Source organism: Calonectris borealis, chromosome W (assembly GCF_964195595.1).
Source record: "Calonectris borealis chromosome W, bCalBor7.hap1.2, whole genome shotgun sequence".
Classification (NCBI taxonomy): Eukaryota; Metazoa; Chordata; class Aves; order Procellariiformes; family Procellariidae; genus Calonectris; species Calonectris borealis.
Window position 1 is genome coordinate 129,013 of NC_134351.1, and position 69,381 is coordinate 198,393.

Consider the following 69,381-nt stretch of genomic DNA (forward strand, 5'->3'; position numbering starts at 1 on the left):
GCACAAACCCAAAACGCAGGAGGAGGGAGAGCGGGGTGGGAGTGGGGGGCGGGGGAGCGGGAGGGGGGTGCCAGAGTTTGGGCGGGGGGCAACGGGCAGGTTGGCGGGGCAGGCAGCACCCCAGGGGTCCGGGCCCCTCAAATGGCTGGTGTTTCACCCCAAAGCTTCCCCAAATCGGGGGTTTTTTTGCTTTTGTATAATATCAAAGCTGGGGTTTTTTCCTTTTCCAAAATATTCCACTTGGAGGTTTTTCAACGCTTTTTCACAACAAAACTTGGTGATTTTTGCTTTTTCGTTTTGTGCATGAAAATGGGGGTTTTTTTGCTTTCCGGCTGCCCAAATCCTGGTGGATTTGGCTTTCCCGGGAGCTCCAAGTTGGGTATTTTTCCCCCAAAAATGCGGGTTTTCTTTTTCCCCACCCCTTGCAGGCCCCGAATTAGGGGTTTTGTGGTGTTTTTAGGCCACGGCGGCAGGTCCCGCTCTGTGTGCACGGCCCTGCAGGGGAAAGTCCCTGTTGGGGGGACCGGCCCCCAATCAGGATGGGAAAAGACGGAAAAAGAGAACAGGGAAGAGGCAGCTTTTGAAAGCGCTTTTGGATCTTCAACAGAGAGGTGTTTCGGGGGGGTGGGGGGGTGAAGAGTTTTTAAATCCTTTCTATAAACAGGGTTTCTTTGCATTTTAAAAACCTTATCTATCATAGACGTTTACGCTTAACGTATTTACACATACCTCTCTCTATATATATTTAGTGAATATATTTATGTTTCACTTATACCCCCCAATTTCCCACTCATTATATAGAATACCTGCTCAGACTAGATATGTCGACTTACATATTTTGACACTTAAATGTCTTTATAGACTTCTCTATTTACACTTACGTATATTTACACTTATCTCTTTATAGACTTAGATTTTAGACTTAGATATCTATTTGCACTTATAGATCATCTCTTAGATTACATATAATGCCTATTTAGGCTCTCTATGTAACACGTAGTAAGTGTAGACAGCGGTATCTATTCAGACTTTTTTCTATTTTCAATTCCTTCATACATGAAATATATCATCCCTTTTGCGTTTGGAAGTGCTTTCTTTTTTAATTTATATAGACGGGAGTTCTTTTTGTATTTTAAAACCCTATATACGTCTTCCGGATTTTTTTATGCTCTAAAATCCTTTAGATAATAGGGCGGATATAGGTTCCTATTTTGAAATCCTTGTATACATATAAAGGAATATTATTTTTCAATATATAGAACAAGGAGAGATTTTTCTCTATTTCGAGGCCTCACAGATAGATTTAGAGTTTTTAAAAATTTTTGAACCCCCCCAGGAATTATCAGGCACTTTTGGGCTGTGACCCCCTTTGTGGGGGGGGGGGGGACCCCCCATGACCCCCCATTCCCCACTCACCTGCTCCTCCACGGCATCATCAGCCCGCCGGTGATGTTGGGGTGCCCCAAATGACATCATCACCCCTCCAGGCCCCCAACCCCCCCTTTTTATTCAGCCCCCAAAAAGGCACAACATGAGGGAAACGGCCCCAACCGGCAGCTCGTTACTTTAATAATGCCGTTGGCGTATGTACGCACGCACCCCCGCCAAAAAGGGGGGCTCTGCTAGAAAGATAAAGGAGGGGCGGCCCCCCCAAACGCTTGCAGCCCCCCCTCAGCCCCCGTCCCGCAGGCTGGCAGCCGGCCCCTTACCCTCAGCACGCCCAACGACCGGCAGGCAAACCCGGGCCGGGGGTCTCTCCTGAGCACCACGGGACGCTTACAGCGCGGCATCTGAAAAACAAAAATCCCAACGGATATATTTCAGCACGTTAAAAAAAACAGCACCGAAGGCAGCAGAGGAATTCGGTCAGGACAAGGGAGAGGGCAGCAGTCGAGCTAAAGGAGGGTGCCAGGCAAACGGGTCAGCTCGAAATACAACGCGGCCTTTAAAAGCTCGAGCGATTCGAACGCTTAAAATCCGCGTGAGGACTAATTGACGCGATTCTGAACGCGTCCTTCGCAGAGAAGTAAACGCTCTCGCTGGTGTCGGAAAACGCCTCGTCCCTTCCTTACAGCACCGCTGCCGGGAGATAACCCCGTGAGGCTGCAGGACGAGGGCGCGCCGTAATCGGCATCTACGCTCACGGATCCGCCGCCACAGCTCCAGCCCTGGCGCTGCTGCTGCTGCTGCGCATCTCGCTCGCTTGGCCGATAAAGCTGAAAGCGAAGCGTAAAACTTTGAAGAGTAAAATGAAAAAGAAAGAACAAATCTCAGCAATTCATTTTATGCTAAAAAGGCGTGCGTACGCTTACAGACGTACGACGAGAAGGCTTATACTATAAAAATATTTGATTTTCCTTTTGCGTTAATTGAAATTGCGTAGCTGTGAATTCATACCGTTAAATTATCTACCTCCAAACTACACAGCTATCGTTTGACCAGGGGTTTTGCGTGCGTCACATGACTAGGAGGGACGCCTGGCCAGCTGCGCCGAGACCGATGCTACCCAACTGCCGGGGAAACGCGCCACTGAAAGCGAGGCAGAAATAAAGGACTTCAGAGCGCTCTGCCAAAAGATCGGGAAAAAAACCCGATCAGTTGCCTCTCTTTTTAAACGTTTAGAGCAACTACCTAACTGCTTAAGCACACTTAATAAATTATACGCTACAGCTCTTTGGCAGTTGCAGTTTAAACAACGCAAGTCAGTTTGGAAGTTATACAATTTTCACTTTCTTTTTAAAATTTCGTTTACGATAGAAAAATCAGTGAGATAAGAGATCTCCCATACGGTTTTACTATTTTTTTGGGGGGGGGTGGGGTGGGGGCAGGCGGTGGGGAATATCAAATCCCCGGTGCTGCAATACATCAGGCTACCAAAAAGGACCGGCAGGTTTGCTAACGCTGTCGGCCGTACCCGAGCGTGCGGAGGAACGCGTCTTTACGATCTCTCGACCGTTACACCCGAGAACCAAAGATCAGCCGTACGTCGACTATCGGAAGACGTGCTGCGCTTGGGTCTGTGCAAGGAAATCGACCTACCCCTTTTTTTTTTTTTTTCCAGAGAGAGCGCGAAAAGTCTCCTTGCGGATGACTTCTACTGCCGAGCACGTCATCTCTGAAGATCCATTCTGATGGGAAGTTCGTAAAAGGCGACTCCTTTGAACGAGAAAGATTTCCATTCTGGAAAATCTCTTTCCAACCAAAGTCAAAATTACGCGCTGCAGGTTAGGAAAAAGGACGCGATAGAAGCAGTAACTCACCAAAACCACATCAGGACTCTCTGTCGCTAGTTACGAGGCTGCTACCGCTTCTCGGGAAAGCCTGGAAAGCGCACCGAAGCGACGCCGATTTGTCCCGTGTTGTCCACGCCGCTTCTTTGACCTTGATTGCTTTTAGCACAGATGCTAGCATCTCAGTAAGGTGTTCGAGTGCTCCTGTAAGGCATTTTAAACACCGACTGACTGAAAAAGCATACAGCTTTTATCGTGAAAACAAAGCCTGTTTCTCCCGAACATCCCAGCTCTTACAAACGGTTCCTTTCCTCTTCTAGTCCAACATTATTTTCACAGCACCCTTTCCTAGCAAGCGCACAGAAACAGAAGAGCGTGCTTGCAGGAAGAGAAAACAGACGGAGGGAAGCAAGCTTTGCAGAGGCGTACCACGCTCCAGAACAGACCTCCTTTATTTTTAGTATTTGCGTTAAAATATTTCACGTTAAAAAATCATATAGAAGGAGAGCTGCCACGTTCCTCGTGTTAACTGTAAAGTCCGTGCTACGAGCACCTTAGGAAAAACGCAGACACATGTCACAGGCCTACCTCGTACTTGCAGACCACTAGGGATCCTTTCCACCTGTCTCGTACTTTCACGGCAGTTGACGTTCTGCTGAGAGGAAAGGGAAAAAAAAACAAACAACGTTTAGCACAAAGCTTCCTTTGCCGCGAAGAGAACAACTGAGTGGAGGAGAAAGTATTTGGCATCGTCTTTGGTGCGGTTGTTGAGACAGGCCACTAGAGCTTCTGCACGTTTCAGACAACCGTGCCTTTTTTTTGGCTCATTGGCAGCTTTAGTTTCGCGAGAACTCACTTGCCTAGAAAGAGGAGTGACAGAGAAGGAAAAGAGAGGTCAGGCAGCAAGAGAGCTCTGCAGGCTGCCACCAGTCAACGTCGCACTCTTAAGGAAAAACAAACAAACAAACAACCAACCAACCAAACAAACAAAAAACAAACAAAAAAAACCCCAAAACACACAAACACAAAAAAACCCCGCAAAACCCAACAACAAAACAAAACTTTGACGTTGTACCTTTCTTTTCTTTTGGAGCTCGTCCCTGTCTCAGCTGATCGTCTCGTCAGAGCACGAAGTGCAGATGATCCGTATCCCGATGACATCTGCACGCGATGAACACGTGTTCAGAAATAGTCCAGATCTGTAAGACTGGTGTCATTTGTGTGGTTCCAAGCATCCTAACTCCATTTTACTGACCAATGCATTTGTGAGGAAACTAAGTAGCTTTTAAACGTAGCCTCTCCTTGGGGAGAAAAATGCGTTAGGGAGTGAAAAAAAGGATGATTCAGAGCTCCCAACCATGACGGAGCAGCGGGAAAACTAATGAAAGCGAAGACCAACAGCAGCAACGCGAAGCGGCATTTGGCTTTAATTCCGATCACGTACTTAAGCGGCTCGCCAAGTCTATGCCTCGATCCCATGAATGACTAGCCCTTTTTTGGAAGGACCAACTTTTTTCCTTCAAAGTCCTAGATTGAAGACTCCACTGAACAGAATGGGGATGGAGCCACAGGACAACATGCCATCAACACTCTAATGAAAAAAAAAATCAAGTAAAAATCCAGTTGAAGTATCAGTTTCCATCGTGTCTCGTTCATTACGTTTCTAGTAGTACCTGGGTGCTCCAAAATTCACTCTCCTGACACCACGTAGTACTACAAATTACAATTACGCGTGTAAAAATAAAAGGCTATTTCCAACCTGCCCGTAAAATCAGTACGAACAAACAGAAGAGAAACACTTGACCCTAAAGAAGGTCACAGGCAGCTCTTAATTTATCGTAGGCGAAAGCTCATTCTTTTCCCTGAAAGGAAAACGCTCGTAACTACCCAGGGACCGATTCGGGAACGAGGCACGCGCGCTCTGTTAACGGCAACCGTTCATCAGCTTTTCTGCACCGGCACAAATTTGCCTTTTCCCTGGGTTTGACGCGGAGCACCTGCAGCGTCCTTGAACGCGCCAATGTTTCTCCCCGCTCCCCCGGCCCCGCACGTGCCGTTACCTGAGCAGCAAGCGGCGTCAACCGCGCAGGATTTTCTTCACGTGACGCAGAAGGTGACGCTGGGAAAAGAGGAGGCACAAAATGAACCTGTTTGTCACACCCAGCCAACGGTGAAAACCCAGGGAAGGATTCTGCCGTGCGGGGCCGGGCTGTGCACCCCCGGAGCTCCAGCCGGCCGGTTTCGCTCCCCTTTGCCGGGTACCGGGGAGACACCGCCGCCTCGTGCTGCCGCCTGCCCCCCGGGGAGAGCCGGGGGACCCCCACCTCACTTCAGCCCTCGGGAACGGGGCTGAAAGGTCCGATCCCGGTGCCGGGGGAGCAGAGGCGAGCTGGCTGGGACCAGCTTTTGCTCCTGGAACAGCCCTGGGGTGGACCTGTCCCTCCCTTTCAAACGCTCCAGCAGTTTCGGGGGCAGAAGGCCGTTTCTAAGCCCTCTCTCCAGCAGCTCCTCCCTCGACTCGGCCCGCGAAGCCCCCAGTCTGCCTGCAGGGAGGGCTGGGGGGTCCCCGGCCCCACGGGGCGACAGTGGGGACTCGCAGGGAGGATCTGTTTGCACAAAGCGCCCCCCCCCCTCCCGCCCGCCGGCCCCCCGCCCCGGCCCGGCCCACTGCGCGGCCCCCCTAGGGCACGCAGCCCCCCCCCCCCAACTCCCCACTCCCCAGATGCTCACAGGCCCTCCCCCGCCTGGAGCCCCCCCAGCCCCTGTCCCCGGAGCCTGCAGAACCGCCCCCCCCCGCCACAGCCCGGCTCCCCGGGCCCGCGGCTCCTCACACTCACGCTGCGCCGCCGCCTCGGTGCAAAGCCCGCCGCGCGCCCCGTTGAAATACCGTCCGCAACCAATCAGCGCGCGGCTCCACCGGACCGCCCGCGCGAGGCACGCCGGGAGTTGTAGTCGGCGCCCCGGGACCGCGCATGCGCACGGCGCCCCGTCCGCAACCAATCAGCGCGCGGCTCCACCGGACCGCCCGCGCGAGGCACGCCAGGAGTTGTAGTCGGCGCCCCGGGACCTCGCATGCGCACGGCGCCCCGTTGAAATACCGTCCGCAACCAATGAGCGCGCGGCTCCACCGGACCGCCCGCGCGAGGCACGCCGGGAGTTGTAGTCGGCGCCCCGGGACCGCGCATGCGCACGGCGCCCCGTTGAAATACCGTCCGCAACCAATCAGCGCGCGGCTCCACCGGCCCGCCCGCGCGAGGCACGCCGGGAGTTGTAGTCGGCGCCCCGGGACCGCGCATGCGCACGGCGCCCCGTTGAAATACCGTCCGCAACCAATGAACGCGCGGCTCCACCGGCCGGCCCGCCCGCGCGAGGCACGCCGGGAGTTGTAGTCGGCGCCCTAGGACCGCGCATGCGCACGGCGCCCCGGGACCGCGCATGCGCACGGCGCCCCGTTGAAATACCGTCCGCAACCAATGAGCGCGCGGCTTCACCGGCCCGCCCGCGCGAGGCACGCCGGGAGTTGTAGTCGGCGCCCCGGGACCGCGCATGCGCACAGCGCCCCGGCACCGCGCATGCGCACGGCTCGCAGCCCCTCCCCAGCGTTTGCAAGCACTTCCCAGCCCCAGGACCCCCGGAGCTCACAGCACCCGACCACACCATTTTCCAGCCCCCTGGGAGCCCCACTCTCAAGTCCCGCCAGGACCCACAGCCCCACTCCCCAGCTCTTGGGGGACCTTGATCTCGATGGTCCGGGAGTCCTCCAGGTGTACTCTCTGGTCTGGACGTCCGTCTCTATGGTCCGGGAGTCCTCCAGGGGTACTCTCTAGGCCGGACTTTGCTCTCTATGGTCCGGCAGTCCTCCAGGGGTACTCTCTAGGCCGGACTTTGCTCTCTATGGTCCGGCAGTCCTCCGGGATACTCTCTAGGCCGGACTTTGCTCTCTATGGTCCGGCAGTCCTCCAGGGGGTACTCTCTAGGCCGGACTTTGCTCTCTATGGTCCGGCAGTCCTCCAGGGGGTACTCTCTAGGCCGGACTTTGCTCTCTATGGTCCGGCAGTCCTCCAGGGGTACTCTCTAGGCCGGACTTTGCTCTCTATGGTCCGGCAGTCCTCCAGGGGTACTCTCTAGGCCGGACTTTGCTCTCTATGGTCCGGCAGTCCTCCAGGGGTACTCTCTAGGCCCGACTTTGCTCTCTATGGTCCGGCAGTCCTCCAGGGGTACTCTCTAGGCCGGACTTTGCTCTCTATGGTCCGGCAGTCCTCCAGGGTGTACTCTCTAGGCCGGACTTTGCTCTCTATGGTCCGGCAGTCCTCCAGGGGGTACTCTCTAGGCCGGACTTTGCTCTCTATGGTCCGGCAGTCCTCCAGGGGTACTCTCTAGGCCGGACTTTGCTCTCTATGGTCCGCAAGTTCCCCACGTGCACTCTCCGCTCCGGACGACCGCCTCGATGGTCCAGAAGTCCTCCAGCTGTACTCTCTAGGCCGGACATTTTCCTCTATGGTGCGGAAGTCCCCCGGGTACATTCTATGCATCTGGACCTCCGTCTCTATGGTCCGGAAGTCCTCCAGGTGTACTCTCTGGTCCGGGAGTCCGCCATCTCTATGGTCCGGGAGTCCTCCAGCTATACTCTCTGGTCTGGTCTCTATGGTCCGGAAGTCCTCCAGCCCCTCTCCCCGACCCCCTAGGGCTCGCAGCCCCCCCCAGCCCCACTCCCCGGCCCCCCCGGGATGCACAGCCCCACTCCTCGGCCCCCTCGGGGGTCCGCAGCCCCCCCACTCCCCCTCCCCAGATGCTCACAGGGGGAAAGGAACGGCTCGGCCTCAAGCTCTGCGGGCTGCCTGTGGCCCCTGCAGAGCCCACGATCCTCGGCAGCCCACACGCGGGGCGAAGCTCGCAGCCCGAGGAGGAGTCACAGGGAGCCGCCGCTCCTGCCACAACCCTCCTTCCCAGCCTGCTGCTGGAGCACAAGGCACTTGAAAGCAGCAGGAAAGAACAAGGAGGGCCTCGCAAGATGGCAGGAATAACGCGGGGAGCCTAAAGCGTTTAGCCAGGCAGGGCTTGCCACTCACCTTGTGCCGTGGTCGAATCCCAGCCCGCAACTCAGCACCACACAACCGCTCCCTCGCTGCCCCCTCAGCGGGAGGGGGGAGAGAATTGGAAGGGCAAAAGTGAAAACACTCCACTCGTAAGGAAAAGGGGGGAAAAAAAAAAAACCCCAAACAACAGAGAGAAAAACCCCAGACAGACAAGCGGTACAAACGAAAACAACGGCTCGCCGCCAACCGCCCGATGCCCGCCCAGCCAGCCGCAGCCCAGCAGCGGCCCCCCCGCCAACCTCCCCCCCGAGTTTTATTTCCTGACGTCACAGGGTCTGGAACATCCCCTGGGTCCGCCGGGGTCAGCTCTCCCAGCGGTGCCCCCTCCCAGGCCCTCGCGCACCCCCAGCCCGCTCGCCGGCAGGGCGGGGCGAGGAGCAGCACAGCCCCCGGCGCCGTGCAAGCGCTGCGCAGCGGGAACTCACGCAGCCCCGCGTCACCGACGCCGTTCTCAGCACAAACCCAAAACGCAGGAGGAGGGAGAGCGGGGTGGGAGTGGGGGGCGGGGGAGCGGGAGGGGGGTGCCAGAGTTTGGGCGGGGGGCAACGGGCAGGTTGGCGGGGCAGGCAGCACCCCAGGGGTCCGGGCCCCTCAAATGGCTGGTGTTTCACCCCAAAGCTTCCCCAAATCGGGGGTTTTTTTGCTTTTGTATAATATCAAAGCTGGGGTTTTTTCCTTTTCCAAAATATTCCACTGGGAGGTTTTTCAACGCTTTTTCACAACAAAACTTGGTGATTTTTGCTTTTTCGTTTTGTGCATGAAAATGGGGGTTTTTTTGCTTTCCGGCTGCCCAAATCCTGGTGGATTTGGCTTTCCCGGGAGCTCCAAGTTGGGTATTTTTCCCCCAAAAATGCGGGTTTTCTTTTTCCCAACCCCTTGCAGGCCCCGAATTAGGGGTTTTGTGGTGTTTTTAGGCCACGGCGGCAGGTCCCGCTCTGTGTGCACGGCCCTGCAGGGGAAAGTCCCTGTTGGGGGGACCGGCCCCCAATCAGGATGGGAAAAGACGGAAAAAGAGAACAGGGAAGAGGCAGCTTTTGAAAGCGCTTTTGGATCTTCAACAGAGAGGTGGTTCGGGGGGGTGGGGGGGGTGAAGAGTTTTTAAATCCTTTCTATAAACAGGGTTTCTTTGCATTTTAAAAACCTTATCTATCATAGACGTTTACGCTTAACGTATTTACACATACCTCTCTCTCTATATATTTAGTGAATATATTTATGTTTCACTTATACCCCCCGATTTCCCACTCATTATATATAATACCTGCTCAGACTAGATATCTGTCGACTTACATATTTTGACACTTCAATGTCTTTATAGACTTCTCTATTTACACTTACGTATATTTACACTTATCTCTTTATAGACTTAGATTTTAGACTTAGATATCTATTTGCACTTATAGATCATCTCTTAGATTACATATAACGCCTATTTAGGCTCTCTATGTAACACGTAGTAAGTGTAGACAGCGGTATCTATTCAGACTTTTTTCTATTTTCAATTCCTTCATACATAAAATATATCATCCCTTCTGCGTTTGGAAGTGCTTTCTTTTTTAATTTATATAGACGGGAGTTCTTTTTGTATTTTAAAACCCTATATACGTCTTCCGGATTTTTTTATGCTCTAAAATCCTTTAGATAATAGGGCAGATATAGGTTCCTATTTTGAAATCCTTGTATACATATAAAGGAATATTATTTTTCAATATATAGAACAAGGAGAGATTTTTCTCTATTTCGAGGCCTCACAGACAGATTTAGAGTTTTTAAAAATTTTTGAACCCCCCCAGGAATTATCAGGCACTTTTGGGCTGTGACCCCCTTTGTGGGGGGGGGGACCCCCCATGACCCCCCATTCCCCACTCACCTGCTCCTCCACGGCATCATCAGCCCGCCGGTGATGTTGGGGTGCCCCAAATGACATCATCACCCCTCCAGGCCCCCAACCCCCCCTTTTTATTCAGCCCCCAAAAAGGCACAACAGGAGGGAAATGGCCCCAACCGGCAGCTCGTTACTTTAATAATGCCGTTGGCGTATGTACGCACGCACCCCCGCCAAAAAGGGGTGCTCTGCTAGAAAGATAAAGGAGGGGCGGCCCCCCCAAACGCTTGCAGCCCCCCCTCAGCCCCCGTCCCGCAGGCTGGCAGCCGGCCCCTTACCCTCAGCACGCCCAACGACCGGCAGGCAAACCCGGGCCGGGGGTCTCTCCTGAGCACCACGGGACGCTTACAGCACGGCATCTGAAAAACAAAAATCCCAACGGATCTATTTCAGCACGTTAAAAAAAACAGCACCGAAGGCAGCAGAGGAATTCGGTCAGGACAAGGGAGAGGGTAGCAGTCGAGCTAAAGGAGGGTGCCAGGCAAACGGGTCAGCTCGAAATACAACGCGGCCTTTAAAAGCTCGAGCGATTCGAACGCTTAAAATCCGCGTGAGGACTAATTGACGCGATTCTGAACGCGTCCTTCGCAGAGAAGTAAACGCTCTCGCTGGTGTCGGAAAACGCCTCGTCCCTTCCTTACAGCACCGCTGCCGGGAGATAACCCCGTGAGGCTGCAGGACGAGGGCGCGCCGTAATCGGCATCTACGCTCACGGATCCGCCGCCACAGCTCCAGCCCTGGCGCTGCTGCTGCTGCTGCTGCTGCGCATCTCGCTCGCTTGGCCGATAAAGCTGAAAGCGAAGCGTAAAACTTTGAAGAGTAAAATGAAAAAGAAAGAACAAATCTCAGCAATTCATTTTATGCTAAAAAGGCGTGCGTACGCTTACAGACGTACGACGAGAAGGCTTATACTATAAAAATATTTGATTTTCCTTTTGCGTTAATTGAAATTGCGTAGCTGTGAATTCATACCGTTAAATTATCTACCTCCAAACTACACAGCTATCGTTTGACCAGGGGTTTTGCGTGCGTCACATGACTAGGAGGGACGCCTGGCCAGCTGCGCCGAGACCGATGCTACCCAACTGCCGGGGAAACGCGCCACTGAAAGCGAGGCAGAAATAAAGGACTTCAGAGCGCTCTGCCAAAAGATCGGGAAAAAAACCCGATCAGTTGCCTCTCTTTTTAAACGTTTAGAGCAACTACCTAACTGCTTAAGCACACCTAATAAATTATACGCTACAGCTCTTTGGCAGTTGCAGTTTAAACAACGCAAGTCAGTTTGGAAGTTATACAATTTTCACTTTCTTTTTAAAATTTCGTTTACGATAGAAAAATCAGTGAGATAAGAGATCTCCCATACGGTTTTACTTTTTTTTTGGGGGGGGGTGGGGTGGGGGCAGGCGGTGGGGAATATCAAATCCCCGGTGCTGCAATACATCAGGCTACCAAAAAGGACCGGCAGGTTTGCTAACGCTGTCGGCCGTACCCGAGCGTGCGGAGGAACGCGTCTTTACGATCTCTCGACCGTTACACCCGAGAACCAAAGATCAGCCGTACGTCGACTATCGGAAGACGTGCTGCGCTTGGGTCTGTGCAAGGAAATCGACCTACCCCTTTTTTTTTTTTTTTCCAGAGAGAGCGCGAAAAGTCTCCTTGCGGATGACTTCTACTGCCGAGCACGTCATCTCTGAAGATCCATTCTGATGGGAAGTTCGTAAAAGGCGACTCCTTTGAACGAGAAAGATTTCCATTCTGGAAAATCTCTTTCCAACCAAAGTCAAAATTACGCGCTGCAGGTTAGGAAAAAGGACGCGATAGAAGCAGTAACTCACCAAAACCACATCAGGACTCTCTGTCGCTAGTTACGAGGCTGCTACCGCTTCTCGGGAAAGCCTGGAAAGCGCACCGAAGCGACGCCGATTTGTCCCGTGTTGTCCACGCCGCTTCTTTGACCTTGATTGCTTTTAGCACAGATGCTAGCATCTCAGTAAGGTGTTCGAGTGCTCCTGTAAGGCATTTTAAACACCGACTGACTGAAAAAGCATACAGCTTTTATCGTGAAAACAAAGCCTGTTTCTCCCGAACATCCCAGCTCTTACAAACGGTTCCTTTCCTCTTCTAGTCCAACATTATTTTCACAGCACCCTTTCCTAGCAAGCGCACAGAAACAGAAGAGCGTGCTTGCAGGAAGAGAAAACAGACGGAGGGAAGCAAGCTTTGCAGAGGCGTACCACGCTCCAGAACAGACCTCCTTTATTTTTAGTATTTGCGTTAAAATATTTCACGTTAAAAAATCATATAGAAGGAGAGCTGCCACGTTCCTCGTGTTAACTGTAAAGTCCGTGCTACGAGCACCTTAGGAAAAACGCAGACACATGTCACAGGCCTACCTCGTACTTGCAGACCACTAGGGATCCTTTCCACCTGTCTCGTACTTTCACGGCAGTTGACGTTCTGCTGAGAGGAAAGGGAAAAAAAAACAAACAACGTTTAGCACAAAGCTTCCTTTGCCGCGAAGAGAACAACTGAGTGGAGGAGAAAGTATTTGGCATCGTCTTTGGTGCGGTTGTTGAGACAGGCCACTAGAGCTTCTGCACGTTTCAGACAACCGTGCCTTTTTTTTGGCTCATTGGCAGCTTTAGTTTCGCGAGAACTCACTTGCCTAGAAAGAGGAGTGACAGAGAAGGAAAAGAGAGGTCAGGCAGCAAGAGAGCTCTGCAGGCTGCCACCAGTCAACGTCGCACTCTTAAGGAAAAACAAACAAACAAACAACCAACCAAACAAACAAAAAAAAAACAAACAAAAAAAACCCCAAAACACACAAACACAAAAAAACCCCGCAAAACCCAACAACAAAACAAAACTTTGACGTTGTACCTTTCTTTTCTTTTGGAGCTCGTCCCTGTCTCAGCTGATCGTCTCGTCAGAGCACGAAGTGCAGATGATCCGTATCCCGATGACATCTGCACGCGATGAACACGTGTTCAGAAATAGTCCAGATCTGTAAGACTGGTGTCATTTGTGTGGTTCCAAGCATCCTAACTCCATTTTACTGACCAATGCATTTGTGAGGAAACTAAGTAGCTTTTAAACGTAGCCTCTCCTTGGGGAGAAAAATGCGTTAGGGAGTGAAAAAAAGGATGATTCAGAGCTCCCAACCATGACGGAGCAGCGGGAAAACTAATGAAAGCGAAGACCAACAGCAGCAACGCGAAGCGGCATTTGGCTTTAATTCCGATCACGTACTTAAGCGGCTCGCCAAGTCTATGCCTCGATCCCATGAATGACTAGCCCTTTTTTGGAAGGACCAACTTTTTTCCTTCAAAGTCCTAGATTGAAGACTCCACTGAACAGAATGGGGATGGAGCCACAGGACAACATGCCATCAACACTCTAATGAAAAAAAAAATCAAGTAAAAATCCAGTTGAAGTATCAGTTTCCATCGTGTCTCGTTCATTACGTTTCTAGTAGTACCTGGGTGCTCCAAAATTCACTCTCCTGACACCACGTAGTACTACAAATTACAATTACGCGTGTAAAAATAAAAGGCTATTTCCAACCTGCCCGTAAAATCAGTACGAACAAACAGAAGAGAAACACTTGACCCTAAAGAAGGTCACAGGCAGCTCTTAATTTATCGTAGGCGAAAGCTCATTCTTTTCCCTGAAAGGAAAACGCTCGTAACTACCCAGGGACCGATTCGGGAACGAGGCACGCGCGCTCTGTTAACGGCAACCGTTCATCAGCTTTTCTGCACCGGCACAAATTTGCCTTTTCCCTGGGTTTGACGCGGAGCACCTGCAGCGTCCTTGAACGCGCCAATGTTTCTCCCCGCTCCCCCGGCCCCGCACGTGCCGTTACCTGAGCAGCAAGCGGCGTCAACCGCGCAGGATTTTCTTCACGTGACGCAGAAGGTGACGCTGGGAAAAGAGGAGGCACAAAATGAACCTGTTTGTCACACCCAGCCAACGGTGAAAACCCAGGGAAGGATTCTGCCGTGCGGGGCCGGGCTGTGCACCCCCGGAGCTCCAGCCGGCCGGTTTCGCTCCCCTTTGCCGGGTACCGGGGAGACACCGCCGCCTCGTGCTGCCGCCTGCCCCCCGGGGAGAGCCGGGGGACCCCCACCTCACTTCAGCCCTCGGGAACGGGGCTGAAAGGTCCGATCCCGGTGCCGGGGGAGCAGAGGCGAGCTGGCTGGGACCAGCTTTTGCTCCTGGAACAGCCCTGGGGTGGACCTGTCCCTCCCTTTCAAACGCTCCAGCAGTTTCGGGGGCAGAAGGCCGTTTCTAAGCCCTCTCTCCAGCAGCTCCTCCCTCGACTCGGCCCGCGAAGCCCCCAGTCTGCCTGCAGGGAGGGCTGGGGGGTCCCCGGCCCCACGGGGCGACAGTGGGGACTCGCAGGGAGGATCTGTTTGCACAAAGCGCCCCCCCCCTCCCGCCCGCCGGCCCCCCGCCCCGGCCCGGCCCACTGCGCGGCCCCCCTAGGGCACGCAGCGCCCCCCCCCCAACTCCCCACTCCCCAGATGCTCACAGGCCCTCCCCCGCCTGGAGCCCCCCCAGCCCCTGTCCCCGGAGCCTGCAGAACCGCCCCCCCCCGCCACAGCCCGGCTCCCCGGGCCCGCGGCTCCTCACACTCACGCTGCGCCGCCGCCTCGGTGCAGAGCCCGCCGCGCGCCCCGTTGAAATACCGTCCGCAACCAATCAGCGCGCGGCTCCACCGGCCCGCCCGCGCGAGGCACGCCGGGAGTTGTAGTCGGCGCCCCGGGACCGCGCATGCGCACGGCGCCCCGTCCGCAACCAATCAGCGCGCGGCTCCACCGGACCGCCCGCGCGAGGCACGCCAGGAGTTGTAGTCGGCGCCCCGGGACCTCGCATGCGCACGGCGCCCCGTTGAAATACCGTCCGCAACCAATGAGCGCGCGGCTCCACCGGACCGCCCGCGCGAGGCACGCCAGGAGTTGTAGTCGGCGCCCCGGGACCGCGCATGCGCACGGCGCCCCGTTGAAATACCGTCCGCAACCAATCAGCGCGCGGCTCCACCGGCCCGCCCGCGCGAGGCACGCCGGGAGTTGTAGTCGGCGCCCCGGGACCGCGCATGCGCACGGCGCCCCGTTGAAATACCGTCCGCAACCAATGAACGCGCGGCTCCACCGGCCGGCCCGCCCGCGCGAGGCACGCCGGGAGTTGTAGTCGGCGCCCTAGGACCGCGCATGCGCACGGCGCCCCGGGACCGCGCATGCGCACGGCGCCCCGTTGAAATACCGTCCGCAACCAATGAGCGCGCGGCTTCACCGGCCCGCCCGCGCGAGGCACGCCGGGAGTTGTAGTCGGCGCCCCGGGACCGCGCATGCGCACAGCGCCCCGGCACCGCGCATGCGCACGGCTCGCAGCCCCTCCCCAGCGTTTGCAAGCACTTCCCAGCCCCAGGACCCCCGGAGCTCACAGCACCCGACCACACCATTTTCCAGCCCCCTGGGAGCCCCACTCTCAAGTCCCGCCAGGACCCACAGCCCCACTCCCCAGCTCTTGGGGGACCTTGATCTCGATGGTCCGGGAGTCCTCCAGGTGTACTCTCTGGTCTGGACGTCCGTCTCTATGGTCCGGGAGTCCTCCAGGTGTACTCTCTAGGCCGGACTTTGCTCTCTATGGTCCGGCAGTCCTCCAGGGGTACTCTCTAGGCCCGACTTTGCTCTCTATGGTCCGGCAGTCCTCCGGGATACTCTCTAGGCCGGACTTTGCTCTCTATGGTCCGGCAGTCCTCCAGGGGGTACTCTCTAGGCCGGACTTTGCTCTCTATGGTCCGGCAGTCCTCCAGGGGGTACTCTCTAGGCCGGACTTTGCTCTCTATGGTCCGGCAGTCCTCCAGGGGTACTCTCTAGGCCGGACTTTGCTCTCTATGGTCCGGCAGTCCTCCAGGGGTACTCTCTAGGCCGGACTTTGCTCTCTATGGTCCGGCAGTCCTCCAGGGGTACTCTCTAGGCCCGACTTTGCTCTCTATGGTCCGGCAGTCCTCCAGGGGTACTCTCTAGGCCGGACTTTGCTCTCTATGGTCCGGCAGTCCTCCAGGGTGTACTCTCTAGGCCGGACTTTGCTCTCTATGGTCCGGCAGTCCTCCAGGGGGTACTCTCTAGGCCGGACTTTGCTCTCTATGGTCCGGCAGTCCTCCAGGGGTACTCTCTAGGCCGGACTTTGCTCTCTATGGTCCGCAAGTTCCCCACGTGCACTCTCCGCTCCGGACGACCGCCTCGATGGTCCAGAAGTCCTCCAGCTGTACTCTCTAGGCCGGACATTTTCCTCTATGGTGCGGAAGTCCCCCGGGTACATTCTATGCATCTGGACCTCCGTCTCTATGGTCCGGAAGTCCTCCAGGTGTACTCTCTGGTCCGGGAGTCCGCCATCTCTATGGTCCGGGAGTCCTCCAGCTATACTCTCTGGTCTGGTCTCTATGGTCCGGAAGTCCTCCAGCCCCTCTCCCCGACCCCCTAGGGCTCGCAGCCCCCCCCAGCCCCACTCCCCGGCCCCCCCGGGATGCACAGCCCCACTCCTCGGCCCCCTCGGGGGTCCGCAGCCCCCCCACTCCCCCTCCCCAGATGCTCACAGGGGGAAAGGAACGGCTCGGCCTCAAGCTCTGCGGGCTGCCTGTGGCCCCTGCAGAGCCCACGATCCTCGGCAGCCCACACGCGGGGCGAAGCTCGCAGCCCGAGGAGGAGTCACAGGGAGCCGCCGCTCCTGCCACAACCCTCCTTCCCAGCCTGCTGCTGGAGCACAAGGCACTTGAAAGCAGCAGGAAAGAACAAGGAGGGCCTCGCAAGATGGCAGGAATAACGCGGGGAGCCTAAAGCGTTTAGCCAGGCAGGGCTTGCCACTCACCTTGTGCCGTGGTCGAATCCCAGCCCGCAACTCAGCACCACACAACCGCTCCCTCGCTGCCCCCTCAGCGGGAGGGGGGAGAGAATTGGAAGGGCAAAAGTGAAAACACTCCACTCGTAAGGAAAAGGGGGGAAAAAAAAAAACCCCAAACAACAGAGAGAAAAACCCCAGACAGACAAGCGGTACAAACGAAAACAACGGCTCGCCGCCAACCGCCCGATGCCCGCCCAGCCAGCCGCAGCCCAGCAGCGGCCCCCCCGCCAACCTCCCCCCCGAGTTTTATTTCCTGACGTCACAGGGTCTGGAACATCCCCTGGGTCCGCCGGGGTCAGCTCTCCCAGCGGTGCCCCCTCCCAGGCCCTCGCGCACCCCCAGCCCGCTCGCCGGCAGGGCGGGGCGAGGAGCAGCACAGCCCCCGGCGCCGTGCAAGCGCTGCGCAGCGGGAACTCACGCAGCCCCGCGTCACCGACGCCGTTCTCAGCACAAACCCAAAACGCAGGAGGAGGGAGAGCGGGGTGGGAGTGGGGGGCGGGGGAGCGGGAGGGGGGTGCCAGAGTTTGGGCGGGGGGCAACGGGCAGGTTGGCGGGGCAGGCAGCACCCCAGGGGTCCGGGCCCCTCAAATGGCTGGTGTTTCACCCCAAAGCTTCCCCAAATCGGGGGTTTTTTTGCTTTTGTATAATATCAAAGCTGGGGTTTTTTCCTTTTCCAAAATATTCCACTGGGAGGTTTTTCAACGCTTTTTCACAACAAAACTTGGTGATTTTTGCTTTTTCGTTTTGTGCATGAAAATGGGGGTTTTTTTGCTTTCCGGCTGCCCAAATCCTGGTGGATTTGGCTTTCCCGGGAGCTCCAAGTTGGGTATTTTTCCCCCAAAAATGCGGGTTTTCTTTTTCCCCACCCCTTGCAGGCCCCGAATTAGGGGTTTTGTGGTGTTTTTAGGCCACGGCGGCAGGTCCCGCTCTGTGTGCACGGCCCTGCAGGGGAAAGTCCCTGTTGGGGGGACCGGCCCCCAATCAGGATGGGAAAAGACGGAAAAAGAGAACAGGGAAGAGGCAGCTTTTGAAAGCGCTTTTGGATCTTCAACAGAGAGGTGTTTCGGGGGGGTGGGGGGGTGAAGAGTTTTTAAATCCTTTCTATAAACAGGGTTTCTTTGCATTTTAAAAACCTTATCTATCATAGACGTTTACGCTTAACGTATTTACACATACCTCTCTCTATATATATTTAGTGAATATATTTATGTTTCACTTATACCCCCCAATTTCCCACTCATTATATAGAATACCTGCTCAGACTAGATATGTCGACTTACATATTTTGACACTTAAATGTCTTTATAGACTTCTCTATTTACACTTACGTATATTTACACTTATCTCTTTATAGACTTAGATTTTAGACTTAGATATCTATTTGCACTTATAGATCATCTCTTAGATTACATATAATGCCTATTTAGGCTCTCTATGTAACACGTAGTAAGTGTAGACAGCGGTATCTATTCAGACTTTTTTCTATTTTCAATTCCTTCATACATGAAATATATCATCCCTTTTGCGTTTGGAAGTGCTTTCTTTTTTAATTTATATAGACGGGAGTTCTTTTTGTATTTTAAAACCCTATATACGTCTTCCGGATTTTTTTATGCTCTAAAATCCTTTAGATAATAGGGCGGATATAGGTTCCTATTTTGAAATCCTTGTATACATATAAAGGAATATTATTTTTCAATATATAGAACAAGGAGAGATTTTTCTCTATTTCGAGGCCTCACAGATAGATTTAGAGTTTTTAAAAATTTTTGAACCCCCCCAGGAATTATCAGGCACTTTTGGGCTGTGACCCCCTTTGTGGGGGGGGGGGGGACCCCCCATGACCCCCCATTCCCCACTCACCTGCTCCTCCACGGCATCATCAGCCCGCCGGTGATGTTGGGGTGCCCCAAATGACATCATCACCCCTCCAGGCCCCCAACCCCCCCTTTTTATTCAGCCCCCAAAAAGGCACAACATGAGGGAAACGGCCCCAACCGGCAGCTCGTTACTTTAATAATGCCGTTGGCGTATGTACGCACGCACCCCCGCCAAAAAGGGGGGCTCTGCTAGAAAGATAAAGGAGGGGCGGCCCCCCCAAACGCTTGCAGCCCCCCCTCAGCCCCCGTCCCGCAGGCTGGCAGCCGGCCCCTTACCCTCAGCACGCCCAACGACCGGCAGGCAAACCCGGGCCGGGGGTCTCTCCTGAGCACCACGGGACGCTTACAGCGCGGCATCTGAAAAACAAAAATCCCAACGGATATATTTCAGCACGTTAAAAAAAACAGCACCGAAGGCAGCAGAGGAATTCGGTCAGGACAAGGGAGAGGGCAGCAGTCGAGCTAAAGGAGGGTGCCAGGCAAACGGGTCAGCTCGAAATACAACGCGGCCTTTAAAAGCTCGAGCGATTCGAACGCTTAAAATCCGCGTGAGGACTAATTGACGCGATTCTGAACGCGTCCTTCGCAGAGAAGTAAACGCTCTCGCTGGTGTCGGAAAACGCCTCGTCCCTTCCTTACAGCACCGCTGCCGGGAGATAACCCCGTGAGGCTGCAGGACGAGGGCGCGCCGTAATCGGCATCTACGCTCACGGATCCGCCGCCACAGCTCCAGCCCTGGCGCTGCTGCTGCTGCTGCTGCTGCGCATCTCGCTCGCTTGGCCGATAAAGCTGAAAGCGAAGCGTAAAACTTTGAAGAGTAAAATGAAAAAGAAAGAACAAATCTCAGCAATTCATTTTATGCTAAAAAGGCGTGCGTACGCTTACAGACGTACGACGAGAAGGCTTATACTATAAAAATATTTGATTTTCCTTTTGCGTTAATTGAAATTGCGTAGCTGTGAATTCATACCGTTAAATTATCTACCTCCAAACTACACAGCTATCGTTTGACCAGGGGTTTTGCGTGCGTCACATGACTAGGAGGGACGCCTGGCCAGCTGCGCCGAGACCGATGCTACCCAACTGCCGGGGAAACGCGCCACTGAAAGCGAGGCAGAAATAAAGGACTTCAGAGCGCTCTGCCAAAAGATCGGGAAAAAAACCCGATCAGTTGCCTCTCTTTTTAAACGTTTAGAGCAACTACCTAACTGCTTAAGCACACTTAATAAATTATACGCTACAGCTCTTTGGCAGTTGCAGTTTAAACAACGCAAGTCAGTTTGGAAGTTATACAATTTTCACTTTCTTTTTAAAATTTCGTTTACGATAGAAAAATCAGTGAGATAAGAGATCTCCCATACGGTTTTACTATTTTTTTGGGGGGGGGTGGGGTGGGGGCAGGCGGTGGGGAATATCAAATCCCCGGTGCTGCAATACATCAGGCTACCAAAAAGGACCGGCAGGTTTGCTAACGCTGTCGGCCGTACCCGAGCGTGCGGAGGAACGCGTCTTTACGATCTCTCGACCGTTACACCCGAGAACCAAAGATCAGCCGTACGTCGACTATCGGAAGACGTGCTGCGCTTGGGTCTGTGCAAGGAAATCGACCTACCCCTTTTTTTTTTTTTTTCCAGAGAGAGCGCGAAAAGTCTCCTTGCGGATGACTTCTACTGCCGAGCACGTCATCTCTGAAGATCCATTCTGATGGGAAGTTCGTAAAAGGCGACTCCTTTGAACGAGAAAGATTTCCATTCTGGAAAATCTCTTTCCAACCAAAGTCAAAATTACGCGCTGCAGGTTAGGAAAAAGGACGCGATAGAAGCAGTAACTCACCAAAACCACATCAGGACTCTCTGTCGCTAGTTACGAGGCTGCTACCGCTTCTCGGGAAAGCCTGGAAAGCGCACCGAAGCGACGCCGATTTGTCCCGTGTTGTCCACGCCGCTTCTTTGACCTTGATTGCTTTTAGCACAGATGCTAGCATCTCAGTAAGGTGTTCGAGTGCTCCTGTAAGGCATTTTAAACACCGACTGACTGAAAAAGCATACAGCTTTTATCGTGAAAACAAAGCCTGTTTCTCCCGAACATCCCAGCTCTTACAAACGGTTCCTTTCCTCTTCTAGTCCAACATTATTTTCACAGCACCCTTTCCTAGCAAGCGCACAGAAACAGAAGAGCGTGCTTGCAGGAAGAGAAAACAGACGGAGGGAAGCAAGCTTTGCAGAGGCGTACCACGCTCCAGAACAGACCTCCTTTATTTTTAGTATTTGCGTTAAAATATTTCACGTTAAAAAATCATATAGAAGGAGAGCTGCCACGTTCCTCGTGTTAACTGTAAAGTCCGTGCTACGAGCACCTTAGGAAAAACGCAGACACATGTCACAGGCCTACCTCGTACTTGCAGACCACTAGGGATCCTTTCCACCTGTCTCGTACTTTCACGGCAGTTGACGTTCTGCTGAGAGGAAAGGGAAAAAAAAACAAACAACGTTTAGCACAAAGCTTCCTTTGCCGCGAAGAGAACAACTGAGTGGAGGAGAAAGTATTTGGCATCGTCTTTGGTGCGGTTGTTGAGACAGGCCACTAGAGCTTCTGCACGTTTCAGACAACCGTGCCTTTTTTTTGGCTCATTGGCAGCTTTAGTTTCGCGAGAACTCACTTGCCTAGAAAGAGGAGTGACAGAGAAGGAAAAGAGAGGTCAGGCAGCAAGAGAGCTCTGCAGGCTGCCACCAGTCAACGTCGCACTCTTAAGGAAAAACAAACAAACAAACAACCAACCAACCAAACAAACAAAAAACAAACAAAAAAAACCCCAAAACACACAAACACAAAAAAACCCCGCAAAACCCAACAACAAAACAAAACTTTGACGTTGTACCTTTCTTTTCTTTTGGAGCTCGTCCCTGTCTCAGCTGATCGTCTCGTCAGAGCACGAAGTGCAGATGATCCGTATCCCGATGACATCTGCACGCGATGAACACGTGTTCAGAAATAGTCCAGATCTGTAAGACTGGTGTCATTTGTGTGGTTCCAAGCATCCTAACTCCATTTTACTGACCAATGCATTTGTGAGGAAACTAAGTAGCTTTTAAACGTAGCCTCTCCTTGGGGAGAAAAATGCGTTAGGGAGTGAAAAAAAGGATGATTCAGAGCTCCCAACCATGACGGAGCAGCGGGAAAACTAATGAAAGCGAAGACCAACAGCAGCAACGCGAAGCGGCATTTGGCTTTAATTCCGATCACGTACTTAAGCGGCTCGCCAAGTCTATGCCTCGATCCCATGAATGACTAGCCCTTTTTTGGAAGGACCAACTTTTTTCCTTCAAAGTCCTAGATTGAAGACTCCACTGAACAGAATGGGGATGGAGCCACAGGACAACATGCCATCAACACTCTAATGAAAAAAAAAATCAAGTAAAAATCCAGTTGAAGTATCAGTTTCCATCGTGTCTCGTTCATTACGTTTCTAGTAGTACCTGGGTGCTCCAAAATTCACTCTCCTGACACCACGTAGTACTACAAATTACAATTACGCGTGTAAAAATAAAAGGCTATTTCCAACCTGCCCGTAAAATCAGTACGAACAAACAGAAGAGAAACACTTGACCCTAAAGAAGGTCACAGGCAGCTCTTAATTTATCGTAGGCGAAAGCTCATTCTTTTCCCTGAAAGGAAAACGCTCGTAACTACCCAGGGACCGATTCGGGAACGAGGCACGCGCGCTCTGTTAACGGCAACCGTTCATCAGCTTTTCTGCACCGGCACAAATTTGCCTTTTCCCTGGGTTTGACGCGGAGCACCTGCAGCGTCCTTGAACGCGCCAATGTTTCTCCCCGCTCCCCCGGCCCCGCACGTGCCGTTACCTGAGCAGCAAGCGGCGTCAACCGCGCAGGATTTTCTTCACGTGACGCAGAAGGTGACGCTGGGAAAAGAGGAGGCACAAAATGAACCTGTTTGTCACACCCAGCCAACGGTGAAAACCCAGGGAAGGATTCTGCCGTGCGGGGCCGGGCTGTGCACCCCCGGAGCTCCAGCCGGCCGGTTTCGCTCCCCTTTGCCGGGTACCGGGGAGACACCGCCGCCTCGTGCTGCCGCCTGCCCCCCGGGGAGAGCCGGGGGACCCCCACCTCACTTCAGCCCTCGGGAACGGGGCTGAAAGGTCCGATCCCGGTGCCGGGGGAGCAGAGGCGAGCTGGCTGGGACCAGCTTTTGCTCCTGGAACAGCCCTGGGGTGGACCTGTCCCTCCCTTTCAAACGCTCCAGCAGTTTCGGGGGCAGAAGGCCGTTTCTAAGCCCTCTCTCCAGCAGCTCCTCCCTCGACTCGGCCCGCGAAGCCCCCAGTCTGCCTGCAGGGAGGGCTGGGGGGTCCCCGGCCCCACGGGGCGACAGTGGGGACTCGCAGGGAGGATCTGTTTGCACAAAGCGCCCCCCCCCCTCCCGCCCGCCGGCCCCCCGCCCCGGCCCGGCCCACTGCGCGGCCCCCCTAGGGCACGCAGCCCCCCCCCCCCAACTCCCCACTCCCCAGATGCTCACAGGCCCTCCCCCGCCTGGAGCCCCCCCAGCCCCTGTCCCCGGAGCCTGCAGAACCGCCCCCCCCCGCCACAGCCCGGCTCCCCGGGCCCGCGGCTCCTCACACTCACGCTGCGCCGCCGCCTCGGTGCAAAGCCCGCCGCGCGCCCCGTTGAAATACCGTCCGCAACCAATCAGCGCGCGGCTCCACCGGACCGCCCGCGCGAGGCACGCCGGGAGTTGTAGTCGGCGCCCCGGGACCGCGCATGCGCACGGCGCCCCGTCCGCAACCAATCAGCGCGCGGCTCCACCGGACCGCCCGCGCGAGGCACGCCAGGAGTTGTAGTCGGCGCCCCGGGACCTCGCATGCGCACGGCGCCCCGTTGAAATACCGTCCGCAACCAATGAGCGCGCGGCTCCACCGGACCGCCCGCGCGAGGCACGCCGGGAGTTGTAGTCGGCGCCCCGGGACCGCGCATGCGCACGGCGCCCCGTTGAAATACCGTCCGCAACCAATCAGCGCGCGGCTCCACCGGCCCGCCCGCGCGAGGCACGCCGGGAGTTGTAGTCGGCGCCCCGGGACCGCGCATGCGCACGGCGCCCCGTTGAAATACCGTCCGCAACCAATGAACGCGCGGCTCCACCGGCCGGCCCGCCCGCGCGAGGCACGCCGGGAGTTGTAGTCGGCGCCCTAGGACCGCGCATGCGCACGGCGCCCCGGGACCGCGCATGCGCACGGCGCCCCGTTGAAATACCGTCCGCAACCAATGAGCGCGCGGCTTCACCGGCCCGCCCGCGCGAGGCACGCCGGGAGTTGTAGTCGGCGCCCCGGGACCGCGCATGCGCACAGCGCCCCGGCACCGCGCATGCGCACGGCTCGCAGCCCCTCCCCAGCGTTTGCAAGCACTTCCCAGCCCCAGGACCCCCGGAGCTCACAGCACCCGACCACACCATTTTCCAGCCCCCTGGGAGCCCCACTCTCAAGTCCCGCCAGGACCCACAGCCCCACTCCCCAGCTCTTGGGGGACCTTGATCTCGATGGTCCGGGAGTCCTCCAGGTGTACTCTCTGGTCTGGACGTCCGTCTCTATGGTCCGGGAGTCCTCCAGGGGTACTCTCTAGGCCGGACTTTGCTCTCTATGGTCCGGCAGTCCTCCAGGGGTACTCTCTAGGCCGGACTTTGCTCTCTATGGTCCGGCAGTCCTCCGGGATACTCTCTAGGCCGGACTTTGCTCTCTATGGTCCGGCAGTCCTCCAGGGGGTACTCTCTAGGCCGGACTTTGCTCTCTATGGTCCGGCAGTCCTCCAGGGGGTACTCTCTAGGCCGGACTTTGCTCTCTATGGTCCGGCAGTCCTCCAGGGGTACTCTCTAGGCCGGACTTTGCTCTCTATGGTCCGGCAGTCCTCCAGGGGTACTCTCTAGGCCGGACTTTGCTCTCTATGGTCCGGCAGTCCTCCAGGGGTACTCTCTAGGCCCGACTTTGCTCTCTATGGTCCGGCAGTCCTCCAGGGGTACTCTCTAGGCCGGACTTTGCTCTCTATGGTCCGGCAGTCCTCCAGGGTGTACTCTCTAGGCCGGACTTTGCTCTCTATGGTCCGGCAGTCCTCCAGGGGGTACTCTCTAGGCCGGACTTTGCTCTCTATGGTCCGGCAGTCCTCCAGGGGTACTCTCTAGGCCGGACTTTGCTCTCTATGGTCCGCAAGTTCCCCACGTGCACTCTCCGCTCCGGACGACCGCCTCGATGGTCCAGAAGTCCTCCAGCTGTACTCTCTAGGCCGGACATTTTCCTCTATGGTGCGGAAGTCCCCCGGGTACATTCTATGCATCTGGACCTCCGTCTCTATGGTCCGGAAGTCCTCCAGGTGTACTCTCTGGTCCGGGAGTCCGCCATCTCTATGGTCCGGGAGTCCTCCAGCTATACTCTCTGGTCTGGTCTCTATGGTCCGGAAGTCCTCCAGCCCCTCTCCCCGACCCCCTAGGGCTCGCAGCCCCCCCCAGCCCCACTCCCCGGCCCCCCCGGGATGCACAGCCCCACTCCTCGGCCCCCTCGGGGGTCCGCAGCCCCCCCACTCCCCCTCCCCAGATGCTCACAGGGGGAAAGGAACGGCTCGGCCTCAAGCTCTGCGGGCTGCCTGTGGCCCCTGCAGAGCCCACGATCCTCGGCAGCCCACACGCGGGGCGAAGCTCGCAGCCCGAGGAGGAGTCACAGGGAGCCGCCGCTCCTGCCACAACCCTCCTTCCCAGCCTGCTGCTGGAGCACAAGGCACTTGAAAGCAGCAGGAAAGAACAAGGAGGGCCTCGCAAGATGGCAGGAATAACGCGGGGAGCCTAAAGCGTTTAGCCAGGCAGGGCTTGCCACTCACCTTGTGCCGTGGTCGAATCCCAGCCCGCAACTCAGCACCACACAACCGCTCCCTCGCTGCCCCCTCAGCGGGAGGGGGGAGAGAATTGGAAGGGCAAAAGTGAAAACACTCCACTCGTAAGGAAAAGGGGGGAAAAAAAAAAAACCCCAAACAACAGAGAGAAAAACCCCAGACAGACAAGCGGTACAAACGAAAACAACGGCTCGCCGCCAACCGCCCGATGCCCGCCCAGCCAGCCGCAGCCCAGCAGCGGCCCCCCCGCCAACCTCCCCCCCGAGTTTTATTTCCTGACGTCACAGGGTCTGGAACATCCCCTGGGTCCGCCGGGGTCAGCTCTCCCAGCGGTGCCCCCTCCCAGGCCCTCGCGCACCCCCAGCCCGCTCGCCGGCAGGGCGGGGCGAGGAGCAGCACAGCCCCCGGCGCCGTGCAAGCGCTGCGCAGCGGGAACTCACGCAGCCCCGCGTCACCGACGCCGTTCTCAGCACAAACCCAAAACGCAGGAGGAGGGAGAGCGGGGTGGGAGTGGGGGGCGGGGGAGCGGGAGGGGGGTGCCAGAGTTTGGGCGGGGGGCAACGGGCAGGTTGGCGGGGCAGGCAGCACCCCAGGGGTCCGGGCCCCTCAAATGGCTGGTGTTTCACCCCAAAGCTTCCCCAAATCGGGGGTTTTTTTGCTTTTGTATAATATCAAAGCTGGGGTTTTTTCCTTTTCCAAAATATTCCACTGGGAGGTTTTTCAACGCTTTTTCACAACAAAACTTGGTGATTTTTGCTTTTTCGTTTTGTGCATGAAAATGGGGGTTTTTTTGCTTTCCGGCTGCCCAAATCCTGGTGGATTTGGCTTTCCCGGGAGCTCCAAGTTGGGTATTTTTCCCCCAAAAATGCGGGTTTTCTTTTTCCCAACCCCTTGCAGGCCCCGAATTAGGGGTTTTGTGGTGTTTTTAGGCCACGGCGGCAGGTCCCGCTCTGTGTGCACGGCCCTGCAGGGGAAAGTCCCTGTTGGGGGGACCGGCCCCCAATCAGGATGGGAAAAGACGGAAAAAGAGAACAGGGAAGAGGCAGCTTTTGAAAGCGCTTTTGGATCTTCAACAGAGAGGTGGTTCGGGGGGGTGGGGGGGGTGAAGAGTTTTTAAATCCTTTCTATAAACAGGGTTTCTTTGCATTTTAAAAACCTTATCTATCATAGACGTTTACGCTTAACGTATTTACACATACCTCTCTCTCTATATATTTAGTGAATATATTTATGTTTCACTTATACCCCCCGATTTCCCACTCATTATATATAATACCTGCTCAGACTAGATATCTGTCGACTTACATATTTTGACACTTCAATGTCTTTATAGACTTCTCTATTTACACTTACGTATATTTACACTTATCTCTTTATAGACTTAGATTTTAGACTTAGATATCTATTTGCACTTATAGATCATCTCTTAGATTACATATAACGCCTATTTAGGCTCTCTATGTAACACGTAGTAAGTGTAGACAGCGGTATCTATTCAGACTTTTTTCTATTTTCAATTCCTTCATACATAAAATATATCATCCCTTCTGCGTTTGGAAGTGCTTTCTTTTTTAATTTATATAGACGGGAGTTCTTTTTGTATTTTAAAACCCTATATACGTCTTCCGGATTTTTTTATGCTCTAAAATCCTTTAGATAATAGGGCAGATATAGGTTCCTATTTTGAAATCCTTGTATACATATAAAGGAATATTATTTTTCAATATATAGAACAAGGAGAGATTTTTCTCTATTTCGAGGCCTCACAGACAGATTTAGAGTTTTTAAAAATTTTTGAACCCCCCCAGGAATTATCAGGCACTTTTGGGCTGTGACCCCCTTTGTGGGGGGGGGGACCCCCCATTCCCCACTCACCTGCTCCTCCACGGCATCATCAGCCCGCCGGTGATGTTGGGGTGCCCCAAATGACATCATCACCCCTCCAGGCCCCCAACCCCCCCTTTTTATTCAGCCCCCAAAAAGGCACAACAGGAGGGAAATGGCCCCAACCGGCAGCTCGTTACTTTAATAATGCCGTTGGCGTATGTACGCACGCACCCCCGCCAAAAAGGGGTGCTCTGCTAGAAAGATAAAGGAGGGGCGGCCCCCCCAAACGCTTGCAGCCCCCCCTCAGCCCCCGTCCCGCAGGCTGGCAGCCGGCCCCTTACCCTCAGCACGCCCAACGACCGGCAGGCAAACCCGGGCCGGGGGTCTCTCCTGAGCACCACGGGACGCTTACAGCACGGCATCTGAAAAACAAAAATCCCAACGGATCTATTTCAGCACGTTAAAAAAAACAGCACCGAAGGCAGCAGAGGAATTCGGTCAGGACAAGGGAGAGGGTAGCAGTCGAGCTAAAGGAGGGTGCCAGGCAAACGGGTCAGCTCGAAATACAACGCGGCCTTTAAAAGCTCGAGCGATTCGAACGCTTAAAATCCGCGTGAGGACTAATTGACGCGATTCTGAACGCGTCCTTCGCAGAGAAGTAAACGCTCTCGCTGGTGTCGGAAAACGCCTCGTCCCTTCCTTACAGCACCGCTGCCGGGAGATAACCCCGTGAGGCTGCAGGACGAGGGCGCGCCGTAATCGGCATCTACGCTCACGGATCCGCCGCCACAGCTCCAGCCCTGGCGCTGCTGCTGCTGCTGCTGCTGCGCATCTCGCTCGCTTGGCCGATAAAGCTGAAAGCGAAGCGTAAAACTTTGAAGAGTAAAATGAAAAAGAAAGAACAAATCTCAGCAATTCATTTTATGCTAAAAAGGCGTGCGTACGCTTACAGACGTACGACGAGAAGGCTTATACTATAAAAATATTTGATTTTCCTTTTGCGTTAATTGAAATTGCGTAGCTGTGAATTCATACCGTTAAATTATCTACCTCCAAACTACACAGCTATCGTTTGACCAGGGGTTTTGCGTGCGTCACATGACTAGGAGGGACGCCTGGCCAGCTGCGCCGAGACCGATGCTACCCAACTGCCGGGGAAACGCGCCACTGAAAGCGAGGCAGAAATAAAGGACTTCAGAGCGCTCTGCCAAAAGATCGGGAAAAAAACCCGATCAGTTGCCTCTCTTTTTAAACGTTTAGAGCAACTACCTAACTGCTTAAGCACACCTAATAAATTATACGCTACAGCTCTTTGGCAGTTGCAGTTTAAACAACGCAAGTCAGTTTGGAAGTTATACAATTTTCACTTTCTTTTTAAAATTTCGTTTACGATAGAAAAATCAGTGAGATAAGAGATCTCCCATACGGTTTTACTTTTTTTTTGGGGGGGGGTGGGGTGGGGGCAGGCGGTGGGGAATATCAAATCCCCGGTGCTGCAATACATCAGGCTACCAAAAAGGACCGGCAGGTTTGCTAACGCTGTCGGCCGTACCCGAGCGTGCGGAGGAACGCGTCTTTACGATCTCTCGACCGTTACACCCGAGAACCAAAGATCAGCCGTACGTCGACTATCGGAAGACGTGCTGCGCTTGGGTCTGTGCAAGGAAATCGACCTACCCCTTTTTTTTTTTTTTTCCAGAGAGAGCGCGAAAAGTCTCCTTGCGGATGACTTCTACTGCCGAGCACGTCATCTCTGAAGATCCATTCTGATGGGAAGTTCGTAAAAGGCGACTCCTTTGAACGAGAAAGATTTCCATTCTGGAAAATCTCTTTCCAACCAAAGTCAAAATTACGCGCTGCAGGTTAGGAAAAAGGACGCGATAGAAGCAGTAACTCACCAAAACCACATCAGGACTCTCTGTCGCTAGTTACGAGGCTGCTACCGCTTCTCGGGAAAGCCTGGAAAGCGCACCGAAGCGACGCCGATTTGTCCCGTGTTGTCCACGCCGCTTCTTTGACCTTGATTGCTTTTAGCACAGATGCTAGCATCTCAGTAAGGTGTTCGAGTGCTCCTGTAAGGCATTTTAAACACCGACTGACTGAAAAAGCATACAGCTTTTATCGTGAAAACAAAGCCTGTTTCTCCCGAACATCCCAGCTCTTACAAACGGTTCCTTTCCTCTTCTAGTCCAACATTATTTTCACAGCACCCTTTCCTAGCAAGCGCACAGAAACAGAAGAGCGTGCTTGCAGGAAGAGAAAACAGACGGAGGGAAGCAAGCTTTGCAGAGGCGTACCACGCTCCAGAACAGACCTCCTTTATTTTTAGTATTTGCGTTAAAATATTTCACGTTAAAAAATCATATAGAAGGAGAGCTGCCACGTTCCTCGTGTTAACTGTAAAGTCCGTGCTACGAGCACCTTAGGAAAAACGCAGACACATGTCACAGGCCTACCTCGTACTTGCAGACCACTAGGGATCCTTTCCACCTGTCTCGTACTTTCACGGCAGTTGACGTTCTGCTGAGAGGAAAGGGAAAAAAAAACAAACAACGTTTAGCACAAAGCTTCCTTTGCCGCGAAGAGAACAACTGAGTGGAGGAGAAAGTATTTGGCATCGTCTTTGGTGCGGTTGTTGAGACAGGCCACTAGAGCTTCTGCACGTTTCAGACAACCGTGCCTTTTTTTTGGCTCATTGGCAGCTTTAGTTTCGCGAGAACTCACTTGCCTAGAAAGAGGAGTGACAGAGAAGGAAAAGAGAGGTCAGGCAGCAAGAGAGCTCTGCAGGCTGCCACCAGTCAACGTCGCACTCTTAAGGAAAAACAAACAAACAAACAACCAACCAAACAAACAAAAAAAAAACAAACAAAAAAAACCCCAAAACACACAAACACAAAAAAACCCCGCAAAACCCAACAACAAAACAAAACTTTGACGTTGTACCTTTCTTTTCTTTTGGAGCTCGTCCCTGTCTCAGCTGATCGTCTCGTCAGAGCACGAAGTGCAGATGATCCGTATCCCGATGACATCTGCACGCGATGAACACGTGTTCAGAAATAGTCCAGATCTGTAAGACTGGTGTCATTTGTGTGGTTCCAAGCATCCTAACTCCATTTTACTGACCAATGCATTTGTGAGGAAACTAAGTAGCTTTTAAACGTAGCCTCTCCTTGGGGAGAAAAATGCGTTAGGGAGTGAAAAAAAGGATGATTCAGAGCTCCCAACCATGACGGAGCAGCGGGAAAACTAATGAAAGCGAAGACCAACAGCAGCAACGCGAAGCGGCATTTGGCTTTAATTCCGATCACGTACTTAAGCGGCTCGCCAAGTCTATGCCTCGATCCCATGAATGACTAGCCCTTTTTTGGAAGGACCAACTTTTTTCCTTCAAAGTCCTAGATTGAAGACTCCACTGAACAGAATGGGGATGGAGCCACAGGACAACATGCCATCAACACTCTAATGAAAAAAAAAATCAAGTAAAAATCCAGTTGAAGTATCAGTTTCCATCGTGTCTCGTTCATTACGTTTCTAGTAGTACCTGGGTGCTCCAAAATTCACTCTCCTGACACCACGTAGTACTACAAATTACAATTACGCGTGTAAAAATAAAAGGCTATTTCCAACCTGCCCGTAAAATCAGTACGAACAAACAGAAGAGAAACACTTGACCCTAAAGAAGGTCACAGGCAGCTCTTAATTTATCGTAGGCGAAAGCTCATTCTTTTCCCTGAAAGGAAAACGCTCGTAACTACCCAGGGACCGATTCGGGAACGAGGCACGCGCGCTCTGTTAACGGCAACCGTTCATCAGCTTTTCTGCACCGGCACAAATTTGCCTTTTCCCTGGGTTTGACGCGGAGCACCTGCAGCGTCCTTGAACGCGCCAATGTTTCTCCCCGCTCCCCCGGCCCCGCACGTGCCGTTACCTGAGCAGCAAGCGGCGTCAACCGCGCAGGATTTTCTTCACGTGACGCAGAAGGTGACGCTGGGAAAAGAGGAGGCACAAAATGAACCTGTTTGTCACACCCAGCCAACGGTGAAAACCCAGGGAAGGATTCTGCCGTGCGGGGCCGGGCTGTGCACCCCCGGAGCTCCAGCCGGCCGGTTTCGCTCCCCTTTGCCGGGTACCGGGGAGACACCGCCGCCTCGTGCTGCCGCCTGCCCCCCGGGGAGAGCCGGGGGACCCCCACCTCACTTCAGCCCTCGGGAACGGGGCTGAAAGGTCCGATCCCGGTGCCGGGGGAGCAGAGGCGAGCTGGCTGGGACCAGCTTTTGCTCCTGGAACAGCCCTGGGGTGGACCTGTCCCTCCCTTTCAAACGCTCCAGCAGTTTCGGGGGCAGAAGGCCGTTTCTAAGCCCTCTCTCCAGCAGCTCCTCCCTCGACTCGGCCCGCGAAGCCCCCAGTCTGCCTGCAGGGAGGGCTGGGGGGTCCCCGGCCCCACGGGGCGACAGTGGGGACTCGCAGGGAGGATCTGTTTGCACAAAGCGCCCCCCCCCTCCCGCCCGCCGGCCCCCCGCCCCGGCCCGGCCCACTGCGCGGCCCCCCTAGGGCACGCAGCGCCCCCCCCCCAACTCCCCACTCCCCAGATGCTCACAGGCCCTCCCCCGCCTGGAGCCCCCCCAGCCCCTGTCCCCGGAGCCTGCAGAACCGCCCCCCCCCGCCACAGCCCGGCTCCCCGGGCCCGCGGCTCCTCACACTCACGCTGCGCCGCCGCCTCGGTGCAGAGCCCGCCGCGCGCCCCGTTGAAATACCGTCCGCAACCAATCAGCGCGCGGCTCCACCGGCCCGCCCGCGCGAGGCACGCCGGGAGTTGTAGTCGGCGCCCCGGGACCGCGCATGCGCACGGCGCCCCGTCCGCAACCAATCAGCGCGCGGCTCCACCGGACCGCCCGCGCGAGGCACGCCAGGAGTTGTAGTCGGCGCCCCGGGACCTCGCATGCGCACGGCGCCCCGTTGAAATACCGTCCGCAACCAATGAGCGCGCGGCTCCACCGGACCGCCCGCGCGAGGCACGCCAGGAGTTGTAGTCGGCGCCCCGGGACCGCGCATGCGCACGGCGCCCCGTTGAAATACCGTCCGCAACCAATCAGCGCGCGGCTCCACCGGCCCGCCCGCGCGAGGCACGCCGGGAGTTGTAGTCGGCGCCCCGGGACCGCGCATGCGCACGGCGCCCCGTTGAAATACCGTCCGCAACCAATGAACGCGCGGCTCCACCGGCCGGCCCGCCCGCGCGAGGCACGCCGGGAGTTGTAGTCGGCGCCCTAGGACCGCGCATGCGCACGGCGCCCCGGGACCGCGCATGCGCACGGCGCCCCGTTGAAATACCGTCCGCAACCAATGAGCGCGCGGCTTCACCGGCCCGCCCGCGCGAGGCACGCCGGGAGTTGTAGTCGGCGCCCCGGGACCGCGCATGCGCACAGCGCCCCGGCACCGCGCATGCGCACGGCTCGCAGCCCCTCCCCAGCGTTTGCAAGCACTTCCCAGCCCCAGGACCCCCGGAGCTCACAGCACCCGACCACACCATTTTCCAGCCCCCTGGGAGCCCCACTCTCAAGTCCCGCCAGGACCCACAGCCCCACTCCCCAGCTCTTGGGGGACCTTGATCTCGATGGTCCGGGAGTCCTCCAGGTGTACTCTCTGGTCTGGACGTCCGTCTCTATGGTCCGGGAGTCCTCCAGGTGTACTCTCTAGGCCGGACTTTGCTCTCTATGGTCCGGCAGTCCTCCAGGGGTACTCTCTAGGCCCGACTTTGCTCTCTATGGTCCGGCAGTCCTCCGGGATACTCTCTAGGCCGGACTTTGCTCTCTATGGTCCGGCAGTCCTCCAGGGGGTACTCTCTAGGCCGGACTTTGCTCTCTATGGTCCGGCAGTCCTCCAGGGGGTACTCTCTAGGCCGGACTTTGCTCTCTATGGTCCGGCAGTCCTCCAGGGGTACTCTCTAGGCCGGACTTTGCTCTCTATGGTCCGGCAGTCCTCCAGGGGTACTCTCTAGGCCGGACTTTGCTCTCTATGGTCCGGCAGTCCTCCAGGGGTACTCTCTAGGCCCGACTTTGCTCTCTATGGTCCGGCAGTCCTCCAGGGGTACTCTCTAGGCCGGACTTTGCTCTCTATGGTCCGGCAGTCCTCCAGGGTGTACTCTCTAGGCCGGACTTTGCTCTCTATGGTCCGGCAGTCCTCCAGGGGGTACTCTCTAGGCCGGACTTTGCTCTCTATGGTCCGGCAGTCCTCCAGGGGTACTCTCTAGGCCGGACTTTGCTCTCTATGGTCCGCAAGTTCCCCACGTGCACTCTCCGCTCCGGACGACCGCCTCGATGGTCCAGAAGTCCTCCAGCTGTACTCTCTAGGCCGGACATTTTCCTCTATGGTGCGGAAGTCCCCCGGGTACATTCTATGCATCTGGACCTCCGTCTCTATGGTCCGGAAGTCCTCCAGGTGTACTCTCTGGTCCGGGAGTCCGCCATCTCTATGGTCCGGGAGTCCTCCAGCTATACTCTCTGGTCTGGTCTCTATGGTCCGGAAGTCCTCCAGCCCCTCTCCCCGACCCCCTAGGGCTCGCAGCCCCCCCCAGCCCCACTCCCCGGCCCCCCCGGGATGCACAGCCCCACTCCTCGGCCCCCTCGGGGGTCCGCAGCCCCCCCACTCCCCCTCCCCAGATGCTCACAGGGGGAAAGGAACGGCTCGGCCTCAAGCTCTGCGGGCTGCCTGTGGCCCCTGCAGAGCCCACGATCCTCGGCAGCCCACACGCGGGGCGAAGCTCGCAGCCCGAGGAGGAGTCACAGGGAGCCGCCGCTCCTGCCACAACCCTCCTTCCCAGCCTGCTGCTGGAGCACAAGGCACTTGAAAGCAGCAGGAAAGAACAAGGAGGGCCTCGCAAGATGGCAGGAATAACGCGGGGAGCCTAAAGCGTTTAGCCAGGCAGGGCTTGCCACTCACCTTGTGCCGTGGTCGAATCCCAGCCCGCAACTCAGCACCACACAACCGCTCCCTCGCTGCCCCCTCAGCGGGAGGGGGGAGAGAATTGGAAGGGCAAAAGTGAAAACACTCCACTCGTAAGGAAAAGGGGGGAAAAAAAAAAACCCCAAACAACAGAGAGAAAAACCCCAGACAGACAAGCGGTACAAACGAAAACAACGGCTCGCCGCCAACCGCCCGATGCCCGCCCAGCCAGCCGCAGCCCAGCAGCGGCCCCCCCGCCAACCTCCCCCCCGAGTTTTATTTCCTGACGTCACAGGGTCTGGAACATCCCCTGGGTCCGCCGGGGTCAGCTCTCCCAGCGGTGCCCCCTCCCAGGCCCTCGCGCACCCCCAGCCCGCTCGCCGGCAGGGCGGGGCGAGGAGCAGCACAGCCCCCGGCGCCGTGCAAGCGCTGCGCAGCGGGAACTCACGCAGCCCCGCGTCACCGACGCCGTTCTCAGCACAAACCCAAAACGCAGGAGGAGGGAGAGCGGGGTGGGAGTGGGGGGCGGGGGAGCGGGAGGGGGGTGCCAGAGTTTGGGCGGGGGGCAACGGGCAGGTTGGCGGGGCAGGCAGCACCCCAGGGGTCCGGGCCCCTCAAATGGCTGGTGTTTCACCCCAAAGCTTCCCCAAATCGGGGGTTTTTTTGCTTTTGTATAATATCAAAGCTGGGGTTTTTTCCTTTTCCAAAATATTCCACTGGGAGGTTTTTCAACGCTTTTTCACAACAAAACTTGGTGATTTTTGCTTTTTCGTTTTGTGCATGAAAATGGGGGTTTTTTTGCTTTCCGGCTGCCCAAATCCTGGTGGATTTGGCTTTCCCGGGAGCTCCAAGTTGGGTATTTTTCCCCCAAAAATGCGGGTTTTCTTTTTCCCAACCCCTTGCAGGCCCCGAATTAGGGGTTTTGTGGTGTTTTTAGGCCACGGCGGCAGGTCCCGCTCTGTGTGCACGGCCCTGCAGGGGAAAGTCCCTGTTGGGGGGACCGGCCCCCAATCAGGATGGGAAAAGACGGAAAAAGAGAACAGGGAAGAGGCAGCTTTTGAAAGCGCTTTTGGATCTTCAACAGAGAGGTGGTTCGGGGGGGTGGGGGGGGTGAAGAGTTTTTAAATCCTTTCTATAAACAGGGTTTCTTTGCATTTTAAAAACCTTATCTATCATAGACGTTTACGCTTAACGTATTTACACATACCTCTCTCTCTATATATTTAGTGAATATATTTATGTTTCACTTATACCCCCCGATTTCCCACTCATTATATATAATACCTGCTCAGACTAGATATCTGTCGACTTACATATTTTGACACTTCAATGTCTTTATAGACTTCTCTATTTACACTTACGTATATTTACACTTATCTCTTTATAGACTTAGATTTTAGACTTAGATATCTATTTGCACTTATAGATCATCTCTTAGATTACATATAACGCCTATTTAGGCTCTCTATGTAACACGTAGTAAGTGTAGACAGCGGTATCTATTCAGACTTTTTTCTATTTTCAATTCCTTCATACATAAAATATATCATCCCTTCTGCGTTTGGAAGTGCTTTCTTTTTTAATTTATATAGACGGGAGTTCTTTTTGTATTTTAAAACCCTATATACGTCTTCCGGATTTTTTTATGCTCTAAAATCCTTTAGATAATAGGGCAGATATAGGTTCCTATTTTGAAATCCTTGTATACATATAAAGGAATATTATTTTTCAATATATAGAACAAGGAGAGATTTTTCTCTATTTCGAGGCCTCACAGACAGATTTAGAGTTTTTAAAAATTTTTGAACCCCCCCAGGAATTATCAGGCACTTTTGGGCTGTGACCCCCTTTGTGGGGGGGGGGGACCCCCCATGACCCCCCATTCCCCACTCACCTGCTCCTCCACGGCATCATCAGCCCGCCGGTGATGTTGGGGTGCCCCAAATGACATCATCACCCCTCCAGGCCCCCAACCCCCCCTTTTTATTCAGCCCCCAAAAAGGCACAACAGGAGGGAAATGGCCCCAACCGGCAGCTCGTTACTTTAATAATGCCGTTGGCGTATGTACGCACGCACCCCCGCCAAAAAGGGGTGCTCTGCTAGAAAGATAAAGGAGGGGCGGCCCCCCCAAACGCTTGCAGCCCCCCCTCAGCCCCCGTCCCGCAGGCTGGCAGCCGGCCCCTTACCCTCAGCACGCCCAACGACCGGCAGGCAAACCCGGGCCGGGGGTCTCTCCTGAGCACCACGGGACGCTTACAGCACGGCATCTGAAAAACAAAAATCCCAACGGATCTATTTCAGCACGTTAAAAAAAACAGCACCGAAGGCAGCAGAGGAATTCGGTCAGGACAAGGGAGAGGGTAGCAGTCGAGCTAAAGGAGGGTGCCAGGCAAACGGGTCAGCTCGAAATACAACGCGGCCTTTAAAAGCTCGAGCGATTCGAACGCTTAAAATCCGCGTGAGGACTAATTGACGCGATTCTGAACGCGTCCTTCGCAGAGAAGTAAACGCTCTCGCTGGTGTCGGAAAACGCCTCGTCCCTTCCTTACAGCACCGCTGCCGGGAGATAACCCCGTGAGGCTGCAGGACGAGGGCGCGCCGTAATCGGCATCTACGCTCACGGATCCGCCGCCACAGCTCCAGCCCTGGCGCTGCTGCTGCTGCTGCTGCTGCGCATCTCGCTCGCTTGGCCGATAAAGCTGAAAGCGAAGCGTAAAACTTTGAAGAGTAAAATGAAAAAGAAAGAACAAATCTCAGCAATTCATTTTATGCTAAAAAGGCGTGCGTACGCTTACAGACGTACGACGAGAAGGCTTATACTATAAAAATATTTGATTTTCCTTTTGCGTTAATTGAAATTGCGTAGCTGTGAATTCATACCGTTAAATTATCTACCTCCAAACTACACAGCTATCGTTTGACTAGGGGTTTTGCGTGCGTCACATGACTAGGAGGGACGCCTGGCCAGCTGCGCCGAGACCGATGCTACCCAACTGCCGGGGAAACGCGCCACTGAAAGCGAGGCAGAAATAAAGGACTTCAGAGCGCTCTGCCAAAAGATCGGGAAAAAAACCCGATCAGTTGCCTCTCTTTTTAAACGTTTAGAGCAACTACCTAACTGCTTAAGCACACCTAATAAATTATACGCTACAGCTCTTTGGCAGTTGCAGTTTAAACAACGCAAGTCAGTTTGGAAGTTATACAATTTTCACTTTCTTTTTAAAATTTCGTTTACGATAGAAAAATCAGTGAGATAAGAGATCTCCCATACGGTTTTACTTTTTTTTTGGGGGGGGGTGGGGTGGGGGCAGGCGGTGGGGAATATCAAATCCCCGGTGCTGCAATACATCAGGCTACCAAAAAGGACCGGCAGGTTTGCTAACGCTGTCGGCCGTACCCGAGCGTGCGGAGGAACGCGTCTTTACGATCTCTCGACCGTTACACCCGAGAACCAAAGATCAGCCGTACGTCGACTATCGGAAGACGTGCTGCGCTTGGGTCTGTGCAAGGAAATCGACCTACCCCTTTTTTTTTTTTTTTCCAGAGAGAGCGCGAAAAGTCTCCTTGCGGATGACTTCTACTGCCGAGCACGTCATCTCTGAAGATCCATTCTGATGGGAAGTTCGTAAAAGGCGACTCCTTTGAACGAGAAAGATTTCCATTCTGGAAAATCTCTTTCCAACCAAAGTCAAAATTACGCGCTGCAGGTTAGGAAAAAGGACGCGATAGAAGCAGTAACTCACCAAAACCACATCAGGACTCTCTGTCGCTAGTTACGAGGCTGCTACCGCTTCTCGGGAAAGCCTGGAAAGCGCACCGAAGCGACGCCGATTTGTCCCGTGTTGTCCACGCCGCTTCTTTGACCTTGATTGCTTTTAGCACAGATGCTAGCATCTCAGTAAGGTGTTCGAGTGCTCCTGTAAGGCATTTTAAACACCGACTGACTGAAAAAGCATACAGCTTTTATCGTGAAAACAAAGCCTGTTTCTCCCGAACATCCCAGCTCTTACAAACGGTTCCTTTCCTCTTCTAGTCCAACATTATTTTCACAGCACCCTTTCCTAGCAAGCGCACAGAAACAGAAGAGCGTGCTTGCAGGAAGAGAAAACAGACGGAGGGAAGCAAGCTTTGCAGAGGCGTACCACGCTCCAGAACAGACCTCCTTTATTTTTAGTATTTGCGTTAAAATATTTCACGTTAAAAAATCATATAGAAGGAGAGCTGCCACGTTCCTCGTGTTAACTGTAAAGTCCGTGCTACGAGCACCTTAGGAAAAACGCAGACACATGTCACAGGCCTACCTCGTACTTGCAGACCACTAGGGATCCTTTCCACCTGTCTCGTACTTTCACGGCAGTTGACGTTCTGCTGAGAGGAAAGGGAAAAAAAAACAAACAACGTTTAGCACAAAGCTTCCTTTGCCGCGAAGAGAACAACTGAGTGGAGGAGAAAGTATTTGGCATCGTCTTTGGTGCGGTTGTTGAGACAGGCCACTAGAGCTTCTGCACGTTTCAGACAACCGTGCCTTTTTTTTGGCTCATTGGCAGCTTTAGTTTCGCGAGAACTCACTTGCCTAGAAAGAGGAGTGACAGAGAAGGAAAAGAGAGGTCAGGCAGCAAGAGAGCTCTGCAGGCTGCCACCAGTCAACGTCGCACTCTTAAGGAAAAACAAACAAACAAACAACCAACCAACCAAACAAACAAAAAACAAACAAAAAAAACCCCAAAACACACAAACACAAAAAAACCCCGCAAAACCCAACAACAAAACAAAACTTTGACGTTGTACCTTTCTTTTCTTTTGGAGCTCGTCCCTGTCTCAGCTGATCGTCTCGTCAGAGCACGAAGTGCAGATGATCCGTATCCCGATGACATCTGCACGCGATGAACACGTGTTCAGAAATAGTCCAGATCTGTAAGACTGGTGTCATTTGTGTGGTTCCAAGCATCCTAACTCCATTTTACTGACCAATGCATTTGTGAGGAAACTAAGTAGCTTTTAAACGTAGCCTCTCCTTGGGGAGAAAAATGCGTTAGGGAGTGAAAAAAAGGATGATTCAGAGCTCCCAACCATGACGGAGCAGCGGGAAAACTAATGAAAGCGAAGACCAACAGCAGCAACGCGAAGCGGCATTTGGCTTTAATTCCGATCACGTACTTAAGCGGCTCGCCAAGTCTATGCCTCGATCCCATGAATGACTAGCCCTTTTTTGGAAGGACCAACTTTTTTCCTTCAAAGTCCTAGATTGAAGACTCCACTGAACAGAATGGGGATGGAGCCACAGGACAACATGCCATCAACACTCTAATGAAAAAAAAAATCAAGTAAAAATCCAGTTGAAGTATCAGTTTCCATCGTGTCTCGTTCATTACGTTTCTAGTAGTACCTGGGTGCTCCAAAATTCACTCTCCTGACACCACGTAGTACTACAAATTACAATTACGCGTGTAAAAATAAAAGGCTATTTCCAACCTGCCCGTAAAATCAGTACGAACAAACAGAAGAGAAACACTTGACCCTAAAGAAGGTCACAGGCAGCTCTTAATTTATCGTAGGCGAAAGCTCATTCTTTTCCCTGAAAGGAAAACGCTCGTAACTACCCAGGGACCGATTCGGGAACGAGGCACGCGCGCTCTGTTAACGGCAACCGTTCATCAGCTTTTCTGCACCGGCACAAATTTGCCTTTTCCCTGGGTTTGACGCGGAGCACCTGCAGCGTCCTTGAACGCGCCAATGTTTCTCCCCGCTCCCCCGGCCCCGCACGTGCCGTTACCTGAGCAGCAAGCGGCGTCAACCGCGCAGGATTTTCTTCACGTGACGCAGAAGGTGACGCTGGGAAAAGAGGAGGCACAAAATGAACCTGTTTGTCACACCCAGCCAACGGTGAAAACCCAGGGAAGGATTCTGCCGTGCGGGGCCGGGCTGTGCACCCCCGGAGCTCCAGCCGGCCGGTTTCGCTCCCCTTTGCCGGGTACCGGGGAGACACCGCCGCCTCGTGCTGCCGCCTGCCCCCCGGGGAGAGCCGGGGGACCCCCACCTCACTTCAGCCCTCGGGAACGGGGCTGAAAGGTCCGATCCCGGTGCCGGGGGAGCAGAGGCGAGCTGGCTGGGACCAGCTTTTGCTCCTGGAACAGCCCTGGGGTGGACCTGTCCCTCCCTTTCAAACGCTCCAGCAGTTTCGGGGGCAGAAGGCCGTTTCTAAGCCCTCTCTCCAGCAGCTCCTCCCTCGACTCGGCCCGCGAAGCCCCCAGTCTGCCTGCAGGGAGGGCTGGGGGGTCCCCGGCCCCACGGGGCGACAGTGGGGACTCGCAGGGAGGATCTGTTTGCACAAAGCGCCCCCCCCCTCCCGCCCGCCGGCCCCCCGCCCCGGCCCGGCCCACTGCGCGGCCCCCCTAGGGCACGCAGCCCCCCCCCCCCAACTCCCCACTCCCCAGATGCTCACAGGCCCTCCCCCGCCTGGAGCCCCCCCAGCCCCTGTCCCCGGAGCCTGCAGAACCGCCCCCCCCCGCCACAGCCCGGCTCCCCGGGCCCGCGGCTCCTCACACTCACGCTGCGCCGCCGCCTCGGTGCAGAGCCCGCCGCGCGCCCCGTTGAAATACCGTCCGCAACCAATCAGCGCGCGGCTCCACCGGCCCGCCCGCGCGAGGCACGCCGGGAGTTGTAGTCGGCGCCCCGGGACCGCGCATGCGCACGGCGCCCCGTCCGCAACCAATCAGCGCGCGGCTCCACCGGCCCGCCCGCGCGAGGCACGCCAGGAGTTGTAGTCGGCGCCCCGGGACCTCGCATGCGCACGGCGCCCCGTTGAAATACCGTCCGCAACCAATGAGCGCGCGGCTCCACCGGACCGCCCGCGCGAGGCACGCCAGGAGTTGTAGTCGGCGCCCCGGGACCGCGCATGCGCACGGCGCCCCGTTGAAATACCGTCCGCAACCAATCAGCGCGCGGCTCCACCGGCCCGCCCGCGCGAGGCACGCCGGGAGTTGTAGTCGGCGCCCCGGGACCGCGCATGCGCACGGCGCCCCGTTGAAATACCGTCCGCAACCAATGAACGCGCGGCTCCACCGGCCGGCCCGCCCGCGCGAGGCACGCCGGGAGTTGTAGTCGGCGCCCTAGGATCGCGCATGCGCACGGCGCCCCGGGACCGCGCATGCGCACGGCGCCCCGTTGAAATACCGTCCGCAACCAATGAGCGCGCGGCTTCACCGGCCCGCCCGCGCGAGGCACGCCGGGAGTTGTAGTCGGCGCCCCGGGACCGCGCATGCGCACAGCGCCCCGGCACCGCGCATGCGCACGGCTCGCAGCCCCTCCCCAGCGTTTGCAAGCACTTCCCAGCCCCAGGACCCCCGGAGCTCACAGCACCCGACCACACCATTTTCCAGCCCCCTGGGAGCCCCACTCTCAAGTCCCGCCAGGACCCACAGCCCCACTCCCCAGCTCTTGGGGGACCTTGATCTCGATGGTCCGGGAGTCCTCCAGGTGTACTCTCTGGTCTGGACGTCCGTCTCTATGGTCCGGGAGTCCTCCAGGTGTACTCTCTAGGCCGGACTTTGCTCTCTATGGTCCGGCAGTCCTCCAGGGGTACTCTCTAGGCCGGACTTTGCTCTCTATGGTCCGGCAGTCCTCCGGGATACTCTCTAGGCCGGACTTTGCTCTCTATGGTCCGGCAGTCCTCCAGGGGGTACTCTCTAGGCCGGACTTTGCTCTCTATGGTCCGGCAGTCCTCCAGGGGGTACTCTCTAGGCCGGACTTTGCTCTCTATGGTCCGGCAGTCCTCCAGGGGTACTCTCTAGGCCGGACTTTGCTCTCTATGGTCCGGCAGTCCTCCAGGGGTACTCTCTAGGCCGGACTTTGCTCTCTATGGTCCGGCAGTCCTCCAGGGGTACTCTCTAGGCCCGACTTTGCTCTCTATGGTCCGGCAGTCCTCCAGGGGTACTCTCTAGGCCGGACTTTGCTCTCTATGGTCCGGCAGTCCTCCAGGGTGTACTCTCTAGGCCGGACTTTGCTCTCTATGGTCCGGCAGTCCTCCAGGGGGTACTCTCTAGGCCGGACTTTGCTCTCTATGGTCCGGCAGTCCTCCAGGGGTACTCTCTAGGCCGGACTTTGCTCTCTATGGTCCGCAAGTTCCCCACGTGCACTCTCCGCTCCGGACGACCGCCTCGATGGTCCAGAAGTCCTCCAGCTGTACTCTCTAGGCCGGACATTTTCCTCTATGGTGCGGAAGTCCCCCGGGTACATTCTATGCATCTGGACCTCCGTCTCTATGGTCCGGAAGTCCTCCAGGTGTACTCTCTGGTCCGGGAGTCCGCCATCTCTATGGTCCGGGAGTCCTCCAGCTATACTCTCTGGTCTGGTCTCTATGGTCCGGAAGTCCTCCAGCCCCTCTCCCCGACCCCCTAGGGCTCGCAGCCCCCCCCAGCCCCACTCCCCGGCCCCCCCGGGATGCACAGCCCCACTCCTCGGCCCCCTCGGGGGTCCGCAGCCCCCCCACTCCCCCTCCCCAGATGCTCACAGGGGGAAAGGAACGGCTCGGCCTCAAGCTCTGCGGGCTGCCTGTGGCCCCTGCAGAGCCCACGATCCTCGGCAGCCCACACGCGGGGCGAAGCTCGCAGCCCGAGGAGGAGTCACAGGGAGCCGCCGCTCCTGCCACAACCCTCCTTCCCAGCCTGCTGCTGGAGCACAAGGCACTTGAAAGCAGCAGGAAAGAACAAGGAGGGCCTCGCAAGATGGCAGGAATAACGCGGGGAGCCTAAAGCGTTTAGCCAGGCAGGGCTTGCCACTCACCTTGTGCCGTGGTCGAATCCCAGCCCGCAACTCAGCACCACACAACCGCTCCCTCGCTGCCCCCTCAGCGGGAGGGGGGAGAGAATTGGAAGGGCAAAAGTGAAAACACTCCACTCGTAAGGAAAAGGGGGGAAAAAAAAAAAACCCCAAACAACAGAGAGAAAAACCCCAGACAGACAAGCGGTACAAACGAAAACAACGGCTCGCCGCCAACCGCCCGATGCCCGCCCAGCCAGCCGCAGCCCAGCAGCGGCCCCCCCGCCAACCTCCCCCCCGAGTTTTATTTCCTGACGTCACAGGGTCTGGAACATCCCCTGGGTCCGCCGGGGTCAGCTCTCCCAGCGGTGCCCCCTCCCAGGCCCTCGCGCACCCCCAGCCCGCTCGCCGGCAGGGCGGGGCGAGGAGCAGCACAGCCCCCGGCGCCGTGCAAGCGCTGCGCAGCGGGAACTCACGCAGCCCCGCGTCACCGACGCCGTTCTCAGCACAAACCCAAAACGCAGGAGGAGGGAGAGCGGGGTGGGAGTGGGGGGCGGGGGAGCGGGAGGGGGGTGCCAGAGTTTGGGCGGGGGGCAACGGGCAGGTTGGCGGGGCAGGCAGCACCCCAGGGGTCCGGGCCCCTCAAATGGCTGGTGTTTCACCCCAAAGCTTCCCCAAATCGGGGGTTTTTTTGCTTTTGTATAATATCAAAGCTGGGGTTTTTTCCTTTTCCAAAATATTCCACTGGGAGGTTTTTCAACGCTTTTTCACAACAAAACTTGGTGATTTTTGCTTTTTCGTTTTGTGCATGAAAATGGGGGTTTTTTTGCTTTCCGGCTGCCCAAATCCTGGTGGATTTGGCTTTCCCGGGAGCTCCAAGTTGGGTATTTTTCCCCCAAAAATGCGGGTTTTCTTTTTCCCAACCCCTTGCAGGCCCCGAATTAGGGGTTTTGTGGTGTTTTTAGGCCACGGCGGCAGGTCCCGCTCTGTGTGCACGGCCCTGCAGGGGAAAGTCCCTGTTGGGGGGACCGGCCCCCAATCAGGATGGGAAAAGACGGAAAAAGAGAACAGGGAAGAGGCAGCTTTTGAAAGCGCTTTTGGATCTTCAACAGAGAGGTGGTTCGGGGGGGTGGGGGGGGTGAAGAGTTTTTAAATCCTTTCTATAAACAGGGTTTCTTTGCATTTTAAAAACCTTATCTATCATAGACGTTTACGCTTAACGTATTTACACATACCTCTCTCTCTATATATTTAGTGAATATATTTATGTTTCACTTATACCCCCCGATTTCCCACTCATTATATATAATACCTGCTCAGACTAGATATCTGTCGACTTACATATTTTGACACTTCAATGTCTTTATAGACTTCTCTATTTACACTTACGTATATTTACACTTATCTCTTTATAGACTTAGATTTTAGACTTAGATATCTATTTGCACTTATAGATCATCTCTTAGATTACATATAACGCCTATTTAGGCTCTCTATGTAACACGTAGTAAGTGTAGACAGCGGTATCTATTCAGACTTTTTTCTATTTTCAATTCCTTCATACATAAAATATATCATCCCTTCTGCGTTTGGAAGTGCTTTCTTTTTTAATTTATATAGACGGGAGTTCTTTTTGTATTTTAAAACCCTATATACGTCTTCCGGATTTTTTTATGCTCTAAAATCCTTTAGATAATAGGGCAGATATAGGTTCCTATTTTGAAATCCTTGTATACATATAAAGGAATATTATTTTTCAATATATAGAACAAGGAGAGATTTTTCTCTATTTCGAGGCCTCACAGACAGATTTAGAGTTTTTAAAAATTTTTGAACCCCCCCAGGAATTATCAGGCACTTTTGGGCTGTGACCCCCTTTGTGGGGGGGGGGACCCCCCATGACCCCCCATTCCCCACTCACCTGCTCCTCCACGGCATCATCAGCCCGCCGGTGATGTTGGGGTGCCCCAAATGACATCATCACCCCTCCAGGCCCCCAACCCCCCCTTTTTATTCAGCCCCCAAAAAGGCACAACAGGAGGGAAATGGCCCCAACCGGCAGCTCGTTACTTTAATAATGCCGTTGGCGTATGTACGCACGCACCCCCGCCAAAAAGGGGTGCTCTGCTAGAAAGATAAAGGAGGGGCGGCCCCCCCAAACGCTTGCAGCCCCCCCTCAGCCCCCGTCCCGCAGGCTGGCAGCCGGCCCCTTACCCTCAGCACGCCCAACGACCGGCAGGCAAACCCGGGCCGGGGGTCTCTCCTGAGCACCACGGGACGCTTACAGCACGGCATCTGAAAAACAAAAATCCCAACGGATCTATTTCAGCACGTTAAAAAAAACAGCACCGAAGGCAGCAGAGGAATTCGGTCAGGACAAGGGAGAGGGTAGCAGTCGAGCTAAAGGAGGGTGCCAGGCAAACGGGTCAGCTCGAAATACAACGCGGCCTTTAAAAGCTCGAGCGATTCGAACGCTTAAAATCCGCGTGAGGACTAATTGACGCGATTCTGAACGCGTCCTTCGCAGAGAAGTAAACGCTCTCGCTGGTGTCGGAAAACGCCTCGTCCCTTCCTTACAGCACCGCTGCCGGGAGATAACCCCGTGAGGCTGCAGGACGAGGGCGCGCCGTAATCGGCATCTACGCTCACGGATCCGCCGCCACAGCTCCAGCCCTGGCGCTGCTGCTGCTGCTGCTGCTGCGCATCTCGCTCGCTTGGCCGATAAAGCTGAAAGCGAAGCGTAAAACTTTGAAGAGTAAAATGAAAAAGAAAGAACAAATCTCAGCAATTCATTTTATGCTAAAAAGGCGTGCGTACGCTTACAGACGTACGACGAGAAGGCTTATACTATAAAAATATTTGATTTTCCTTTTGCGTTAATTGAAATTGCGTAGCTGTGAATTCATACCGTTAAATTATCTACCTCCAAACTACACAGCTATCGTTTGACTAGGGGTTTTGCGTGCGTCACATGACTAGGAGGGACGCCTGGCCAGCTGCGCCGAGACCGATGCTACCCAACTGCCGGGGAAACGCGCCACTGAAAGCGAGGCAGAAATAAAGGACTTCAGAGCGCTCTGCCAAAAGATCGGGAAAAAAACCCGATCAGTTGCCTCTCTTTTTAAACGTTTAGAGCAACTACCTAACTGCTTAAGCACACTTAATAAATTATACGCTACAGCTCTTTGGCAGTTGCAGTTTAAACAACGCAAGTCAGTTTGGAAGTTATACAATTTTCACTTTCTTTTTAAAATTTCGTTTACGATAGAAAAATCAGTGAGATAAGAGATCTCCCATACGGTTTTACTTTTTTTTTGGGGGGGGGTGGGGTGGGGGCAGGCGGTGGGGAATATCAAATCCCCGGTGCTGCAATACATCAGGCTACCAAAAAGGACCGGCAGGTTTGCTAACGCTGTCGGCCGTAGCCGAGCGTGCGGAGGAACGCGTCTTTACGATCTCTCGACCGTTACACCCGAGAACCAAAGATCAGCCGTACGTCGACTATCGGAAGACGTGCTGCGCTTGGGTCTGTGCAAGGAAATCGACCTACCCCTTTTTTTTTTTTTTTCCAGAGAGAGCGCGAAAAGTCTCCTTGCGGATGACTTCTACTGCCGAGCACGTCATCTCTGAAGATCCATTCTGATGGGAAGTTCGTAAAAGGCGACTCCTTTGAACGAGAAAGATTTCCATTCTGGAAAATCTCTTTCCAACCAAAGTCAAAATTACGCGCTGCAGGTTAGGAAAAAGGACGCGATAGAAGCAGTAACTCACCAAAACCACATCAGGACTCTCTGTCGCTAGTTACGAGGCTGCTACCGCTTCTCGGGAAAGCCTGGAAAGCGCACCGAAGCGACGCCGATTTGTCCCGTGTTGTCCACGCCGCTTCTTTGACCTTGATTGCTTTTAGCACAGATGCTAGCATCTCAGTAAGGTGTTCGAGTGCTCCTGTAAGGCATTTTAAACACCGACTGACTGAAAAAGCATACAGCTTTTATCGTGAAAACAAAGCCTGTTTCTCCCGAACATCCCAGCTCTTACAAACGGTTCCTTTCCTCTTCTAGTCCAACATTATTTTCACAGCACCCTTTCCTAGCAAGCGCACAGAAACAGAAGAGCGTGCTTGCAGGAAGAGAAAACAGACGGAGGGAAGCAAGCTTTGCAGAGGCGTACCACGCTCCAGAACAGACCTCCTTTATTTTTAGTATTTGCGTTAAAATATTTCACGTTAAAAAATCATATAGAAGGAGAGCTGCCACGTTCCTCGTGTTAACTGTAAAGTCCGTGCTACGAGCACCTTAGGAAAAACGCAGACACATGTCACAGGCCTACCTCGTACTTGCAGACCACTAGGGATCCTTTCCACCTGTCTCGTACTTTCACGGCAGTTGACGTTCTGCTGAGAGGAAAGGGAAAAAAAAACAAACAACGTTTAGCACAAAGCTTCCTTTGCCGCGAAGAGAACAACTGAGTGGAGGAGAAAGTATTTGGCATCGTCTTTGGTGCGGTTGTTGAGACAGGCCACTAGAGCTTCTGCACGTTTCAGACAACCGTGCCTTTTTTTTGGCTCATTGGCAGCTTTAGTTTCGCGAGAACTCACTTGCCTAGAAAGAGGAGTGACAGAGAAGGAAAAGAGAGGTCAGGCAGCAAGAGAGCTCTGCAGGCTGCCACCAGTCAACGTCGCACTCTTAAGGAAAAACAAACAAACAAACAACCAACCAACCAAACAAACAAAAAACAAACAAAAAAAACCCCAAAACACACAAACACAAAAAAACCCCGCAAAACCCAACAACAAAACAAAACTTTGACGTTGTACCTTTCTTTTCTTTTGGAGCTCGTCCCTGTCTCAGCTGATCGTCTCGTCAGAGCACGAAGTGCAGATGATCCGTATCCCGATGACATCTGCACGCGATGAACACGTGTTCAGAAATAGTCCAGATCTGTAAGACTGGTGTCATTTGTGTGGTTCCAAGCATCCTAACTCCATTTTACTGACCAATGCATTTGTGAGGAAACTAAGTAGCTTTTAAACGTAGCCTCTCCTTGGGGAGAAAAATGCGTTAGGGAGTGAAAAAAAGGATGATTCAGAGCTCCCAACCATGACGGAGCAGCGGGAAAACTAATGAAAGCGAAGACCAACAGCAGCAACGCGAAGCGGCATTTGGCTTTAATTCCGATCACGTACTTAAGCGGCTCGCCAAGTCTATGCCTCGATCCCATGAATGACTAGCCCTTTTTTGGAAGGACCAACTTTTTTCCTTCAAAGTCCTAGATTGAAGACTCCACTGAACAGAATGGGGATGGAGCCACAGGACAACATGCCATCAACACTCTAATGAAAAAAAAAATCAAGTAAAAATCCAGTTGAAGTATCAGTTTCCATCGTGTCTCGTTCATTACGTTTCTAGTAGTACCTGGGTGCTCCAAAATTCACTCTCCTGACACCACGTAGTACTACAAATTACAATTACGCGTGTAAAAATAAAAGGCTATTTCCAACCTGCCCGTAAAATCAGTACGAACAAACAGAAGAGAAACACTTGACCCTAAAGAAGGTCACAGGCAGCTCTTAATTTATCGTAGGCGAAAGCTCATTCTTTTCCCTGAAAGGAAAACGCTCGTAACTACCCAGGGACCGATTCGGGAACGAGGCACGCGCGCTCTGTTAACGGCAACCGTTCATCAGCTTTTCTGCACTGGCACAAATTTGCCTTTTCCCTGGGTTTGACGCGGAGCACCTGCAGCGTCCTTGAACGCGCCAATGTTTCTCCCCGCTCCCCCGGCCCCGCACGTGCCGTTACCTGAGCAGCAAGCGGCGTCAACCGCGCAGGATTTTCTTCACGTGACGCAGAAGGTGACGCTGGGAAAAGAGGAGGCACAAAATGAACCTGTTTGTCACACCCAGCCAACGGTGAAAACCCAGGGAAGGATTCTGCCGTGCGGGGCCGGGCTGTGCACCCCCGGAGCTCCAGCCGGCCGGTTTCGCTCCCCTTTGCCGGGTACCGGGGAGACACCGCCGCCTCGTGCTGCCGCCTGCCCCCCGGGGAGAGCCGGGGGACCCCCACCTCACTTCAGCCCTCGGGAACGGGGCTGAAAGGTCCGATCCCGGTGCCGGGGGAGCAGAGGCGAGCTGGCTGGGACCAGCTTTTGCTCCTGGAACAGCCCTGGGGTGGACCTGTCCCTCCCTTTCAAACGCTCCAGCAGTTTCGGGGGCAGAAGGCCGTTTCTAAGCCCTCTCTCCAGCAGCTCCTCCCTCGACTCGGCCCGCGAAGCCCCCAGTCTGCCTGCAGGGAGGGCTGGGGGGTCCCCGGCCCCACGGGGCGACAGTGGGGACTCGCAGGGAGGATCTGTTTGCACAAAGCGCCCCCCCCTCCCGCCCGCCGGCCCCCCGCCCCGGCCCGGCCCACTGCGCGGCCCCCCTAGGGCACGCAGCGCCCCCCCCCCAACTCCCCACTCCCCAGATGCTCACAGGCCCTCCCCCGCCTGGAGCCCCCCCAGCCCCTGTCCCCGGAGCCTGCAGAACCGCCCCCCCCCGCCACAGCCCGGCTCCCCGGGCCCGCGGCTCCTCACACTCACGCTGCGCCGCCGCCTCGGTGCAAAGCCCGCCGCGCGCCCCGTTGAAATACCGTCCGCAACCAATCAGCGCGCGGCTCCACCGGACCGCCCGCGCGAGGCACGCCGGGAGTTGTAGTCGGCGCCCCGGGACCGCGCATGCGCACGGCGCCCCGTCCGCAACCAATCAGCGCGCGGCTCCACCGGACCGCCCGCGCGAGGCACGCCAGGAGTTGTAGTCGGCGCCCCGGGACCGCGCATGCGCACGGCGCCCCGTTGAAATACCGTCCGCAACCAATCAGCGCGCGGCTCCACCGGCCCGCCCGCGCGAGGCACGCCGGGAGTTGTAGTCGGCGCCCCGGGACCGCGCATGCGCACGGCGCCCCGTTGAAATACCGTCCGCAACCAATGAACGCGCGGCTCCACCGGCCGGCCCGCCCGCGCGAGGCACGCCGGGAGTTGTAGTCGGCGCCCTAGGACCGCGCATGCGCACGGCGCCCCGGGACCGCGCATGCGCACGGCGCCCCGTTGAAATACCGTCCGCAACCAATGAGCGCGCGGCTTCACCGGCCCGCCCGCGCGAGGCACGCCGGGAGTTGTAGTCGGCGCCCCGGGACCGCGCATGCGCACAGCGCCCCGGCACCGCGCATGCGCACGGCTCGCAGCCCCTCCCCAGCGTTTGCAAGCACTTCCCAGCCCCAGGACCCCCGGAGCTCACAGCACCCGACCACACCATTTTCCAGCCCCCTGGGAGCCCCACTCTCAAGTCCCGCCAGGACCCACAGCCCCACTCCCCAGCTCTTGGGGGACCTTGATCTCGATGGTCCGGGAGTCCTCCAGGTGTACTCTCTGGTCTGGACGTCCGTCTCTATGGTCCGGGAGTCCTCCAGGTGTACTCTCTAGGCCGGACTTTGCTCTCTATGGTCCGGCAGTCCTCCAGGGGTACTCTCTAGGCCGGACTTTGCTCTCTATGGTCCGGCAGTCCTCCGGGATACTCTCTAGGCCGGACTTTGCTCTCTATGGTCCGGCAGTCCTCCAGGGGGTACTCTCTAGGCCGGACTTTGCTCTCTATGGTCCGGCAGTCCTCCAGGGGGTACTCTCTAGGCCGGACTTTGCTCTCTATGGTCCGGCAGTCCTCCAGGGGTACTCTCTAGGCCGGACTTTGCTCTCTATGGTCCGGCAGTCCTCCAGGGGTACTCTCTAGGCCGGACTTTGCTCTCTATGGTCCGGCAGTCCTCCAGGGGTACTCTCTAGGCCCGACTTTGCTCTCTATGGTCCGGCAGTCCTCCAGGGGTACTCTCTAGGCCGGACTTTGCTCTCTATGGTCCGGCAGTCCTCCAGGGTGTACTCTCTAGGCCGGACTTTGCTCTCTATGGTCCGGCAGTCCTCCAGGGGGTACTCTCTAGGCCGGACTTTGCTCTCTATGGTCCGGCAGTCCTCCAGGGGTACTCTCTAGGCCGGACTTTGCTCTCTATGGTCCGCAAGTTCCCCACGTGCACTCTCCGCTCCGGACGACCGCCTCGATGGTCCAGAAGTCCTCCAGCTGTACTCTCTAGGCCGGACATTTTCCTCTATGGTGCGGAAGTCCCCCGGGTACATTCTATGCATCTGGACCTCCGTCTCTATGGTCCGGAAGTCCTCCAGGTGTACTCTCTGGTCCGGGAGTCCGCCATCTCTATGGTCCGGGAGTCCTCCAGCTATACTCTCTGGTCTGGTCTCTATGGTCCGGAAGTCCTCCAGCCCCTCTCCCCGACCCCCTAGGGCTCGCAGCCCCCCCCAGCCCCACTCCCCGGCCCCCCCGGGATGCACAGCCCCACTCCTCGGCCCCCTCGGGGGTCCGCAGCCCCCCCACTCCCCCTCCCCAGATGCTCACAGGGGGAAAGGAACGGCTCGGCCTCAAGCTCTGCGGGCTGCCTGTGGCCCCTGCAGAGCCCACGATCCTCGGCAGCCCACACGCGGGGCGAAGCTCGCAGCCCGAGGAGGAGTCACAGGGAGCCGCCGCTCCTGCCACAACCCTCCTTCCCAGCCTGCTGCTGGAGCACAAGGCACTTGAAAGCAGCAGGAAAGAACAAGGAGGGCCTCGCAAGATGGCAGGAATAACGCGGGGAGCCTAAAGCGTTTAGCCAGGCAGGGCTTGCCACTCACCTTGTGCCGTGGTCGAATCCCAGCCCGCAACTCAGCACCACACAACCGCTCCCTCGCTGCCCCCTCAGCGGGAGGGGGGAGAGAATTGGAAGGGCAAAAGTGAAAACACTCCACTCGTAAGGAAAAGGGGGGAAAAAAAAAAAACCCCAAACAACAGAGAGAAAAACCCCAGACAGACAAGCGGTACAAACGAAAACAACGGCTCGCCGCCAACCGCCCGATGCCCGCCCAGCCAGCCGCAGCCCAGCAGCGGCCCCCCCGCCAACCTCCCCCCCGAGTTTTATTTCCTGACGTCACAGGGTCTGGAACATCCCCTGGGTCCGCCGGGGTCAGCTCTCCCAGCGGTGCCCCCTCCCAGGCCCTCGCGCACCCCCAGCCCGCTCGCCGGCAGGGCGGGGCGAGGAGCAGCACAGCCCCCGGCGCCGTGCAAGCGCTGCGCAGCGGGAACTCACGCAGCCCCGCGTCACCGACGCCGTTCTCAGCACAAACCCAAAACGCAGGAGGAGGGAGAGCGGGGTGGGAGTGGGGGGCGGGGGAGCGGGAGGGGGGTGCCAGAGTTTGGGCGGGGGGCAACGGGCAGGTTGGCGGGGCAGGCAGCACCCCAGGGGTCCGGGCCCCTCAAATGGCTGGTGTTTCACCCCAAAGCTTCCCCAAATCGGGGGTTTTTTTGCTTTTGTATAATATCAAAGCTGGGGTTTTTTCCTTTTCCAAAATATTCCACTGGGAGGTTTTTCAACGCTTTTTCACAACAAAACTTGGTGATTTTTGCTTTTTCGTTTTGTGCATGAAAATGGGGGTTTTTTTGCTTTCCGGCTGCCCAAATCCTGGTGGATTTGGCTTTCCCGGGAGCTCCAAGTTGGGTATTTTTCCCCCAAAAATGCGGGTTTTCTTTTTCCCAACCCCTTGCAGGCCCCGAATTAGGGGTTTTGTGGTGTTTTTAGGCCACGGCGGCAGGTCCCGCTCTGTGTGCACGGCCCTGCAGGGGAAAGTCCCTGTTGGGGGGACCGGCCCCCAATCAGGATGGGAAAAGACGGAAAAAGAGAACAGGGAAGAGGCAGCTTTTGAAAGCGCTTTTGGATCTTCAACAGAGAGGTGGTTCGGGGGGGTGGGGGGGGTGAAGAGTTTTTAAATCCTTTCTATAAACAGGGTTTCTTTGCATTTTAAAAACCTTATCTATCATAGACGTTTACGCTTAACGTATTTACACATACCTCTCTCTCTATATATTTAGTGAATATATTTATGTTTCACTTATACCCCCCGATTTCCCACTCATTATATATAATACCTGCTCAGACTAGATATCTGTCGACTTACATATTTTGACACTTCAATGTCTTTATAGACTTCTCTATTTACACTTACGTATATTTACACTTATCTCTTTATAGACTTAGATTTTAGACTTAGATATCTATTTGCACTTATAGATCATCTCTTAGATTACATATAACGCCTATTTAGGCTCTCTATGTAACACGTAGTAAGTGTAGACAGCGGTATCTATTCAGACTTTTTTCTATTTTCAATTCCTTCATACATAAAATATATCATCCCTTCTGCGTTTGGAAGTGCTTTCTTTTTTAATTTATATAGACGGGAGTTCTTTTTGTATTTTAAAACCCTATATACGTCTTCCGGATTTTTTTATGCTCTAAAATCCTTTAGATAATAGGGCAGATATAGGTTCCTATTTTGAAATCCTTGTATACATATAAAGGAATATTATTTTTCAATATATAGAACAAGGAGAGATTTTTCTCTATTTCGAGGCCTCACAGACAGATTTAGAGTTTTTAAAAATTTTTGAACCCCCCCAGGAATTATCAGGCACTTTTGGGCTGTGACCCCCTTTGTGGGGGGGGGGACCCCCCATGACCCCCCATTCCCCACTCACCTGCTCCTCCACGGCATCATCAGCCCGCCGGTGATGTTGGGGTGCCCCAAATGACATCATCACCCCTCCAGGCCCCCAACCCCCCCTTTTTATTCAGCCCCCAAAAAGGCACAACAGGAGGGAAATGGCCCCAACCGGCAGCTCGTTACTTTAATAATGCCGTTGGCGTATGTACGCACGCACCCCCGCCAAAAAGGGGTGCTCTGCTAGAAAGATAAAGGAGGGGCGGCCCCCCCAAACGCTTGCAGCCCCCCCTCAGCCCCCGTCCCGCAGGCTGGCAGCCGGCCCCTTACCCTCAGCACGCCCAACGACCGGCAGGCAAACCCGGGCCGGGGGTCTCTCCTGAGCACCACGGGACGCTTACAGCACGGCATCTGAAAAACAAAAATCCCAACGGATCTATTTCAGCACGTTAAAAAAAACAGCACCGAAGGCAGCAGAGGAATTCGGTCAGGACAAGGGAGAGGGTAGCAGTCGAGCTAAAGGAGGGTGCCAGGCAAACGGGTCAGCTCGAAATACAACGCGGCCTTTAAAAGCTCGAGCGATTCGAACGCTTAAAATCCGCGTGAGGACTAATTGACGCGATTCTGAACGCGTCCTTCGCAGAGAAGTAAACGCTCTCGCTGGTGTCGGAAAACGCCTCGTCCCTTCCTTACAGCACCGCTGCCGGGAGATAACCCCGTGAGGCTGCAGGACGAGGGCGCGCCGTAATCGGCATCTACGCTCACGGATCCGCCGCCACAGCTCCAGCCCTGGCGCTGCTGCTGCTGCTGCTGCTGCGCATCTCGCTCGCTTGGCCGATAAAGCTGAAAGCGAAGCGTAAAACTTTGAAGAGTAAAATGAAAAAGAAAGAACAAATCTCAGCAATTCATTTTATGCTAAAAAGGCGTGCGTACGCTTACAGACGTACGACGAGAAGGCTTATACTATAAAAATATTTGATTTTCCTTTTGCGTTAATTGAAATTGCGTAGCTGTGAATTCATACCGTTAAATTATCTACCTCCAAACTACACAGCTATCGTTTGACCAGGGGTTTTGCGTGCGTCACATGACTAGGAGGGACGCCTGGCCAGCTGCGCCGAGACCGATGCTACCCAACTGCCGGGGAAACGCGCCACTGAAAGCGAGGCAGAAATAAAGGACTTCAGAGCGCTCTGCCAAAAGATCGGGAAAAAAACCCGATCAGTTGCCTCTCTTTTTAAACGTTTAGAGCAACTACCTAACTGCTTAAGCACACCTAATAAATTATACGCTACAGCTCTTTGGCAGTTGCAGTTTAAACAACGCAAGTCAGTTTGGAAGTTATACAATTTTCACTTTCTTTTTAAAATTTCGTTTACGATAGAAAAATCAGTGAGATAAGAGATCTCCCATACGGTTTTACTTTTTTTTTGGGGGGGGGTGGGGTGGGGGCAGGCGGTGGGGAATATCAAATCCCCGGTGCTGCAATACATCAGGCTACCAAAAAGGACCGGCAGGTTTGCTAACGCTGTCGGCCGTACCCGAGCGTGCGGAGGAACGCGTCTTTACGATCTCTCGACCGTTACACCCGAGAACCAAAGATCAGCCGTACGTCGACTATCGGAAGACGTGCTGCGCTTGGGTCTGTGCAAGGAAATCGACCTACCCCTTTTTTTTTTTTTTTCCAGAGAGAGCGCGAAAAGTCTCCTTGCGGATGACTTCTACTGCCGAGCACGTCATCTCTGAAGATCCATTCTGATGGGAAGTTCGTAAAAGGCGACTCCTTTGAACGAGAAAGATTTCCATTCTGGAAAATCTCTTTCCAACCAAAGTCAAAATTACGCGCTGCAGGTTAGGAAAAAGGACGCGATAGAAGCAGTAACTCACCAAAACCACATCAGGACTCTCTGTCGCTAGTTACGAGGCTGCTACCGCTTCTCGGGAAAGCCTGGAAAGCGCACCGAAGCGACGCCGATTTGTCCCGTGTTGTCCACGCCGCTTCTTTGACCTTGATTGCTTTTAGCACAGATGCTAGCATCTCAGTAAGGTGTTCGAGTGCTCCTGTAAGGCATTTTAAACACCGACTGACTGAAAAAGCATACAGCTTTTATCGTGAAAACAAAGCCTGTTTCTCCCGAACATCCCAGCTCTTACAAACGGTTCCTTTCCTCTTCTAGTCCAACATTATTTTCACAGCACCCTTTCCTAGCAAGCGCACAGAAACAGAAGAGCGTGCTTGCAGGAAGAGAAAACAGACGGAGGGAAGCAAGCTTTGCAGAGGCGTACCACGCTCCAGAACAGACCTCCTTTATTTTTAGTATTTGCGTTAAAATATTTCACGTTAAAAAATCATATAGAAGGAGAGCTGCCACGTTCCTCGTGTTAACTGTAAAGTCCGTGCTACGAGCACCTTAGGAAAAACGCAGACACATGTCACAGGCCTACCTCGTACTTGCAGACCACTAGGGATCCTTTCCACCTGTCTCGTACTTTCACGGCAGTTGACGTTCTGCTGAGAGGAAAGGGAAAAAAAAACAAACAACGTTTAGCACAAAGCTTCCTTTGCCGCGAAGAGAACAACTGAGTGGAGGAGAAAGTATTTGGCATCGTCTTTGGTGCGGTTGTTGAGACAGGCCACTAGAGCTTCTGCACGTTTCAGACAACCGTGCCTTTTTTTTGGCTCATTGGCAGCTTTAGTTTCGCGAGAACTCACTTGCCTAGAAAGAGGAGTGACAGAGAAGGAAAAGAGAGGTCAGGCAGCAAGAGAGCTCTGCAGGCTGCCACCAGTCAACGTCGCACTCTTAAGGAAAAACAAACAAACAAACAACCAACCAAACAAACAAAAAAAAAACAAACAAAAAAAACCCCAAAACACACAAACACAAAAAAACCCCGCAAAACCCAACAACAAAACAAAACTTTGACGTTGTACCTTTCTTTTCTTTTGGAGCTCGTCCCTGTCTCAGCTGATCGTCTCGTCAGAGCACGAAGTGCAGATGATCCGTATCCCGATGACATCTGCACGCGATGAACACGTGTTCAGAAATAGTCCAGATCTGTAAGACTGGTGTCATTTGTGTGGTTCCAAGCATCCTAACTCCATTTTACTGACCAATGCATTTGTGAGGAAACTAAGTAGCTTTTAAACGTAGCCTCTCCTTGGGGAGAAAAATGCGTTAGGGAGTGAAAAAAAGGATGATTCAGAGCTCCCAACCATGACGGAGCAGCGGGAAAACTAATGAAAGCGAAGACCAACAGCAGCAACGCGAAGCGGCATTTGGCTTTAATTCCGATCACGTACTTAAGCGGCTCGCCAAGTCTATGCCTCGATCCCATGAATGACTAGCCCTTTTTTGGAAGGACCAACTTTTTTCCTTCAAAGTCCTAGATTGAAGACTCCACTGAACAGAATGGGGATGGAGCCACAGGACAACATGCCATCAACACTCTAATGAAAAAAAAAATCAAGTAAAAATCCAGTTGAAGTATCAGTTTCCATCGTGTCTCGTTCATTACGTTTCTAGTAGTACCTGGGTGCTCCAAAATTCACTCTCCTGACACCACGTAGTACTACAAATTACAATTACGCGTGTAAAAATAAAAGGCTATTTCCAACCTGCCCGTAAAATCAGTACGAACAAACAGAAGAGAAACACTTGACCCTAAAGAAGGTCACAGGCAGCTCTTAATTTATCGTAGGCGAAAGCTCATTCTTTTCCCTGAAAGGAAAACGCTCGTAACTACCCAGGGACCGATTCGGGAACGAGGCACGCGCGCTCTGTTAACGGCAACCGTTCATCAGCTTTTCTGCACCGGCACAAATTTGCCTTTTCCCTGGGTTTGACGCGGAGCACCTGCAGCGTCCTTGAACGCGCCAATGTTTCTCCCCGCTCCCCCGGCCCCGCACGTGCCGTTACCTGAGCAGCAAGCGGCGTCAACCGCGCAGGATTTTCTTCACGTGACGCAGAAGGTGACGCTGGGAAAAGAGGAGGCACAAAATGAACCTGTTTGTCACACCCAGCCAACGGTGAAAACCCAGGGAAGGATTCTGCCGTGCGGGGCCGGGCTGTGCACCCCCGGAGCTCCAGCCGGCCGGTTTCGCTCCCCTTTGCCGGGTACCGGGGAGACACCGCCGCCTCGTGCTGCCGCCTGCCCCCCGGGGAGAGCCGGGGGACCCCCACCTCACTTCAGCCCTCGGGAACGGGGCTGAAAGGTCCGATCCCGGTGCCGGGGGAGCAGAGGCGAGCTGGCTGGGACCAGCTTTTGCTCCTGGAACAGCCCTGGGGTGGACCTGTCCCTCCCTTTCAAACGCTCCAGCAGTTTCGGGGGCAGAAGGCCGTTTCTAAGCCCTCTCTCCAGCAGCTCCTCCCTCGACTCGGCCCGCGAAGCCCCCAGTCTGCCTGCAGGGAGGGCTGGGGGGTCCCCGGCCCCACGGGGCGACAGTGGGGACTCGCAGGGAGGATCTGTTTGCACAAAGCGCCCCCCCCCTCCCGCCCGCCGGCCCCCCGCCCCGGCCCGGCCCACTGCGCGGCCCCCCTAGGGCACGCAGCCCCCCCCCCCCCCAACTCCCCACTCCCCAGATGCTCACAGGCCCTCCCCCGCCTGGAGCCCCCCCAGCCCCTGTCCCCGGAGCCTGCAGAACCGCCCCCCCCCGCCACAGCCCGGCTCCCCGGGCCCGCGGCTCCTCACACTCACGCTGCGCCGCCGCCTCGGTGCAGAGCCCGCCGCGCGCCCCGTTGAAATACCGTCCGCAACCAATCAGCGCGCGGCTCCACCGGCCCGCCCGCGCGAGGCACGCCGGGAGTTGTAGTCGGCGCCCCGGGACCGCGCATGCGCACGGCGCCCCGTCCGCAACCAATCAGCGCGCGGCTCCACCGGACCGCCCGCGCGAGGCACGCCAGGAGTTGTAGTCGGCGCCCCGGGACCTCGCATGCGCACGGCGCCCCGTTGAAATACCGTCCGCAACCAATGAGCGCGCGGCTCCACCGGACCGCCCGCGCGAGGCACGCCAGGAGTTGTAGTCGGCGCCCCGGGACCGCGCATGCGCACGGCGCCCCGTTGAAATACCGTCCGCAACCAATCAGCGCGCGGCTCCACCGGCCCGCCCGCGCGAGGCACGCCGGGAGTTGTAGTCGGCGCCCCGGGACCGCGCATGCGCACGGCGCCCCGTTGAAATACCGTCCGCAACCAATGAACGCGCGGCTCCACCGGCCGGCCCGCCCGCGCGAGGCACGCCGGGAGTTGTAGTCGGCGCCCTAGGACCGCGCATGCGCACGGCGCCCCGGGACCGCGCATGCGCACGGCGCCCCGTTGAAATACCGTCCGCAACCAATGAGCGCGCGGCTTCACCGGCCCGCCCGCGCGAGGCACGCCGGGAGTTGTAGTCGGCGCCCCGGGACCGCGCATGCGCACAGCGCCCCGGCACCGCGCATGCGCACGGCTCGCAGCCCCTCCCCAGCGTTTGCAAGCACTTCCCAGCCCCAGGACCCCCGGAGCTCACAGCACCCGACCACACCATTTTCCAGCCCCCTGGGAGCCCCACTCTCAAGTCCCGCCAGGACCCACAGCCCCACTCCCCAGCTCTTGGGGGACCTTGATCTCGATGGTCCGGGAGTCCTCCAGGTGTACTCTCTGGTCTGGACGTCCGTCTCTATGGTCCGGGAGTCCTCCAGGTGTACTCTCTAGGCCGGACTTTGCTCTCTATGGTCCGGCAGTCCTCCAGGGGTACTCTCTAGGCCGGACTTTGCTCTCTATGGTCCGGCAGTCCTCCGGGATACTCTCTAGGCCGGACTTTGCTCTCTATGGTCCGGCAGTCCTCCAGGGGGTACTCTCTAGGCCGGACTTTGCTCTCTATGGTCCGGCAGTCCTCCAGGGGGTACTCTCTAGGCCGGACTTTGCTCTCTATGGTCCGGCAGTCCTCCAGGGGTACTCTCTAGGCCGGACTTTGCTCTCTATGGTCCGGCAGTCCTCCAGGGGTACTCTCTAGGCCGGACTTTGCTCTCTATGGTCCGGCAGTCCTCCAGGGGTACTCTCTAGGCCCGACTTTGCTCTCTATGGTCCGGCAGTCCTCCAGGGGTACTCTCTAGGCCGGACTTTGCTCTCTATGGTCCGGCAGTCCTCCAGGGTGTACTCTCTAGGCCGGACTTTGCTCTCTATGGTCCGGCAGTCCTCCAGGGGGTACTCTCTAGGCCGGACTTTGCTCTCTATGGTCCGGCAGTCCTCCAGGGGTACTCTCTAGGCCGGACTTTGCTCTCTATGGTCCGCAAGTTCCCCACGTGCACTCTCCGCTCCGGACGACCGCCTCGATGGTCCAGAAGTCCTCCAGCTGTACTCTCTAGGCCGGACATTTTCCTCTATGGTGCGGAAGTCCCCCGGGTACATTCTATGCATCTGGACCTCCGTCTCTATGGTCCGGAAGTCCTCCAGGTGTACTCTCTGGTCCGGGAGTCCGCCATCTCTATGGTCCGGGAGTCCTCCAGCTATACTCTCTGGTCTGGTCTCTATGGTCCGGAAGTCCTCCAGCCCCTCTCCCCGACCCCCTAGGGCTCGCAGCCCCCCCCAGCCCCACTCCCCGGCCCCCCCGGGATGCACAGCCCCACTCCTCGGCCCCCTCGGGGGTCCGCAGCCCCCCCACTCCCCCTCCCCAGATGCTCACAGGGGGAAAGGAACGGCTCGGCCTCAAGCTCTGCGGGCTGCCTGTGGCCCCTGCAGAGCCCACGATCCTCGGCAGCCCACACGCGGGGCGAAGCTCGCAGCCCGAGGAGGAGTCACAGGGAGCCGCCGCTCCTGCCACAACCCTCCTTCCCAGCCTGCTGCTGGAGCACAAGGCACTTGAAAGCAGCAGGAAAGAACAAGGAGGGCCTCGCAAGATGGCAGGAATAACGCGGGGAGCCTAAAGCGTTTAGCCAGGCAGGGCTTGCCACTCACCTTGTGCCGTGGTCGAATCCCAGCCCGCAACTCAGCACCACACAACCGCTCCCTCGCTGCCCCCTCAGCGGGAGGGGGGAGAGAATTGGAAGGGCAAAAGTGAAAACACTCCACTCGTAAGGAAAAGGGGGGAAAAAAAAAAACCCCAAACAACAGAGAGAAAAACCCCAGACAGACAAGCGGTACAAACGAAAACAACGGCTCGCCGCCAACCGCCCGATGCCCGCCCAGCCAGCCGCAGCCCAGCAGCGGCCCCCCCGCCAACCTCCCCCCCGAGTTTTATTTCCTGACGTCACAGGGTCTGGAACATCCCCTGGGTCCGCCGGGGTCAGCTCTCCCAGCGGTGCCCCCTCCCAGGCCCTCGCGCACCCCCAGCCCGCTCGCCGGCAGGGCGGGGCGAGGAGCAGCACAGCCCCCGGCGCCGTGCAAGCGCTGCGCAGCGGGAACTCACGCAGCCCCGCGTCACCGACGCCGTTCTCAGCACAAACCCAAAACGCAGGAGGAGGGAGAGCGGGGTGGGAGTGGGGGGCGGGGGAGCGGGAGGGGGGTGCCAGAGTTTGGGCGGGGGGCAACGGGCAGGTTGGCGGGGCAGGCAGCACCCCAGGGGTCCGGGCCCCTCAAATGGCTGGTGTTTCACCCCAAAGCTTCCCCAAATCGGGGGTTTTTTTGCTTTTGTATAATATCAAAGCTGGGGTTTTTTCCTTTTCCAAAATATTCCACTGGGAGGTTTTTCAACGCTTTTTCACAACAAAACTTGGTGATTTTTGCTTTTTCGTTTTGTGCATGAAAATGGGGGTTTTTTTGCTTTCCGGCTGCCCAAATCCTGGTGGATTTGGCTTTCCCGGGAGCTCCAAGTTGGGTATTTTTCCCCCAAAAATGCGGGTTTTCTTTTTCCCAACCCCTTGCAGGCCCCGAATTAGGGGTTTTGTGGTGTTTTTAGGCCACGGCGGCAGGTCCCGCTCTGTGTGCACGGCCCTGCAGGGGAAAGTCCCTGTTGGGGGGACCGGCCCCCAATCAGGATGGGAAAAGACGGAAAAAGAGAACAGGGAAGAGGCAGCTTTTGAAAGCGCTTTTGGATCTTCAACAGAGAGGTGGTTCGGGGGGGTGGGGGGGGTGAAGAGTTTTTAAATCCTTTCTATAAACAGGGTTTCTTTGCATTTTAAAAACCTTATCTATCATAGACGTTTACGCTTAACGTATTTACACATACCTCTCTCTCTATATATTTAGTGAATATATTTATGTTTCACTTATACCCCCCGATTTCCCACTCATTATATATAATACCTGCTCAGACTAGATATCTGTCGACTTACATATTTTGACACTTCAATGTCTTTATAGACTTCTCTATTTACACTTACGTATATTTACACTTATCTCTTTATAGACTTAGATTTTAGACTTAGATATCTATTTGCACTTATAGATCATCTCTTAGATTACATATAACGCCTATTTAGGCTCTCTATGTAACACGTAGTAAGTGTAGACAGCGGTATCTATTCAGACTTTTTTCTATTTTCAATTCCTTCATACATAAAATATATCATCCCTTCTGCGTTTGGAAGTGCTTTCTTTTTTAATTTATATAGACGGGAGTTCTTTTTGTATTTTAAAACCCTATATACGTCTTCCGGATTTTTTTATGCTCTAAAATCCTTTAGATAATAGGGCAGATATAGGTTCCTATTTTGAAATCCTTGTATACATATAAAGGAATATTATTTTTCAATATATAGAACAAGGAGAGATTTTTCTCTATTTCGAGGCCTCACAGACAGATTTAGAGTTTTTAAAAATTTTTGAACCCCCCCAGGAATTATCAGGCACTTTTGGGCTGTGACCCCCTTTGTGGGGGGGGGGGACCCCCCATGACCCCCCATTCCCCACTCACCTGCTCCTCCACGGCATCATCAGCCCGCCGGTGATGTTGGGGTGCCCCAAATGACATCATCACCCCTCCAGGCCCCCAACCCCCCCTTTTTATTCAGCCCCCAAAAAGGCACAACAGGAGGGAAATGGCCCCAACCGGCAGCTCGTTACTTTAATAATGCCGTTGGCGTATGTACGCACGCACCCCCGCCAAAAAGGGGTGCTCTGCTAGAAAGATAAAGGAGGGGCGGCCCCCCCAAACGCTTGCAGCCCCCCCTCAGCCCCCGTCCCGCAGGCTGGCAGCCGGCCCCTTACCCTCAGCACGCCCAACGACCGGCAGGCAAACCCGGGCCGGGGGTCTCTCCTGAGCACCACGGGACGCTTACAGCACGGCATCTGAAAAACAAAAATCCCAACGGATCTATTTCAGCACGTTAAAAAAAACAGCACCGAAGGCAGCAGAGGAATTCGGTCAGGACAAGGGAGAGGGTAGCAGTCGAGCTAAAGGAGGGTGCCAGGCAAACGGGTCAGCTCGAAATACAACGCGGCCTTTAAAAGCTCGAGCGATTCGAACGCTTAAAATCCGCGTGAGGACTAATTGACGCGATTCTGAACGCGTCCTTCGCAGAGAAGTAAACGCTCTCGCTGGTGTCGGAAAACGCCTCGTCCCTTCCTTACAGCACCGCTGCCGGGAGATAACCCCGTGAGGCTGCAGGACGAGGGCGCGCCGTAATCGGCATCTACGCTCACGGATCCGCCGCCACAGCTCCAGCCCTGGCGCTGCTGCTGCTGCTGCTGCTGCGCATCTCGCTCGCTTGGCCGATAAAGCTGAAAGCGAAGCGTAAAACTTTGAAGAGTAAAATGAAAAAGAAAGAACAAATCTCAGCAATTCATTTTATGCTAAAAAGGCGTGCGTACGCTTACAGACGTACGACGAGAAGGCTTATACTATAAAAATATTTGATTTTCCTTTTGCGTTAATTGAAATTGCGTAGCTGTGAATTCATACCGTTAAATTATCTACCTCCAAACTACACAGCTATCGTTTGACTAGGGGTTTTGCGTGCGTCACATGACTAGGAGGGACGCCTGGCCAGCTGCGCCGAGACCGATGCTACCCAACTGCCGGGGAAACGCGCCACTGAAAGCGAGGCAGAAATAAAGGACTTCAGAGCGCTCTGCCAAAAGATCGGGAAAAAAACCCGATCAGTTGCCTCTCTTTTTAAACGTTTAGAGCAACTACCTAACTGCTTAAGCACACTTAATAAATTATACGCTACAGCTCTTTGGCAGTTGCAGTTTAAACAACGCAAGTCAGTTTGGAAGTTATACAATTTTCACTTTCTTTTTAAAATTTCGTTTACGATAGAAAAATCAGTGAGATAAGAGATCTCCCATACGGTTTTACTTTTTTTTTGGGGGGGGGTGGGGTGGGGGCAGGCGGTGGGGAATATCAAATCCCCGGTGCTGCAATACATCAGGCTACCAAAAAGGACCGGCAGGTTTGCTAACGCTGTCGGCCGTAGCCGAGCGTGCGGAGGAACGCGTCTTTACGATCTCTCGACCGTTACACCCGAGAACCAAAGATCAGCCGTACGTCGACTATCGGAAGACGTGCTGCGCTTGGGTCTGTGCAAGGAAATCGACCTACCCCTTTTTTTTTTTTTTTCCAGAGAGAGCGCGAAAAGTCTCCTTGCGGATGACTTCTACTGCCGAGCACGTCATCTCTGAAGATCCATTCTGATGGGAAGTTCGTAAAAGGCGACTCCTTTGAACGAGAAAGATTTCCATTCTGGAAAATCTCTTTCCAACCAAAGTCAAAATTACGCGCTGCAGGTTAGGAAAAAGGACGCGATAGAAGCAGTAACTCACCAAAACCACATCAGGACTCTCTGTCGCTAGTTACGAGGCTGCTACCGCTTCTCGGGAAAGCCTGGAAAGCGCACCGAAGCGACGCCGATTTGTCCCGTGTTGTCCACGCCGCTTCTTTGACCTTGATTGCTTTTAGCACAGATGCTAGCATCTCAGTAAGGTGTTCGAGTGCTCCTGTAAGGCATTTTAAACACCGACTGACTGAAAAAGCATACAGCTTTTATCGTGAAAACAAAGCCTGTTTCTCCCGAACATCCCAGCTCTTACAAACGGTTCCTTTCCTCTTCTAGTCCAACATTATTTTCACAGCACCCTTTCCTAGCAAGCGCACAGAAACAGAAGAGCGTGCTTGCAGGAAGAGAAAACAGACGGAGGGAAGCAAGCTTTGCAGAGGCGTACCACGCTCCAGAACAGACCTCCTTTATTTTTAGTATTTGCGTTAAAATATTTCACGTTAAAAAATCATATAGAAGGAGAGCTGCCACGTTCCTCGTGTTAACTGTAAAGTCCGTGCTACGAGCACCTTAGGAAAAACGCAGACACATGTCACAGGCCTACCTCGTACTTGCAGACCACTAGGGATCCTTTCCACCTGTCTCGTACTTTCACGGCAGTTGACGTTCTGCTGAGAGGAAAGGGAAAAAAAAACAAACAACGTTTAGCACAAAGCTTCCTTTGCCGCGAAGAGAACAACTGAGTGGAGGAGAAAGTATTTGGCATCGTCTTTGGTGCGGTTGTTGAGACAGGCCACTAGAGCTTCTGCACGTTTCAGACAACCGTGCCTTTTTTTTGGCTCATTGGCAGCTTTAGTTTCGCGAGAACTCACTTGCCTAGAAAGAGGAGTGACAGAGAAGGAAAAGAGAGGTCAGGCAGCAAGAGAGCTCTGCAGGCTGCCACCAGTCAACGTCGCACTCTTAAGGAAAAACAAACAAACAAACAACCAACCAAACAAACAAAAAAAAAACAAACAAAAAAAACCCCAAAACACACAAACACAAAAAAACCCCGCAAAACCCAACAACAAAACAAAACTTTGACGTTGTACCTTTCTTTTCTTTTGGAGCTCGTCCCTGTCTCAGCTGATCGTCTCGTCAGAGCACGAAGTGCAGATGATCCGTATCCCGATGACATCTGCACGCGATGAACACGTGTTCAGAAATAGTCCAGATCTGTAAGACTGGTGTCATTTGTGTGGTTCCAAGCATCCTAACTCCATTTTACTGACCAATGCATTTGTGAGGAAACTAAGTAGCTTTTAAACGTAGCCTCTCCTTGGGGAGAAAAATGCGTTAGGGAGTGAAAAAAAGGATGATTCAGAGCTCCCAACCATGACGGAGCAGCGGGAAAACTAATGAAAGCGAAGACCAACAGCAGCAACGCGAAGCGGCATTTGGCTTTAATTCCGATCACGTACTTAAGCGGCTCGCCAAGTCTATGCCTCGATCCCATGAATGACTAGCCCTTTTTTGGAAGGACCAACTTTTTTCCTTCAAAGTCCTAGATTGAAGACTCCACTGAACAGAATGGGGATGGAGCCACAGGACAACATGCCATCAACACTCTAATGAAAAAAAAAATCAAGTAAAAATCCAGTTGAAGTATCAGTTTCCATCGTGTCTCGTTCATTACGTTTCTAGTAGTACCTGGGTGCTCCAAAATTCACTCTCCTGACACCACGTAGTACTACAAATTACAATTACGCGTGTAAAAATAAAAGGCTATTTCCAACCTGCCCGTAAAATCAGTACGAACAAACAGAAGAGAAACACTTGACCCTAAAGAAGGTCACAGGCAGCTCTTAATTTATCGTAGGCGAAAGCTCATTCTTTTCCCTGAAAGGAAAACGCTCGTAACTACCCAGGGACCGATTCGGGAACGAGGCACGCGCGCTCTGTTAACGGCAACCGTTCATCAGCTTTTCTGCACCGGCACAAATTTGCCTTTTCCCTGGGTTTGACGCGGAGCACCTGCAGCGTCCTTGAACGCGCCAATGTTTCTCCCCGCTCCCCCGGCCCCGCACGTGCCGTTACCTGAGCAGCAAGCGGCGTCAACCGCGCAGGATTTTCTTCACGTGACGCAGAAGGTGACGCTGGGAAAAGAGGAGGCACAAAATGAACCTGTTTGTCACACCCAGCCAACGGTGAAAACCCAGGGAAGGATTCTGCCGTGCGGGGCCGGGCTGTGCACCCCCGGAGCTCCAGCCGGCCGGTTTCGCTCCCCTTTGCCGGGTACCGGGGAGACACCGCCGCCTCGTGCTGCCGCCTGCCCCCCGGGGAGAGCCGGGGGACCCCCACCTCACTTCAGCCCTCGGGAACGGGGCTGAAAGGTCCGATCCCGGTGCCGGGGGAGCAGAGGCGAGCTGGCTGGGACCAGCTTTTGCTCCTGGAACAGCCCTGGGGTGGACCTGTCCCTCCCTTTCAAACGCTCCAGCAGTTTCGGGGGCAGAAGGCCGTTTCTAAGCCCTCTCTCCAGCAGCTCCTCCCTCGACTCGGCCCGCGAAGCCCCCAGTCTGCCTGCAGGGAGGGCTGGGGGGTCCCCGGCCCCACGGGGCGACAGTGGGGACTCGCAGGGAGGATCTGTTTGCACAAAGCGCCCCCCCCCTCCCGCCCGCCGGCCCCCCGCCCCGGCCCGGCCCACTGCGCGGCCCCCCTAGGGCACGCAGCGCCCCCCCCCCAACTCCCCACTCCCCAGATGCTCACAGGCCCTCCCCCGCCTGGAGCCCCCCCAGCCCCTGTCCCCGGAGCCTGCAGAACCGCCCCCCCCCGCCACAGCCCGGCTCCCCGGGCCCGCGGCTCCTCACACTCACGCTGCGCCGCCGCCTCGGTGCAAAGCCCGCCGCGCGCCCCGTTGAAATACCGTCCGCAACCAATCAGCGCGCGGCTCCACCGGACCGCCCGCGCGAGGCACGCCGGGAGTTGTAGTCGGCGCCCCGGGACCGCGCATGCGCACGGCGCCCCGTCCGCAACCAATGAGCGCGCGGCTCCACCGGACCGCCCGCGCGAGGCACGCCAGGAGTTGTAGTCGGCGCCCCGGGACCGCGCATGCGCACGGCGCCCCGTTGAAATACCGTCCGCAACCAATCAGCGCGCGGCTCCACCGGCCCGCCCGCGCGAGGCACGCCGGGAGTTGTAGTCGGCGCCCCGGGACCGCGCATGCGCACGGCGCCCCGTTGAAATACCGTCCGCAACCAATGAACGCGCGGCTCCACCGGCCGGCCCGCCCGCGCGAGGCACGCCGGGAGTTGTAGTCGGCGCCCTAGGACCGCGCATGCGCACGGCGCCCCGGGACCGCGCATGCGCACGGCGCCCCGTTGAAATACCGTCCGCAACCAATGAGCGCGCGGCTTCACCGGCCCGCCCGCGCGAGGCACGCCGGGAGTTGTAGTCGGCGCCCCGGGACCGCGCATGCGCACAGCGCCCCGGCACCGCGCATGCGCACGGCTCGCAGCCCCTCCCCAGCGTTTGCAAGCACTTCCCAGCCCCAGGACCCCCGGAGCTCACAGCACCCGACCACACCATTTTCCAGCCCCCTGGGAGCCCCACTCTCAAGTCCCGCCAGGACCCACAGCCCCACTCCCCAGCTCTTGGGGGACCTTGATCTCGATGGTCCGGGAGTCCTCCAGGTGTACTCTCTGGTCTGGACGTCCGTCTCTATGGTCCGGGAGTCCTCCAGGTGTACTCTCTAGGCCGGACTTTGCTCTCTATGGTCCGGCAGTCCTCCAGGGGTACTCTCTAGGCCGGACTTTGCTCTCTATGGTCCGGCAGTCCTCCGGGATACTCTCTAGGCCGGACTTTGCTCTCTATGGTCCGGCAGTCCTCCAGGGGGTACTCTCTAGGCCGGACTTTGCTCTCTATGGTCCGGCAGTCCTCCAGGGGGTACTCTCTAGGCCGGACTTTGCTCTCTATGGTCCGGCAGTCCTCCAGGGGTACTCTCTAGGCCGGACTTTGCTCTCTATGGTCCGGCAGTCCTCCAGGGGTACTCTCTAGGCCGGACTTTGCTCTCTATGGTCCGGCAGTCCTCCAGGGGTACTCTCTAGGCCCGACTTTGCTCTCTATGGTCCGGCAGTCCTCCAGGGGTACTCTCTAGGCCGGACTTTGCTCTCTATGGTCCGGCAGTCCTCCAGGGTGTACTCTCTAGGCCGGACTTTGCTCTCTATGGTCCGGCAGTCCTCCAGGGGGTACTCTCTAGGCCGGACTTTGCTCTCTATGGTCCGGCAGTCCTCCAGGGGTACTCTCTAGGCCGGACTTTGCTCTCTATGGTCCGCAAGTTCCCCACGTGCACTCTCCGCTCCGGACGACCGCCTCGATGGTCCAGAAGTCCTCCAGCTGTACTCTCTAGGCCGGACATTTTCCTCTATGGTGCGGAAGTCCCCCGGGTACATTCTATGCATCTGGACCTCCGTCTCTATGGTCCGGAAGTCCTCCAGGTGTACTCTCTGGTCCGGGAGTCCGCCATCTCTATGGTCCGGGAGTCCTCCAGCTATACTCTCTGGTCTGGTCTCTATGGTCCGGAAGTCCTCCAGCCCCTCTCCCCGACCCCCTAGGGCTCGCAGCCCCCCCCAGCCCCACTCCCCGGCCCCCCCGGGATGCACAGCCCCACTCCTCGGCCCCCTCGGGGGTCCGCAGCCCCCCCACTCCCCCTCCCCAGATGCTCACAGGGGGAAAGGAACGGCTCGGCCTCAAGCTCTGCGGGCTGCCTGTGGCCCCTGCAGAGCCCACGATCCTCGGCAGCCCACACGCGGGGCG

At 55.4% G+C, this 69,381-nt stretch overlaps 8 long non-coding RNA genes across 8 annotated transcripts; all 8 read right to left on the minus strand.

Moving 5' to 3' along the window:
* Positions 1-2,805: 2,805 nt before the first annotated feature.
* Positions 2,806-5,680, minus strand: LOC142075081 (uncharacterized). Its single transcript, XR_012670768.1, has 4 exons — positions 4,306-5,680; positions 3,819-3,882; positions 3,261-3,434; positions 2,806-3,156 (listed from the first exon to the last, which is right to left on the minus strand). It is a non-coding gene; the product is annotated as an uncharacterized LOC142075081 (long non-coding RNA).
* A 5,911-nt stretch (positions 5,681-11,591) lies between these two features.
* LOC142074761 (uncharacterized) lies at positions 11,592-14,466 on the minus strand. Its single transcript, XR_012670700.1, has 4 exons — positions 13,092-14,466; positions 12,605-12,668; positions 12,047-12,220; positions 11,592-11,942 (listed from the first exon to the last, which is right to left on the minus strand). It is a non-coding gene; the product is annotated as an uncharacterized LOC142074761 (long non-coding RNA).
* A 5,909-nt stretch (positions 14,467-20,375) lies between these two features.
* LOC142075082 (uncharacterized) lies at positions 20,376-23,250 on the minus strand. Its single transcript, XR_012670769.1, has 4 exons — positions 21,876-23,250; positions 21,389-21,452; positions 20,831-21,004; positions 20,376-20,726 (listed from the first exon to the last, which is right to left on the minus strand). It is a non-coding gene; the product is annotated as an uncharacterized LOC142075082 (long non-coding RNA).
* A 5,901-nt stretch (positions 23,251-29,151) lies between these two features.
* Positions 29,152-32,026, minus strand: LOC142074756 (uncharacterized). The gene is made up of 4 exons (XR_012670695.1): positions 30,652-32,026; positions 30,165-30,228; positions 29,607-29,780; positions 29,152-29,502 (listed from the first exon to the last, which is right to left on the minus strand). It is a non-coding gene; the product is annotated as an uncharacterized LOC142074756 (long non-coding RNA).
* A 5,910-nt stretch (positions 32,027-37,936) lies between these two features.
* LOC142074768 (uncharacterized) lies at positions 37,937-40,811 on the minus strand. The gene is made up of 4 exons (XR_012670702.1): positions 39,437-40,811; positions 38,950-39,013; positions 38,392-38,565; positions 37,937-38,287 (listed from the first exon to the last, which is right to left on the minus strand). It is a non-coding gene; the product is annotated as an uncharacterized LOC142074768 (long non-coding RNA).
* Positions 40,812-46,973: 6,162 nt separating this feature from the next.
* On the minus strand, positions 46,974-48,909 carry LOC142074810 (uncharacterized). The gene is made up of 4 exons (XR_012670716.1): positions 48,222-48,909; positions 47,735-47,798; positions 47,177-47,350; positions 46,974-47,072 (listed from the first exon to the last, which is right to left on the minus strand). It is a non-coding gene; the product is annotated as an uncharacterized LOC142074810 (long non-coding RNA).
* Positions 48,910-55,394: 6,485 nt separating this feature from the next.
* On the minus strand, positions 55,395-58,269 carry LOC142074755 (uncharacterized). Its single transcript, XR_012670694.1, has 4 exons — positions 56,895-58,269; positions 56,408-56,471; positions 55,850-56,023; positions 55,395-55,745 (listed from the first exon to the last, which is right to left on the minus strand). It is a non-coding gene; the product is annotated as an uncharacterized LOC142074755 (long non-coding RNA).
* A 6,164-nt stretch (positions 58,270-64,433) lies between these two features.
* Positions 64,434-67,056, minus strand: LOC142074760 (uncharacterized). The gene is made up of 4 exons (XR_012670699.1): positions 65,682-67,056; positions 65,195-65,258; positions 64,637-64,810; positions 64,434-64,532 (listed from the first exon to the last, which is right to left on the minus strand). It is a non-coding gene; the product is annotated as an uncharacterized LOC142074760 (long non-coding RNA).
* Positions 67,057-69,381: the final 2,325 nt, after the last annotated feature.